At 41.0% G+C, this 72,089-nt stretch overlaps 4 protein-coding genes across 7 annotated transcripts; 2 read left to right on the top strand and 2 right to left on the bottom strand.

Moving 5' to 3' along the window:
- Positions 1-1,497: 1,497 nt before the first annotated feature.
- tmem117 (transmembrane protein 117) lies at positions 1,498-38,821 on the bottom strand. Its single transcript, XM_070908060.1, has 7 exons — positions 38,542-38,821; positions 22,460-22,592; positions 11,366-11,465; positions 8,137-8,234; positions 6,139-6,298; positions 3,126-3,255; positions 1,498-2,159 (listed from the first exon to the last, which is right to left on the bottom strand). Exons 1-7 carry the CDS (start codon positions 38,819-38,821, stop codon positions 1,498-1,500), a joined length of 1,563 nt encoding a protein of 520 aa, XP_070764161.1.
- Positions 27,117-29,799, top strand: LOC139287174 (P2Y purinoceptor 1-like). Its single transcript, XM_070908171.1, has 2 exons — positions 27,117-27,165; positions 28,664-29,799. Exons 1-2 carry the CDS (start codon positions 27,117-27,119, stop codon positions 29,662-29,664), a joined length of 1,050 nt encoding a protein of 349 aa, XP_070764272.1. The 3' UTR covers positions 29,665-29,799.
- A 4,388-nt stretch (positions 38,822-43,209) lies between the features above and the next one.
- twf1a (twinfilin actin-binding protein 1a) lies at positions 43,210-51,977 on the top strand. The gene is made up of 9 exons (XM_070906764.1): positions 43,210-43,309; positions 44,772-44,852; positions 45,020-45,198; positions 46,648-46,743; positions 46,913-47,017; positions 49,045-49,170; positions 49,709-49,859; positions 49,995-50,116; positions 50,745-51,977. Exons 1-9 carry the CDS (start codon positions 43,285-43,287, stop codon positions 50,910-50,912), a joined length of 1,053 nt encoding a protein of 350 aa, XP_070762865.1. The 5' UTR covers positions 43,210-43,284; the 3' UTR covers positions 50,913-51,977.
- A 12-nt stretch (positions 51,978-51,989) lies between these two features.
- irak4 (interleukin-1 receptor-associated kinase 4) lies at positions 51,990-57,671 on the bottom strand. Of its 4 annotated transcripts, XM_070906758.1 has the most exons (11): positions 57,376-57,671; positions 57,115-57,260; positions 56,212-56,376; positions 55,257-55,417; positions 55,113-55,177; positions 54,469-54,583; positions 54,273-54,382; positions 53,766-53,952; positions 53,189-53,251; positions 52,669-52,833; positions 51,990-52,446 (listed from the first exon to the last, which is right to left on the bottom strand). In XM_070906758.1, exons 1-11 carry the CDS (start codon positions 57,534-57,536, stop codon positions 52,384-52,386), a joined length of 1,401 nt encoding a protein of 466 aa, XP_070762859.1. In that variant the 5' UTR covers positions 57,537-57,671; the 3' UTR covers positions 51,990-52,383. The 4 variants fall into 4 exon arrangements, with proteins under 4 accessions (XP_070762859.1, XP_070762860.1, XP_070762861.1 ...); XM_070906759.1 differs by lacking the exon at positions 51,990-52,446 and having other exon boundaries at positions 52,660-52,833; XM_070906760.1 differs by lacking the exon at positions 51,990-52,446 and having other exon boundaries at positions 52,660-52,833; positions 56,212-56,370.
- Positions 57,672-72,089: the final 14,418 nt, after the last annotated feature.

The raw sequence follows: 72,089 nt of genomic DNA, 5'->3' as shown, positions 1-72,089 counted from the left end.
GGGTGTTAGGGAGATAAGGTTGTGGTTATTTTCGATAGACCATTATAATGCAGAGTGATGCAAGAGCTCATAATATCATTCCACTCTGTCTATCATGAATATATCTCTTTTAAAGTAGCATATTACCTTATGTAGCAATATTTGCTCAAAATACTGAATTATTTGGTATCTTTGGTCAAATTTCTATGCAAAGTACTCACTGAAATGTGACAAACTTATATGAAACAATGCAGTTAGTAATGTAGTAATAACTGAGTTAGTATTTGCACTTCATAGAAAATAACTGAAGGGCATCCATTTTTGGACCAAAAACTCCAAATATGTGTATTTTAAAGAGACTGCATAGCATAGGAAAATACGTAAAAAGGCAGTGAACACTTTCAAAGCCAGTGTAAAGAAAACTGCTGCAGGTTCCAGTTGCGTTTGAAATCAGGTTGATTTTCTTTTTTTTTTACAGTGGTATAAGGTTTTAAATAAATAAATAATGTTTTCATGCATTTACCATGACTGCAAAACTGCTTCTAAAACTTTTAAGGTTTATCTAGACATAAAGAAGCCCTGAGCTTTGGAGCAGAAGCCTCTCCTGCACTTCAATGGCATGTTTATGCCAAGGGCAAAACCACCTTTCTGACTCTGTTGGTATTCAGTCCAGGTGCAGCAGCCCCATAAGCAATCATGAGGTGGCTTGTTGGGTTGCTATTTGATCTCTGCTGATTGCATTTATTATCTCTGCAACTAATATCAAGAGTGGGGTTTGAATAGGTCATCAACTTACATTGATGTTCATAATCATGTCATTTCAACAAGAATGATACATTTAAAATTGAGTAAGAGAGACGTCACATCAGAATAAATTAAAATGATAAAGTCTGATGATCAAGTGAGGTAAAAACTGTCCGTATGATGTGAAAGCATATATATGTCATTAATATAGCAGACCATAGCTAGGACATCTTCCGTTTCGTTGCCTACAGTAGTATAGACTGTAGTATGTTTCTGTCTGTATCTGAACATATGAAATATCAAGGCACTAGTGTAGCTGTAACACTGGTGTGATACAATAAAATCCACCTGACCGCAGTATCATGACTGTAAAAACACTCCTCTGATATAGGCACCAAAATAGTCTATCATGACAAAATTGAATTATGAAAATGCTTAATCCGAGCGAGCACCATGTCAATTAAGAGTTTGCATTCTGTTTTAAAATATGTGTTTGTTACCAGAATTGGTTACCAGAATTGGTAAAAAGATTGTTTTACAAAAATATATTCAAACAAATGCAACTGCAAAAGCCATCAGGACTGGCTTGGTGATCATGCAACATCACTTTGTCCTTTTCTTGGATCTCGTGAACAGTTCATCTTCTGTTGCAGCTCGGTCTTATCTGAAAAGCAACAATTCAAGATCTTGACGAACTGCATCTTGAGCTCACCAAGCCTCTTATTTTCAATCTGTCCGCAGTTCTATAGTTCAAAGTTTCAGAAGTTCATGAGGTCACGGAGAGAGCTTGTGGACATCAAAAGAGACTGCTGGTTCCTCCTGCTCTGCACTGTCAATCACAATGCTTGGATGCGTCTCTTGGGTCTCCATGGAAATAGTTGAGTTCGTCGAGGGCGTCGCTCCAAAGTGTGGCCCGTCCACCGAGAGAAGCATGGGTGTTCCTGATCGTTTCAGAACATCACTCATGGTCACATGCGTCTCCTCTGGTGTCACACCCATCTCCTTGCTGTACTCCGAAGGCGACTTCCTCTTTATCCTCTCGTACGACTTATCTTGGTTTTCTGTGAAGGTCTCGCTGTCCTGAAATCGCCCAAACAACCAGATGAAGAACCCGAAGAGGACGAACGCTGCCAGGCTCGGGATGAAGGCCAGGCACTTGATGTCCAGGCTGGCTCCGACGTAGCGGCTGTGGAGGAACATGTCCCGCTCAACGTAGGTTAAGTTGGTGGTGGGATTGATGTTAGTGGAGCGCCACTCGTAGGTGAGTGTGCTGTGGTTGAAGTTCTTGAGCGTTTCTGGCTCCTCCACTGTGTAGATCTTCTCACCGGGCCCGACATACTGACCGTACTCATAGGGCTTGTAGAAGATCTGGTTCTTCCACATGTTGAGGTCCAAAATCAGCACAAGGAAGATGATACCGTAGTTGAACCACTTACCTGTAACAAGACATGTGACTTCTATTAGATTACAAGGCTATCTTTGACAGATAAGCAAGGAATAAACATGCACACACTGTACATATAATTTAACAGACAGGCAGATTGATGTCCAGCACAAGCCCACTCCAAACAAGATTTAGAGGGCAGAGTCAGACAGACAGATATGCTGTCACATTCATTTATCAGAGTCCCTTTCCCTTTGCATATAGCTTATGCATTGAGACAGATAGATCCATTTGCAGGTGCTACTTCCTCCACAGTATCTTCTAACGAGATCACTACATTACCATGAGACAGCCATCTCCCCAGGTTGACTGATGGCAGGCAGATGTCTCCCCGGGTATACGTGACACCTCTCCTTTCCTCTCCCTGAGATATGCTGTTAATAAGCTTTTAGTTAAACCAATCACGTTGCGCCGGAGCCATTTCCATAATACTTAATGGATATGCAATGCATTAGGGTTAACAACCTTTCGCGAATCACTGAGCATTTGAACAGCTTAACATTTAGCACAGGAACATTGGTTTTGCCTTCTCTTGATGGTTGTGAGTTGCCGTGTGTACGCGGCAGAACAAAATGGAGAAACTGCGAGGACGGTTTCCAATGGGAAATATATTCGCTCTCCGAGAACATTAAGACACAGAGATGTGAGAGATAAGAGATGCTGCAGTTGCAGCGGTGGAGCCACCTGTGTGCCACATCAGCTACACATGTATTATAAATGGTTGCTGTGTTTTAACCATCAAACTGTTTCCCACATGGGGAAAAAATGGAAAACTAGAGCAGGGAGAGCAGGTTTAGTAATCACAACAGAATTCAAAAATAGGGCAAAGTTTTCTCAACCTCGTGTTCAGTTTATGAATATGGGTGTTAGTTTATTCTGTGAAGAACTGTTCTCCTCATGAAACAATGAAATGACCCTGTGCTTTGTATGCAGCAGCTGTGCTCGTGTCTGCCTGTACCTGTGATATGAATGTGGTACTCCTCTTTAAAGATGCTCTTGCAGACAGGAAGCTTGACCTTCACATGTGTTGTTGACATCCCTGGTAGATTCATATCCAGGTCACCCATGAAGTGAGGGAACTCCCAGTCCTGAAAAACACACAGAGCACACACACGGTAAATACCGCATGGTAAATTTAGCTTACCATGGTGATAATGTAGCCTCAGCTGTAGAAACATGAACACATTGAACTTTCTCATATTAGTTGGTATGAAGTCTCTGGGGAGCCTCTTCATACACTGACTGGAGGTCAAACATGGTGCCAGCCGCTGTACACTGTAGACTACACTGAGTATTTACAGGCTTGTGGAGTGTACTAATGTGCACAGGGATTTAAACACGTCAAAACAACAATCAACAGGCGACCCACGCTGACATTTAAAAGCTGCCCATGCCCTGTGGTGTCACTTGGCTCTTTTTGCTAGTAGGTGGTTACATTCGGTGGATAGTGGCTTCCAGCGAAAAGCAGTCACTACTCTCGATGAGGTACACATGCAAATGTGCCTGTGAAAACCAACTATGTCCAAAACCTTTCATGGGCTACGAAAACAGCACTGTGATCAGATTTGTGACAATGTATTTTTCAGTAAAGAGGTAGAAGAATTTTCTCAAACCGTAAAGGAACTTTAAACCCTTCAGTTTATCTAAAAAAATCACCAAAATTTGAATTGCAACTAGTTTATAGTAAATAATACAGTATACATTTGTTAGTGCAATACATATATATTTTTCATGTACTCAAATGTCCATTAACTTATGTAACTGCAATTAGTTACTTTGCATTATGAAAGCATGTAATTAAAATGCCAAACACAGATGAAATTAATGAAAATCACACACAGACTGATGGCGAAGAAAATTAAAATGTTTTAAAAACGGTTCTTTCTACTGAGCTGACATAATCATCTTGCAAATGAGCTTTTGTCGTCTCTATTACAGAAAAAAAACCAAGGCACACATCATTTCAGCATTTCTATTTTCAGATTAGCTACATTTCCCCTCGGTTCCCGTTATTTGCACAGAGCGCCTTGCTGCATCACATTACCACGTCTGCACTGACTATATCCTCATGTGGTCCAGAGTCTCCCATGCCAATATCTATGAACAGCATAACAGCTTGGTGATGGCCCCCTGGATATTAATTAAGTCCTCCACTCCTCTTCCATAGCTGCAGTATCTGTTGCTATAGCACTAACAGGCATGGCATTTAAGCCATGCACCTCCCTCCCACAAAATAATGAGTCTCTATGACATAAGAAGAGTAAACAGGCAGGGAGTATATCAGCATATCATCCACATATGTAAATGTGTATATGCATATACACAAAGGACACAGTAATCTGACATTCAGCTGGGAAAATCCAGAGAAACAGCACAATTATACACAAAACTATGAAAAAAGCAAAACCCAGCTTGGAGGCAAATCCAGACAGGTCATTAATTGGAGCATTAATTAGTTTGAGAACAACAACACCCATCTTTTCTCATGGAGGTGAGAGATTAACCATGGCACCCTGTGCTGCAAGATGGAGGTGAATGAAGCTGTTGGGAGGGCTGTGGCGGATGAATTTTTATTGACTGGTGGAACGTAGTGACGGCCCCCGGTGCTTGGGCCATGTAACGGCGCAGGCTAACTCAACTCATAAATAACTGTAGTAAATGTGCTTGCTGTACACTGTGCAGAAAATGAGAAGGGCCCGTCATAAACAAATCCATGCGAGTGAGGAATGATATACCGTCAAGCTAAAGGGAGAGGGAGACGCGGGTCCAGACCGGACCGGGGAGTTAAACGGAGATGTCAAAATAAGGAGTGTGCCCTTCATGTCACATCGGGTCTGTGGCTTTTTCAGGAAGCTGAAAAAGCTGGACTCAGCAATGCACCAGCATCTTTGTGAGGAAACGCCTGCATATTGTAGGCTGAGCTGTTTCTATATATCTGCATAATCACAATAATCAGGTAAATAAATGAGGAAAACACCACAGTGTGAGGTAATTACTGGCCAGAGCAGCCAGTAGCCCTCCTTAAAATAATGAATTGTTCAATCTAGTCTAGAAATCACTTTTAGTGGTACAGTTGTTGTAATACATATTACCAGGGGAATTATAATGGTGTCCTTGCCAGGTTCTGTGGAGTCGTGTATTTGTAATACTAGAAGATGTTCTCACACAATTGGTGTCTCTTAGTAATTAGCATAATCAACAGAGTTGAAACGTATATTCAGGAGACACCAAATATTAGTCTTGCAACATGTCCTCTAATACCCACCAACAAGGCCCAGTGAAATATGTTCATTAAGCATTTGGAGAAGCTGTGTTGAATTAGGCTCGCAGTCAAACCACATACATGATTGGCCTGCGGTTCTGGCTCCTGGCTAGCAGCGTACAAAAAAAACAAAAAACAAAAAGACGCCTTCTCCCACTCTCTTTCTCCTCAATACAGTTATGTGTTTTTTAGCCCAGACAAACACATTTGCATATTCATGAGCCACTGACACAGGCTTTATTGATGTACACTCTCCTGTGGGAGGGAGGACATTGGGTGGGAAAAAAAGAAGGGGGGAAAGAAAAAGTGAGAAAAACTCCAATCTTGTGAGTCATCATTAAAGAAAATAAACTAAGCTCGCAGGGGAGTATGGGAGGAAAGGGTGAGTTCATGGCCGAGGTCTGGGAAAGAGGGATGGAGGGACTAAAAGAGAGGAGATGTAAAAGAGTAAACAACAGTTTGTATATCTTTATATTTTGTGTGCGTGTGTGTGCGTGTGTGTGCGCATGTGTGCGCGTGTGTGTTTGTGTCCATGCCAACTGAGAGTGATCAAACACCCCTCTTGCTGCTCTGTGCCGCAGTGGCCCATTGATGAATAGGGAGGGAGGGAGGGAGGGAGGAGGAAGGGGAACTGGCAAGATGGGTAGCGGAGTAAGCCAAGAGACGTCCCAGCTCCCTTTTTTTAATTGGCCACAGGGGAGCGGTCTACCTGCATGACAATGAGAAGGTCGAAGACCAAAATGAAGGAGGCCAGGAAGGCTCTGGAGACCTCGTCGCTGGGCAGGAAGCCACGGTTCAGGTTGTCCCAGCTGATCCAGTCGGTACTGATGACCAGAACCACCACCGATGTCAAAGAGAAGAGCACTGTCCTGCAGGGAGAGGAAAGGAAGGAAGGAAGGAAGGAAAAGGAGAGGAGAGAAAAGCAGGGAAAGGAAGGAAGGAGATGAGAGGAGGGATCCTCTCCTCTCATCTCATCAGGAAGGAGGGAATAGAAATAAGGAGAGTAGGGGAAAAAAGGAAGGAAGAAAAAGAAGGAAGGAGAGGAGAGGAAGGGAAAAGGAAGGAGAGGAGGGGAGAAAAATCTATGAATGACACATTAAAAAGACCTTGAAAAAAAAGTACAATTTTAAAATTTCAAACTAGATGAGGTGCTCTGTTAACATCGTATATCTTGAAAGACAAACAGCTCCACTTCCTCACCCACGTCAAATGCAAGAAAAAAAATCAAGTGCTATTCAGTTTCTCTTTTCATGATCTCAATAATGTATTGAACAACAACTTCACCTGGATTTGAAAAATGGCAGCAGATAAAGCTCCCAGGAAGATGAATGTGCATAGAGAAAAACTGTGTCTGTCTTTCTGTTTGTGGATGCAGAGACAATGCAATTCAAAACCCTACTACATACATATTTCCATGTATTTACATATTTAACATGAGCCAAAATATTTCTTTACCTGCATGCAGTGATTGCTGTGTTTTTTTCTGCGCTCTTTCACACTGTCTGAATTGTGTTTATGTCACATTGCTGTAATTCTGCATTCACTGTTTACTGGAAAATTTCTCAGCCATCTGAAGAGAGGCACAATGACAAAGGCCAGTTTTATTCTCCACTGTGTATTTTGTCTCAATGTCACCCAGTGATTACTGTGCTGTTGTGTGCATTCTCACACCACACATCGGCTGGCTGCATTGCAGATAGTGAATGCCAGCTCATATCCCATTTCAACTGTTTGGGAGATACATTTTGAGGGTTTTTATTATTCCACAGTGGGATTCTTTTCCTCAGCATGGCCAACTTTTGGCACTGTCTTTTACAATTTGCCACGGCCCTTCAGCGCATATTGGCAAGATATATCCTGAAACACATTTATCAATCATATTTCAAGCTCGGAATTTCAAACGATGGCTCGTCAAATCCTGCATTGATTGCGACAGTGCGAGTCGGGGCAGCCATCAATAACATGAAGGGCTGCAGAAAAAGTCACAGAACAATTCGACTGCTTGCATCCTAATCGCAGGTGAATCAATTCTGCGAAAGGAAATGTTAAACATTGCGGCCAAACGGTCTTTGAAGTTTGGGATGTCTATGTCTTGAGCTCTCTGTGTACATATCAAACAGATGTCAAACTGTTTCAACCGTATCCTCTCCTTCACATGTCCTTCACTTCTCACTATGACCCTTCAATGAACCGCTGGAGAGGCGTTCGCATGTCGTATTTGACTGACAGCACTGAGCCACTTTGGTGAATGAACACCGCAGGGACCGCGCACTGGTGGTGTAATACATCTAAACAGGGAATGGTTCTACTTGGCCGTCTAGTAATGGGCATATCGGACATGTTTTGCAGCATTTGTTTAGCAGTTATTTAAGGGTCACAGCTTGTGGTACGAGAAGTAAAAGGCAGGGCCATGGTTTGCCCCGCGACCTTGCTGTGTCCATTGATTTTCACCCTGTTCTTCTAATTAAAGGTGCTGACACTGAGTGAGGGAAGATTAACACGGCTATTGACTGCAACGGGCTGGAGAGACCACATATGCATACACATAAACACACACACATCTACGGAGCCCTGTGGGAATAAATAATGCATTTAGTAAGCTAGTAGGTGGTAGAGAAACTGATCTGAACTTTTAACGTGTATGTATGTAGGCAAAGATACACAAGGTCTCACAGATGGTTCATCTCAGTGGAAGAAGATAACATACCAGAAGAGAACAATCCTGTTATTGCCCTGTTTCCAGAACCTTCTGGCTGCTTTGCCCCAGTCTGGGTAGTGCTGATCCTGGAGCATCATATCTGTCACCTGCAGAAAGGAAAGAGCATGTAAAGTTACTTAATTTGACTGGATGTAGACGAGGTTAAGATAGTTTAGATTAGTTTAGCATAAAATGACAGAAAACAGGGGCAAACAGCTAGCCTGGCTGTGTCCAAAGACCTAAACCCCATCCAACACCTTTGGGATGAACTGTAACACCGACTGTGAGCCAGGCCTTATTGCCCAACATCAGTGGCCAACATCAGCGCCCAACCTCACTAATGCTCTAAAAGTCCCTGCAGCCAGGTACTAATCACCATTTGGGAAACCTTCCTACAAGAAGAAAGGTACAGCAGCAGATTAATACCCACGTTTTGGAATAACATGTTCAACACATATGGGTCTAATATTTGGGTGTCCACATACTTTTGGCCAAGCAGCCAGTTTATGTGAATCAACAAAGAAATAACAAATCATTAACAGTTTTCAGATACAGTATAAAGTAAAACCTTCTGGATTTCATTAATCCACCTTCTGGTTCACCGATACCTTTTGATCATACACATTTTTAATTATACATATGCTAACTAACGCTAAATAATAGATAATAAAAAAAGTTTAAAAAGTTATCAACACGCATGAAAAATCTGACAATATGGCTATTTAGATTGAAATATGAATTAATTGTCAATCTATGATTAAATATTAAAGAATCTGTCCAATAAATATTGGCTTGTTTCATTATTAATTATGTCTTCCCACTGCCTATATCAGTTGATAATGTTTTCACATTGTCAACCTTAATGTCATTAAAAGAAATCAACGATTTTCTTACATGGATGCAGAGATGTATCAGAGCATTTTATGCCCGAGTATAAAACCCCCCACTACATTCTTTGTGTGGAGCCGCTGCAGAGGCAAGGTCAGTTCGTCAATAAAGCGCCTCACTGCAGATACTGTAGCTCATGTTGGAAAAAGGATTTGAATCAGGAAATCTATGAGATGTTTCTGGCATTGCAGCATTGCAAAAAAAATCAGACACTTCCTGTTCACTCATCTAGTGAAGACACACTGTAAATCTGCTATGTGGAGGAGACACAGAGGTCATCCTCAAAGTGCCTTGTTGAATTAATTGAATGTAAAAAAAACAAAAAACCCTGTGAGTAATTTCTGGAATCAGCACTTTGCCTTAGCCTAACTTTCTCTCTCTCGCACACACACGTCTGTCTCCCTGATTCACCTTCTCACTCGCTGCTTCCCCCGTCTCCCTTACGACCAGACTTCTACATTTCCCTTTCCCCTTCACCTCTGTGTCTTACTCCTTACCTCCCTCCTCCTCTTCCTCCTCCTCCTCCCCCTCTCCTGTCTCTCCTTCCACCCGCTCTCTTTCTCTGCAGTATGTACTGTAGAATACTAATGTGACCGGTGAGGGAGCTTGTCAAGTTGTCTCAGCTGTGTGCATGCCGGTGTCAGAGCCCCACTCCTCCCACCACAGGTAGTCCACTCCCGCTGGAGCTCTCCTCCTCTCTTTATGTTGACAAATGAACAGAGGAAGGTTTCTCCTCCAGCATACTCTGTCCCTCCCTGTGCATTCATTGTTTTCTCTGACCCTTCTCAGATCAAACTACATGTCTCTCTAAGGATTTGGTACAGCTGCAGATTGAACTGGATCGGCACAGAGGGCTTTAAGCTGTTGAGAGGATACACCTGACCTAGAAATTAGATGAGTGCATGAAGAATGGCTACACCGTGTATCTTCTATATGAATTTAGTATACTTAAATTAAGATTTAAAAACATGGCTAGAAGTAGCCACGCTTGCAGCCCTGCAAGGCTGTGATGCTTATTACACAAAAGAAGAAGAAAACTGTGGATGTTATTCTTGTATGTTTCCCACCACAGGGGCAAAGAATTTGAGGTTTGGCCTGAGCAGATCATGCCAGAGGAATGCCATTGTTGCTAATTAGCTGATTCAAAAGGGTGTATCCATTGTACTTTGGCCCGAAAGGGTATCTCCAATTTATCCTCTCAGGCTTGGCTCTGCATTGTCAGACTTGGCTTTCATCAGCATAATGCCACGTTCATGTTGGACAGCTCAAGAAGGCTGTATGACTGCAGAGTTGGTCATGTGAGGGTTAATTTCTGTGCATAGACAATACGGCACTATATCCACTCAATTTAGGTTTCATTATCTTGAAAAACAGGCTTTGGCTGAGGTGAGGCATCTATATTAGTTTGCATTTTCAGGAACTTTCATATCATCGAAGCACCAAATCAGAGCTTTTAGAAAAATTTGGAATTATTGTGATTATGATTTGGATGTTTAGTTTAACGCTATTTACAAGTCAGAAACTGGTAATTATGGGGAATCCAATGACATGTGCACAGCATAAGGTGTACTTCAGGCAGACAGCTGTTATATATGTGTGTTAAAATGTTTGGGTATTTCATTGCCTTAATCTGACCGACTCTAGGCAGCATCAGGTTTTCTGATTGCCAGGACACTTTAGACGACAAACCGGATATCATTTTAGTGGATAAGAACAGGACAGCAAAATTAGGTGAGGCCGGCAGAGAACACCGGCAACGGTAACAATAAACGGCATTGCCGTCCAAAGCTAAAATATTTTAACTTTTTGCCATCCTCCGCGACAGAATTTTCAAGCGGATGTTATGTAGCTCCCTCACACAAAAACATGAGCGATCTGGACAACGAGAAGCTTAAAACGTCTCTTTTTCAGAAAAACGTAAACAAGGAATACATGTGCAGTTCTTTCACTATCCATGTTGGAAATGAATGACCTTATGTCTTGGAGGGAATTTAACATTAATTAGAAGTTTGCAATAGAATAGCTGCATTTTATATAGAACATGCATTACTAGAATAATTATATAAGATAATAGACACAAAATTATTTCATGTATTTTATTCCATTCTTTGTGAACAATACAACATCACCATGGCAACATATCGTCATGCGTGTTTCATTTTGCCGCCCTGCACGTTTGTTTTTCCCGTGCCGTCCAGAAGCTGCCGTCAAAAAATATAATTTTATATCAATATCAATGTTTTTAATAATGCAGGGTTAACGTTCAAATGTTTGATTCCAGTGATGCAAAATTCAACCTTTTCAATTCAATGTATTTAATGTTTAGGATACATAAGAGTTGGAATCTCACCATCCAAGCAGTGACAAAGTCTCCCATCCACGTCCCCACTGCAGCAATCTTCATAAAGCTCTCATTCCTGATGCCCATGTACTCTGTCACCATGTGAGGCCTGCAAGGAAAGAAGACCATGAGTGAAAAGGACATAAAAAATGTAGTATATGTTATGAGGGTAGTAAAGGCAGGCAGAAAAGACAGGCGGCAGGACCACTGACAAAAAGAGCCAAATGGGGGAGAGTCAGCGCAGGGCAAAAGAGAAAATGGTCACTGCCGCTAAGTGTCATGATGCTAGCTGTCAGAGTCAATCAATATCAATCTGATCCAGTGAAAACAATGAGCGATGGCTCTACCTTCCATAAAAAGCCCTGAGGATTGTAAACAATTTACACCAGCGCAACAGAATTTATGCAGTATCTCTGCTTTCATTTGGCCCTGAAGTGTTTGGCAAATTATCCATTTGTTTGGCAAATTTGTCTTGTGTCTAGTTGATTTCAAATCAACACTGCCATCCCAATGAGATCCCTCCTGTTAATGCACTGCATCTGAGTGAGCTCAGTTAACATCATCTGCAGCAGCACAGAAGCAAAACACAGACTAGGCCATGACACACCATTAGAGAAACAATCTCACATGCAATAGTATCTGATAAGAAATGACATGCCTTCTTTGGAGTCCAAGTTGCGCCTTCATCTCTGTACAATAAGTGAAGATGAGAAGCTTTTGTTCAGCCCCGCAAACCCACCCACCCGACACACTCGCACACACACACACACACACACACACACCACATCACTCCATTTTCTCCAGGTAATAGCACAGGGAGGGAGGAAAAGTGGGTCAGTCGCCTCCTATATGGGACTTGTGCCGGGAAGAGAGGAAGAGAACAGAGGGGAGCGAGGAGGCCTGTTTGATCTCCTGGCAGCCAGTGTCTTAGAGGCTGAGTGGAGCAGGTGGGCACCCATCACCTCCCCTTCAAGCCCCCTCTCACCCCCCACAGGTCACACTCATGAATATAATAGATGGCGATGGATAGGGCTCTGGCTGTGCTTTCAAGGGGTCGTATTTGAAGTCAATGGCTCCATTCGTCTTTGTTTTCCCCGGTCATTTTCTGGCCGCCAGCAAACCCCAATAAAAATGTTTTCTATTGCACAGAGGGCTCTGGAAAATCTTGCCTACAACCTTGCTGGAGCATAGTTCATTGTTTCCCCTTGATGGTTCATTTTCATTTCATCTTTCAGCTGATTGCATCGAGAGATCTATTTGGCGTGCTGTTCACTTTGTCAATGAGCCGTTGTTAGACAAGTCAAAACAATCTGTTGAAAAGCAGTTGAGGATAATCTTTTTAAGCTATTAGATAACGTAGCAGCTTTAATAGGTGTTCATTTTTAATTACTGTTAATTGCTTGTGCCTTTTCACAACATATAGGAGTCCAGACGTGAAAAGCATAACAAATGCTCGCAGGCAATACATGTATGGTGATACAGAACAATGATGATTAATTGTGGCAAGCCAGTGACCCAAAATGTCAACCGTTTTCAACTACCCGTTTACTGCAATTGTGCGAGAAATAGCCTTCCCTGGAAGGAAACATTATAAATCATACGTCATCAATGCAGCAGGCATTTAACAGATTTGACAGGATTTTATTGACGAAAATGTGGAGTACCGCGGATGACGTATTGCCTTGCTCAAGCCCACAAATAAAACGGCCTTGATTGGAATGGCGATTTATATCTGCATTAAGTCACTTAGACATTCAGTGGCTTGGCACTGATCCAGTTACCAAGGAGATCCCATTGGGAGTCATTTACCCGCAGCGAAAATCTAATCGATACTTCTGGAAATGCTCTCTGGCACCACATGCTAGGTTTTAAATCTAAAAAACTACCCTGCCGCCAACCCCTGCCCTTCTCACATATTTAATTGAGTAAATGTTACCCCTGTGCTGAAAGAGAGGGTTTTTTTTTTTTTGCAGAGCACCTATGATGAGTTTGGGGACTCTTCGCACTGCATGATCAGAGGCAGAACTCTCTGACTTATTCATGCTGACTGAAAATTTAATGGCCTTTAGAGCCGGATGACCTAATGAGAGGATTCAGTGTAGTGGAACATCAGTACAGTAGCACCATGAATAATCAGCCCCAAAATGGCTCCCGTGGCTTAATCGCAGCGCCAGTGGCAGTGTCAGCGCCAGCACGGCCGGCTCAGCCAGCTCTGACCCTCTGTGGAATGTTATCAGGTTTCCCCACACTTGTTCAGACATAATATTCAAGGACATTTCAATGCCTTTCAAAGTCTTGTTCCATCACATGCAGGAAATTACAATTTTGCGCTGCAGAGGTTACAGAGTTATGAGTTTGGACGTTACCCCTGTTTGACATTAACCAAAAGGCTGTTTTAACTGCTGCATTAAAGTGGTCATCTGCAAGATCATTGCATTTTTATTTTGGAGACATCTTTGGTGCTGAGAAGTCATTGTGATATTTTTGAGATTGCTTGCTTAAAAACTGTGGTCGGTACTATAATATCTCTCTTATAGTATTTCATAAAGGCTTGAGTTTGGTAAATGGACTGCATTTATATAGCGCTTTTCTACCTAAGAAAGTGCTTTACAATTTTGCCTCTCATTTGCACTCATAGACCGATGGCAGCGGGGCTGCCATGCAAGGCGCTGGCCTACCCGTCTGCAGTACTCCTCTTTTCTTTGTCTGTTCAGCTACCGCTGCTCATGTTCACATCATAATTCTTCCATCTATATTCACTCCAGTCTGTCAACTGTTGCTTATTTCAACATAAAATGGATCACCTACTGTGCATCAGAACGTTTCCTTATAATTATGTATAGGTTTGTTTTCAGTATCCTTTAATCAGAAATTGGTAAAAAAAAAAAAAAAAAGTACAATTTCCCCAAGCCGAAGGTCCCCAAATACATCCTTTCAACTAAAGATTTGTTTTATTATTGATTAATCTGCAGATTATTTTCTTGATTTATCAGAAGAAGATTTATCTTTTTTTTCTAAAAAATGTGAAATGTGAAAAAAAAGTGAAAAATATATTATCCCAGAGGCAAAGGTATTGAAATTGCTTGTTTTGTCCAACTAACAGTCCAAAACCACAAAATATTCAGTTTCCTATACTACTACATGTATGACACAAAAAAAGCTGCAAATCCTCCCATTTAACCAGTGGAACCAATGAATGTTTGGCGTTTTTACTTAAAAAGGTAAAACAATTATTCGATTACCAAAAGAATTCCTTTCCTATTGAACGACTAATCAATGAATTGACTGACTGGTGTAGCTCTAATTCAGAGAAATTCAGAGAAAAGCTGTAACACCAGCAAATGTTTTTGCATTTTGACTTTATAGGAAGCTTAAACGATCTTTATCAAAATTGCAGAGCAGTCCATTATATCAACTGATTGATCAGCACTAAAGATATGATCATGTCATGTCCTCATTCTACAATATAATCAATTATTCCAAACATATTGTAATCAAAAATGAATAGAATCAATTACTGACTTTTAATTACTGATTTTTGTTTTACACAGTTTGTATGTATGTAATGCAGAACAGCTCTGGATACATTCAATAACATGAAAATGCAGCAGATTGACTCCTTTTAGATGTGAAAGTGCTGTGAGTACATGCAGTTTGACCATGAAAGAGGACACTCTAAAGAAGTTTTAAATACATCTTATAAAAGCCCATTTCATCAATAATCCACACTGCAGCATAGTGCCAAAAACACTTTTTCAATGTCATACTTTGCTATAAACCAAGTAGTTTCTACAACTCCATATTTTCATCAATTTAAAGAAAAAAAGTTTATGGTTTAATTTTACTTTTATTGAAGTCCCAACTAAAAGATTCAAGGCCCACGGGAGCCCTGATAATTAAGGTTATAAAACAGCATGCTGAGCTTTCACTACTCTGAGTCCTCACATACTCCGATTTCCATTAATTTTTTTTCACTGTCCACTTGGACGTATATACCTTCATGCTGGGTTTTATAAACTTGTTTTCTCTGTCAGACAGCCAGTGATTTAGTGACCGTGGCATTTGAGTGACCTCTTCTGCCCTGTAAAGGCTGGACTCATTCAGAACATTAAATTGCGACCTTGGCTGGCTCCACATTGAAATGCATTGCCTGTCTGCTCCGTGTGCACTACAGTACCTAACGTCATATTTACAGTATACAACGCTGAGCAGCAGTAGTTACCAGGGAGCATAAACCTGTCAATACACACTCTCTTCACTATCACTATACCATCTCCCAAGGCAACTTAAAACTTCAATCTCAATTCATCACGACGCACAGAATCAGCCCATGTACTGTATTAAACTGGCTGGAGATCGAGTCCTTTAGTCCTTATCATTCCCCTGGCTCAGGAGTAGGAGTGAAACCCGTCGTGCAGTATCACAGCCAGTACTGTATCAGGCCCTCCATTTACCATATCAGCTTTTGATTAGGACAAAGGGGTCCAAAACCAGGTCTAAAGTAAATAATATGTTTTGGGGTTCCCCTGTAGGTCCCCTCTCTCTCCCCTGCTTTTCCTATCTCTCTTCAGCTGCCCCCCCAAACAATACATGGAGGCACACGGAGCAGGATGACATAATTTGTCTGTGCTGTTTCTGATGCAACAATGGCTATGGTTAGGATTCAGTTAGTTTTTTTGGTTGGGGTTAGGGAAACGTGGTTTGACAGCATTACTACTTCGTTAAGGTTAGGAGACCTTCATCATGTTGGTTACAATGATACCCACTTGGTTAAGGTTAGGGAACAATTGTGGACGTGGTTAACAGAAACCAATGCTGACTGACGGTAGGAAACAGGAAACGAGCAGTCCCCCGTCTTTAAGTCTGACATTTTGTTGACCCTGACCTCCGCACTCTGCTAAATTTGTCGCTCTATAATAATCACCTGACTTCCTTCTTTGCTACCAGTGGACAAGTGTCACAATTACTTTTACTTTGGGGTTTTTTAAATTATGTTTTGCACATGTAAGCACCATATTCTGTTTTCAGAACCCTGAATATGCCAGCTGGAGGATCAGTGTCCGCCATGTTTGCAGGTGCTTCCTCAATTCAAGGTATGTAGCAGTTAGTCAGTCAATAATACATTTGATGATTATCAATGTAATGATGGTCTACATGCTGAAATAAAAGTAAAAGTCAAAAGATTAGAAGGAGAAACTAAATCCAAAAAAGCACAAAAAAAAAAGCAAAATCCACACCGTCAGAAACCAAAGTGAGTTCATCCTCATCTGTTGAGGTAATTCATTCAGTACAGAAATGACAGATTTGCTGGATGTGGTGGAATCAAAGACACACTTGCACTGACGCAGATGATCAGAAGCCTGGATAATATTAGAACCATGTAAACAGGGGCGTGAATATAGGTTTCTCTAATCTTCTTTTTTTGATACAAAAAAAATAACACTTAATCCTTCAGTTTATAGATAGATACATGGTTTTCACTGAACAGCTGTAATGTGCAGTATACGTAACCACACACACAAACACACACACACACACACACACACACACACACAACAGCAATAGACATAGAAAATTCAATCATTTTAGACAAAGAAAACTAATTGCCCCCAAAACATCAAAATGTCTGACTGAAAAGTTTCTTTTTTGGTTGTGTGCCTTAAAATAACTTCTTCTGCGCTGTGTGTGGTATTTAGAAATGTCAGGACATGCTTTATGATGTGGTTTTTATTGAACAATTGGGAACAGCAATCAGTAAATGCAAAATGTTAAGCTTTCAAACAATGGAACTGAAATATTATCAGATATCAATTGTAATTGGGGAAACATAAGGAGGAGATGACTGAATGGATACTGAACACAAGCATGCGCACATGCATCGACAATCCATCTGTCCTGCTACAGTAACCCTTCCCACCTTCCACCTAGACATACATACAGTACACCCATACACTCATCTATAACATCATACATACATGTCAAAGTGTATTTTACCAGTGGACACACACCGTCGTCAATGGTATGATGTTTACTATTTACAACGGTGTTCCTCTTTATGTGACAGTGACGTATGTGGGGGCTGCAGCCGCCACTGACGCTCCTACCCTTTGTCCCAGAAAACAGCAGGATAATATAATCAGAGAGGAAATTACTTCAGTGCTTCATATAGCACACAGTCTGTTTCAAAGATATTCTGAGAGAAGAGAAAATGACTTTGGAGGGAAAGCTTTATACATACTGAACACTTGTTAAACACGTAATTTTTGAGATACCAACAAAATGTGCACGTGTAGGAGTGTGAAAACCAGAAGGACATATGCTTAGGTGTGGGGGTGTGTAAGTATGAACGAGGCAGAGAGAGGACGGCAAAGACAGATCGATTAATCCAAACTGCAAGACGTTTACTGCAATTTACAAACAGCAACAGGTTTTAATAGTAAAACTGTTTCGGACAATGTCTAGAATTGTACTTTGGTGTTGTCCCAAATGATGATGATGTTATGACAAGCAAATCAGTTCATTTGAACATAGAAATCCCTAGGAATTATTATTTGTATGGCTGCAACTAATTATTATTTTCATTATAGATTAATCAGATTAATCAGTTATTTTGTCAATTAATTGATAAGATTTTGGTCTAAAAAAAATTAATAGGCCTAATTCTTGTTTCATCTGACCAACAGTTCAAAAAGCCAAAGATCTTGTCACAATTGAGGAGCTGGAACCAGAGGATGTTTGCCATTTTTGCTTGAAAAATTACTTAATAACAATTCAAAATAATTAAAATCTTATTATCGGCCCACAACCAGTTAATCCAATATGGACATGCGCTGCATTATATCATTGTAAACTCATTTCTTTGGGTTTTGGACTGTTGGTTGGATAAAGCAAGCAATTTGAAGCATTTAGCACTATTTTCTGATATTTTACACACCAAAAATTATTCAATTAATCAAGATACTAATCAGCAGATTATAATGAAAATAGTCATTAGTTGCAGCCCTATTACACAGCCTTCAGTTTGCTCAGTTGTCATAGAGATGTATCTGTTGGCATGCAACCTCACTGGCTGTTGATTTAATCCATAGCACTGTTAGGAATTCTCGTTCATGTTGGCCCACAAGCCAAGCCACAAAGCTCATTCTTGGCCATGGAAACAGTCCAAAACAATCCAGGAGCCGGGGTCCACTTACTAGCTTTTTCCGTAGCTTTCCAAAGTAAAACATGGTCTTCGAGACCTCATTCAAAACCTCATGTTGACAGCTCTGGAAAAAGCTAGTAGGTGGACCGTGAATTGGGATTTCCTGCCTATATCTATGACCAGTGTTGGGCAAGTTACTTTAAAACTATAATCGATTACTCATTGAAAATATAATTACTTTATTACAAAAGTAATGCATCACATTACTCATTATTTTTGTTTCTCAGCTTTCAGATCCATTAAAGGTGCCTTTAAAAGTCCTCCATTTTTCACAATACATCATTGTATTTTCACACGTGTATAAAATGCTGTGGTTTAACAAGCAGGCAGATTACAGTTTGGAGAGATTTACTGACCATCCAGCAGCTAGCTTAGCGTCGGTGGCTGCACACAGCTCTCCAGAAGTCCTGCGTTACTGAGTAATGCGTTTGTTCCCAACACTGCCTATGATTATCTATTTTAAAAAAAAGTAAAAAAGTATATCTATTTCTAAAACTAACAGAGACAGCTTGATAGTTACACATTTCAGCATTAAGTAAAGGCCTGATCACAGAACCCATTGTTAGAAGCATGCTGCAATACTGGAGGCAGCAGCAAGTCCCATGTGTGATTGCATGCAACAGGAGGCATCTACATGCCACAACATGCTATTTATTCAGCCTTTTAAATCCACTCGTCCATGGTATTACCCCAGCTTAGTGCCAGACAAGCAAACAGACAGACGAGGGGGACCAGCATGCACGCAGCACAAAGGATCATGTTAAACAAAGACAAATACCCTCATAATCCCGCTCAGGGTATCGCTGTAGTCAAATGCCACATGCATCCCTCCCTGCTCCTCATCAAAGATATCCACCAAACCCTTCCTCCATCCCATGCTCAACTCTTCCACTACTCAGATTACCCCTCTTTTCCCCTCTATCCTGACATCAATCCATCTATCCCTTTACTGGGTAACAAGCAGAAGAAGTATAGAAGTCATTTTACAGCTTTCTTGTCCCTGCCCCATTCCAGCTCCCTATTATATCCCCACACACTCCCTCCTTTCCTCCACCTTCACATACTTTACCACCCCCTTTCTCTAAATTAGTCATGATTAATGTGTACGCCACGCATTGGGCCGTCTTAATTAAATAACACCATCTAATTAGGGGCTGATTTCGGCTGGTAATGGCGCCGTAAGATGGCGGAATGGGATTGTGCAGCGTGACAGAACATTCATGAAGTCCGTCAAACTCCCAGGGCGGTCACACTCCCCTGGTTTCGAACAAACAGCCCCCTCCTAATCTGACAGTTACATTAAAATGCAAATAGCCCAGATGTGAGGGTTTGGTAACAAGTGTGGATTACAGCTCCCAGGGAGCCACGATGGACAGGCTTTTTTTTCCTGATGTGATATAAGCCAGGTAACAGGTTGATCGCTGTTGACCTCGAAGTGGCTGTTTAAATATTGGCTAACACACTGTTGGACATGTGTAAGATTACACAGTCTGGAAATGTCTTTGAGCTGAGAGATAATGGCTTTGATGAATCCATTTTACATGACTAATCATGAATAAATACTTGTCATCCAAAAAGATATACAATCTCTTATCAGTGATTGTTTACTGGCCTGGTGCCGCAGTTTATCTTCTTTCCTTGTGGATGTATCACTAGTTTTAATTAAATCAAGCTCAAGACCGACTGAAAGGTCAGAGAAAATTAAAGCATATTAATGAGCAAAGGGCACAGGCGGCATACAGCATCAGGTCAGGAAGACAGCAGGGAGACAGACGCCAACCCCCCCCCACCACCACCACCACCTTGCCACACACAAACTCACACACACTCACTCTCTCCCTCCCACATACACATACATGTCCCAGCTAACTTGAGCGAGGTGCGAGACATGAACAATATGTGGTTGGCGTGTGTGTGTGTGTGTGTGTGTGTGTGTGGGATGCCCTGTCTAGCCACCAGAAGAGCATCCCCTGCAGTGCACCATCATGGCTAGATGTCAAAGCCAGCTAACCCGTGCCAAAATACCTACCCTTTAAAAACCCTTGGCAGTAATAATACCTCACAGTGGCTTGTTCTTTCAGTCCAAATGAAAAGGAAAAACACCATTCATTCCCACAGAGGGGCAGCTGTGGCCACAAAGGGATATTGTACTTTTCCTTTGTGCTGTGGCTAAAGAGAAAACTACAACAGCCTCGCTGCAGGGCGAGGGAATGGTTGGAGTGGTGAGGGGGGCGATGCAAATAGGGTTTGGACATAGATCAAAAGACTTAAGTTTCTCTGCATCATCAGGGCTGGAGCACTTCTCCCACTCCCCCCAGACTACCTCCTCCTCAGCCTCCATCACCTTTTTGCTCACTCTGCTGCATTCATGCTATCGCAGCCCCGGAGCCCGTCTTCTGAGGGGCGTCCTGGCAGAGTGTGAACATTGTTCTTACATGTCAGTCTTGAACAGAGATGTGAACACTAATGGTTTTTGGCAGGGCCCGGGTCCTCGGCGGACACACTGCTGGAGCAGAAAGAAAACAAGCGGGAAAGAGGGACAGGAAGGGGGGGGTGGAAAGTGAGGGGCAGGACGAGTGCAGAAAAAGACCAGGTGTCTTGGCAGCGGCGGGTTCACTCGCTTTACAACAGCACCATCTGTCTTTGCGAGGAGAGCTTTGCAATGTTGAATAACTGCTGCTCAACACGCATCTAAAGCAAATAATTATGGATGAGTTTTAATAATGTGTCAGCCAGTTTAATTGTGTAATAGGCTGTTATGGTTTCTACCTTTTGTATCTGGACAACTGATGCGGCTAATGGCAGAGAATGTGTGACATACACATGTTAGATGGATATAAATTATATATTATGTCTCAAAAAATGTCTGATTAACTTATTATTGTTCCTCAAGTATTTATTCGAATGTCATCTGGCGAATCTAGTTCAAAATACACTGACAGAATCTTTCGAAATTTAAAGGCTGAAATGAGAGGCAGTAAAAAGGAATCCTCTTTGTGACAGATACACTCAGTGCGACTGCAAATGTAACTTTTCCCTGAGCAAGCAACATTCATCGTCTCAGCGGACCTGCCCCTCTCTGCTCAGCTGCTCGTTTCCTTTTTATCGGGCAACCAGAGAGAACGGACAAGATGGATGCCGGTGTCACCGCGCTGGCCAGAGTGACAGATGGGCTGCTTATACAAACTCATCCCTCTGGCCATAGAAAAACACAACACCTTGCCTGCTAGCTAATAGCCTTCATCTGCCTGCACCTTATGGATAGTTGATGCTTGTTGTTAATATGGAAAAACAGCAGTGTATAGACAGATCCCATTATAGCCCTGGCCTCCCTCTTGACAGCTTGTACCCGAGTAGACACCTGCCACACTGTTGTTTTTTTTTACAGCCCAAACAAACAAAATGGTAAATCACCTCCCGGCGACCTCGTGTCTGGCTGGCTGGCTTCAAGGGCATGTTTTCGCTCTTCGAGATGGACACATTGCAAATGCATAAACGGATTCCTGTCACTGGCTTGATGTGTGGGTGTCAAGCTCTGCTGTGCACAGTGGTTTCTCAGCAGGTAAGCCAGGGCAACAGGAGCGAAAGCCAAGGCACAAACTGAGAGAGACATGGCAAAAATATCTTGGTATTTGGGCAGAAAGGTGTCAGAAAATAAGTCAAGATCATGGGAGAATAAGTGTGGGTGCTGAAGGTGATCTTTCAGGATTAAGCACCCTCCCCTTGCCTGCCCCCACCTGTGATTTAAAGTCTGGGCTGATTAATCAGGCTGGCATCGAGTCTCTGTTCAGACGAGATGTTTAGATCAATCACGCCAGCCAAAGGGGAGCGTATGGCAGCTCTAACAAATGGGAAGCAGAGAATGAGGGAAAAGGGGCGGAGAGAGAGATTGAATGGCTTACTTCATGCTCCCAGCCATCAGCAGGAAAAGGTTGTAGATGTGTGAGAAGATGAACAGAAGGAGGATGGTGCTGAAGAACATGGTCATCCAGGAGCCATGATCCTCGCGGAACATTTTCAGGCGCAGGTATCGACCTAAAGGGAGCACGACAAGGACACCGCTGTCAGTGGCGGATCAAACAGCATGTCAACCTGCTCACATGTGTGGCCACGAAGATGGAGATGAAAGTAAATAAATTAGTCACACAGATCAATAATGTCCTACTCTGTCAGACATGTGCCCTTTAGGCAATGAAATTAAGATTAAAGACCACTTTGAGGTGTCACTTCCACAGCCCTGAAGTAATTGTCTGTTTCTGACCAATTTCAAACAGTCACTATTTCATCATGTATCCCGACAGAAAATATTCTACATCATTTCATGCATCTGTGGGACATGCTGTCAGTGGATTGATGCTTGCTTGTGCTTCATGACTTCTGCATGATTACAGAAATTATTCAAACATTTGTGACCTGTGGTCTTTTTTTTTTCATAAAGTCCTGGCTTGGAATCAAATTATGGAGAAATATCTCTCTGGCAGAGCATGAGATTGGATTCGGATACGCAGGCTTCTGCACAGAACACACAATCACACGAGCTTGTGCTCTGGTGGCAGCGCTCAGCAGAACTCACAAAGACAACAAGGTTTATTATACAACTTAGCTGCTTGTTGTAACTTGAAAAGACTATAGTTGGTGCTTTTCGCTCCTCTGCGGCTAGCTATAAATATGATGACAGGCCAATTTTAATTTTGTCTGCTGCTGATGACAAACAGAAAAATATTTATACCTTTAATTCAAGGGCTCAATTTTTTTTCTGGTCAGAGTGGGATGAAAAAGCATTACATAAGTACAGTATGAATTACAGAGATATCTGAAAAATAAAAAATGTGTGATGCAATTAGGTGTGCATAATGTAATGTACAACCACTGTCAGAGACCTTGATCTACCTCCCACACTGCTCATGTAACACAAGCAATCTACTTTGGGTTTCAAGGTTTAAAATAGATAGATTATAAAGGGGTGCACCAGAGATTTAATATTGCACTTTCATACAGTTGGAGGACTCACAACAGACAAAAAAAAATCTAAGCAACAGAGGCTGCGATATCCTGATTTTTCGTCCCTTGTATGGTTCAAGCTTCAAAAACACCGGATCCTACATTTGCCATAATGCAACCAATAGCATAATTTTGTTTGGATCTGGGAGACTCTTGACAGACAGCTGCAACCTGCAAGGCGAGAGTAATGTGACAGACGCAGACAGCTGGAGGAGTAAGTAGGCTAGTTTTTGGTAGCCTTGCTAGCTTTTCTACTTTTACTGTAGAAGAAAGGAAACAGTGAAAAAGTGCATAACTGCCATTGATAGCAAAGAGTAAAACACAGTCAAGCGTGATTTAATCAACCTCAAATTTACCTTAAGCTAAGCAACCTGTCACATTTCTATATTCTTTCACCTCTGTTCAATTTTAGTGGCAATGGTAATTTTAGCATTTTCAAAGAAATATAGAAATGATGATGTGATTGATGTGATTGGTGATGTGGGGTCTGTACCTAACAAGCAGGTTCCCTTACTTCTGGAGAATATGATTTGTAGGCCGGGGCATCTCTGCAGCACCACAGTGCTTCATTTATAATGGGTTTTACCTTCATCAAAAAATTGTAGCTCCTGCGATTTGGTTGTTGCACTTGGCCATATTTCGATGGTATTTTGATTAATTGTTCAGCCCTAAAAAGTAGCATCACTCTGTAGCACCACTGTAACAATCGTGAGTGGACTGAGTTTTGTAGTTCCAAAAACCACCAGAGTGGTACGCCTTCTCTCTAGCTCATAGTGTCACGTCAAATTCAGCAATCGCATTCTCCGAGTTAAACTTTCATTCTTATCATATCAATGATTTGAGCTGATCAACTTCATAGTTTTGAATCAGGACCTTCTGTATTTGGATCAAGTAGCTCGTAAGAAAATAAGGTGGGCAGATTTAGAAGGCTACAGCTGTTATTTCAATGCATCAGGTATATATTTAATCAACATTTAGGTAAATATAAGAATCAGATCAGACATGATACCCAACATAAAAGGACTCAATTCGGGACATCAGTATAAATAGTGCTCATGCTTCAAGGTTACAGAATTGACTGTTAATTAAGAAATCCTCTATGAGTAAGCTTGACTATACACCTCTATTTCCACTGTTTTACATATTGCTCACACACACACACACACACTTCAATTCAAGGCTCTCCCTCTGCTTCAGCTCTGTGAGCTGTGATCCGGTGCCAGAAGCGGCCATCTTCCCAGGAACAACTCTTTGTTTTTCTCTCCTCTAGCTCAGTCAGCATCCCTTTGAGTTACAGCTCCTCGGAGGGCTCATTGTGTTTGTGTCCACACACATACGCGCACGCGCACACGCACACGCACACGCACACGCACACACACACACACACACACACACACACACACACACACACACACACACACAGCAAAGACAGCAAAGCAGAATGCTCCATTTATTTTCCCATCACAGCCTGGCTGGTTTATTCTCCAATAGTTTTACATGCTGTTCAATCTCAGCTTGCTCACTTCTATTTTTTCCGCTGTGCACATAAAAACAAAGATGCTGAGAATCCTATGGAGATGAAGATCTTTGTTGAGTTAAAGTGCAGTTGATGAATGACCCTCCTGTTGTCAGTTCAAATATATCATGCAGAAAACAACAGATCTGCAATGTTAGTTTAAACTTTGGTTATTTACTTATTGTGAGCTTAACGGAAGAGAATACAAAGTTCAATATTCCCTTAATAACAACACTTGACCTTAAAAATTTGGGGAGTTTTAGCAAAAGCAAAGTGAGGCCACACCATACGTCTTGCTCTGTGGTATTTCAGGGCTCATCACCGATGCATAATTGAATTGACTTGCATGGGTGAACTTAATTGCCACCAACGCCAATGAGCCCTGGCTTAGTTGTAGGTGCACAGTCTGTATCGGCAGATCTGACTTTTAAAGCAGCACGCCGCGCCAGCGAGCACGGCCGCTCTCGCAGCCTATATGGGCAGGCTTTAACTAGGGGGTGATTCAAGACTATTCAGCCAAGCAGTTTGAGTCACCACACCTCCCGACAGTAGAGGACCCCGATAAGGGGTGATTCATGAGCACTGTCTACTGCGAGGCTCAGCCCAGCAGGGGACAACAACAGCCACACACACAAAAACACACAAAAAACAACACAGAGGGAAGAGAGGGAGACACTTGAGGAGGACTTTCACTGCAAAAACACCCCCTCAAATGGACCAAGCTGGTTTATTGCTCTCCATTTTGAATACTGATTGCAGTATTTACAGTATTATTCCTCTAATGCTATTTTTAATGTTCTGTTTGGGATGAGATCATATCCACCTCTCCTCAAGTTATGTCCAAATAAAAATAAAACACATAGCAGTGTCTCCATCTAGTGGTAAGAAATGGACACACACCAAAGAGCTGACTGGCAGGTGTCTTCACACTCAACATACTGTGTCCTTCTTGAATTGCAGGTTCTGTAAACACCATAAAACACAACATTTAGTCCAGCTTTTTTGGGAGGAAGGTGTCCAATACAACCCTAGTCTTTGGGAAGAACGCATTACACCATTTTGTGCTTTATCTTTCTTTACATACAGGACTTAGAGACAGGGTACCTCTAACTGTGTCCTCTTGTGTCATTTGTATCAAATCTTGTATCAGATCTGTGTCTGCATTCAGTTGCCACAATTATTTGCATTTGTGGAAAAACAAATCCACAGTTTTGGGAATTATTTAAATGTAGTGGCAGCGTAGCAGAAGAATATCCAGGTATTAGTCTATGCTCAATAGGCTAAGCAGTCTGCCAAGGTACCTGCTTTCAACCTTAGAAATAATTAACAGGAATATTAAAAGGATTTTCCACAGAACTGGCAGTTAAGTCTCAAACCCAGTGAAAGCATATGTATAGTATATGCGACATGTCAAATCAGGACAAAACAGAACACAGTGATACAAGCATGTCCCTTAACGAAACTGGGGTTTGAGTGCCTTTTATACACTCAGTTGTCAGTTTATTAGGTACACCAAGCTAAAACTAATACTACCTCATTTGCTCACCCCATTGATATCCATGAGCGTTTTTGTATGTCTGTATGTTTCAACAAAAACTGAACATTAACACCTTCATGAAGGTAGGATGTATTGTAGGACTGTTGTATCATTCTTAAATCCAATTTTTTTGGATTCCCACTCAGTCCAGATTGTCTCAGGCAATCAATGGACTGCCGACATTATGGTTATAAAGTAGCTCAGGTTATAAAGTCACCATATTGTATTGTTGTAATCCACTCACATGACATACAGAAGCCCTGGAGTCAGAACAAAACATAACATAACTGGCGAACATGGACAAGCAATTCATGTATCTCAGACGTTTTAACAGTGGTTTTGTTTAATCCTCCATTTCCTGTATTACACACACACATACACACACACACACTGAGCAGTCTCACAGGTAAGGCAGTGCACCAACAGCTCCTGACAGATGAGAAGCACACAGCTGGTGGAGGAGGAGTGAAGGCGACCCGAGATGTGATCGCTGTCTCCATTCATCATGATAACGCTCTTCAACAGCAACAACAAGTCTGACACCGCTAAGGGAGGTAAGTACAACCTGAATCTCTTTTTATTTTTTACCTCTACCTTAAACATTTTAACATGTTTTAGGACCAAACAGTAACGATATTCTACTTAAAAGTTATCAAACTTTAAAATTAATTTAATTTAGCCTACAATAATGAACTAATAAACTTTTGTCTAATTTTTCTAATTTCTTGACATGAATGTTGTCTAAATAATGTCAATACTGTCTACATTATATTGTATTCTCATCCTTTCTAAAATGATTAATCACGGTGTAGCTGTATGATAACAAATCCTGTGTTTTATTACTTAAATGTCACAAAATAAGATATAAAAACTTCTCCCTTTTAGTGTGTACTGACAGGTAGACATGAGACATGATCTAGGTTGAAACAAGCTAAAAGTAAATTGTAAAGATCTGCTCCCCTGAACAAAATGAATGTATTATCTCTGATTAAGAGCAAACAGAGGCTGACATAGTGGAGGCAATAGATCAACAGTCCCCGGGTTTCGTTGTTCGCAGCAGACACGCATTCACTTCCTGGACACACTGGTGAGGCTCAGAGACTATGGAGACAGCTACTGTAAATATAGAGGGCCCTGGGAGACAGCAGGTGAACACATCTTACTTTAAGTACTCTCTGAGAGCAGGGCTTACCGGCAGAGTCAATAAAACAGACTACGACCTACATTATTCTGGAAGATGTTAAACTCTTGAAATATAAAACCTACTAAAACTAAGGATGCTATATAGTACATCACATCCAGTGTTTCATAGAGCTTAAATTCCAGACGGTAGATGGTGTAAAAACATTATGATTTACTTTTTAATACACAGAATTTAGCATGTGTGATATTTTGTTTTACAATCTTACATCATGAGTTTTTACCTAAACGATATGCAAGACCATCATTTATGTATACCAAGTCAATCACACAGAATCGTAACCTTTATGTGGTAAGAGAACTGGGTCATAAAACAAGATTTTTTTGTGTGTTTTAGTCTGATGCTCACTCGATAGGTTAATGCTTTTAGTGCCAGAAGGTTCACTTTAAAGAAAAGTACTTATGATTCAATTTGGTTCAATTTCCTGTGACTGACAACTTACCTGGCAGATCTTAACTGTTGTATGCTTTAAATTGTGTTTGACAGTTCAGGCAAAATAAAAGACATATTAGGAAAGCTTTAAGAACAAGCAACCAAAACACTTGATTAAAGTCAGGCAATTGTGATTATGGTTGAATTAAAATGCAAACATTACAGGACGCAAACTCAAGTCTCCTGTGTAAAAATCAAACATGCCACGTGCCCATCCAACACCAAGACCTGCACCCTTACTTTCCACAGAGTGCACAGTGCTTTGTGTGTTGGTACAGAACTTTGGCATTGGCCGCAGCTCGTGAGGTGCAGAATCAAATATGGAAGTAATTCCTGAGGGTGTTCTTTTTACAGTCTGCCTTGCACGCCCTCCAACTTTATGTGCAATACTAAAATGCTGGACTGTCTTTAATTCTCAGAGGTGCTTCTGGAGTTCCTGAACCAGTCAACAGTGTTCTGCAGCCAGTTTGAGAATGGCAAGTGGTATTGCTATGTCCTGCTGGTCCTCTTCTCTTTTGCCCTTCCTGTGGGGATCCTGGGAAACATCGCAGCTCTAATCAACTACATTTGCTTCAGGAAAACCTCCAGCACCAGCAATGTTTTCCTGTTGAACCTGGCTCTGTGCGACTCAGCCTGGATCCTCACCCTCCCTTTCACCCTCTACTTTACCTTTCAGAGGCCGTACCTCAAAGACATACAGATCTTCTGCCAGTTCAAGAAGATCTCCTTCAACATCAACATATATGGCAGCATCCTCTTCCTCACTCTTATCAGTTTCGATCGTTATGTTGGGACTGTGCACCCCATCAGCTCTCTCCGCTGGTGGGACGTGGGTAAAGCAAAGCTATGCTCAGTCTGCACATGGGTCATGGTGATCCTGAGTTCCATTCCTGACTTATTTGTAACTTTTGCTGTTCAGCGACCAAAAAACGTCACTGTGTGCATGGACCACATCCAGGGCCCTTTTATCTACGTCAAGACAATCACCATTATCAGAACAATAGTAGGCTTCCTGCTACCATTCAGCGGCATGTTGGCTTTTTACATCATGACAGTTCGTGTTTTGAGGCGTCTCCCGAGGGGTAGAAGGCACAGAGGAGCCCCACGGGCAGGAGGGAAGCCCCTGTGGCTCATCACTGCCGCCATACTCGTCTTTATGGTTTCCTTCGTGCCGTACCACGTCATGATCATCACCCTGGTGTTCATGAGGATCAATAACCAGGTCACACCATCCAACACCAACGTCCTCTATGCCTCGTACGAGTTCTTTGAGGCCATGTGCAGTGTAAGCAGCTGCCTGGACCCAGTGCTGTATATTGTGGCTAGTGAGCAGTTCCAGAGGAAGCTGCTGGCCTTGAAAAGAGACCGATACAGGAGGCTGTGCTGCAGAGCCAGCAGGAGGGTCGGGGTAATTGGGTGAACCCAATGCATGACTTTTTTGGCTAGTTACCTTAAATTGCCTTGGCTGTATCAGTGTTACACATGTGCCAGTGGCAGATGTTAATGGTACAATTACCTTGGCCTAAAGTATGCTGGTAAATTGCTCTATTATGGAACTGGAATGAAAAAAGTAAAACTACTGTGGCTGATAAATTGACAGCAGTGTAAAATCAAGGTTAAACATGGTATGTTTTGCACGACAAAAACATTTTATTAAAATGTTAAAATATATTTGTTGTCTTGTTGATTTGCTGATTTATATTGTTGCAAGCAGTAATATAAATCAGCAGTGGTCTCATCCTCCTTTACAGTTGTATCTGGAAAAATCAGTGCACAGTCCACTTCTGATTAACAGATATTGCCAAAAGACACTAGTCTAGGGCTACAACTAACGAGTATATTTATTATCAATTATTCTGCTGAATATTGTCTTGACAATGGTAAAAAAAAACAGTCTAAAACCAAAATCTACAAAGGTATAAAAGAGAGATGCTGGCACCAGTGAATGTTTGCCATTTTGGTTTGATGAATGACTAAATTAAAACACCTATGGGAGATTTTGGAAGTGTTAGAGAGCATCATCATCAAAATACCTAATGAGGGAATATCTTTAGGAAGAACGAGTTACAGAGACTTATAGAAACTATTCCAAGAAGCATTGAAGCTCGTGGTGGCCTTACTAACACAGATTTCTTCCTTCAAATTGTCACCCATCTATATACAGCTTGTGCAGTTCAGGTCTGACTTCAGATTACCTCTGCACCAGTATCATTTCAGAAAAGCACAGGTGAATGAATACAGCGTACTAAAACAAACCCACCACCACCTCCTGTTCAAATATTTTGTAGCGCAGTTAACTGGACACTGCACATGGAAAACATGATCAAAATGAACAATGAAAAAAGTAAACGCCAGGCCTTGAAAACCAAAACATGGCTAATGTTTGGTCACACAGTAAGTGATACCATCATTTCCATATTGATAGCACAGTCTTCCAATCTCAATCACTGCTCTTTGTATTCAAGTCAGCAATTTGCACACATTATGAGCAAACTGTAAGGGCAGCTCCACTCTGTACTTTCATCTATTTTAGGTTTCAGTACGCAGCGCTGCTGTATCCTGTTTTGATTTGAAGCATCAGAACAACAATCCTGACCTCCTTAGGGACCCTAATGAACATTCTCCCTCAAACACAAATCCAGAGTGGAGAGAGCCTTAGCAATAGCGCTGCCTGGATCTTAGCATGTACACACTAGCATGCCCATTCATCACACCCATTTGCTGGGCCGCAGCATCACAGGGGGGTTTGGGAATAGCCGTGACTACGGCCACTAGCGTCCCCAGAGCTGAACTCCTCTGTAACTAAATGTCTGGATAATAAATCAGAGGTGGGAAGTGACAACAGAACTCCCTCCGCAGGGAGAGCCGAGACACAGAGAGCTGGCTACTGGGCCACTGTACCACTGTACCTGCTCCAGTAAGAGGCCTGTTAGATCCTTTCATTTTATTTATGGCTTGGCTCCAGACCAAAGGAGTCATATATTTCAGGTAAATAAGCAATTTCCTTTTGGCTGGTTTCCTTTGTTTGCGAGCTCTTGTCATTATTGCTCTATGTCTGCGTCTCCCTGTCTGCTGTGCAAACACCTTTGTGTTTTATCACATGGACATTCACTCCACAAGTATAGCGCATTAATAACGTCTTTGTGAGAATGAAGAATTATCTGTAGGTTTACAAAATGTTACAATATAGTTTTGGGAAGGAAAATGTCAATGGTTTAGGTAAGACACTTAGACACATCGGTTGAGATTTTGGGCACTTGGGGCAATGTAACATGCAACATTGACATATTAACATGTTTTAAAGTTTTTAGTTGCTAACTTTGTGTTTGCTGTTTGGTGCTGAGTAGGCAGCAGAAAGTGCTGTTGCTGTTGCTGGAAACAAAGATGATGAGAGCGGAGAGACTGAACTGAAACAGTAAAGTTGGAAACCTTAAAAACCAAAACAAGCTGAAAGAGGCTAAAATGCTCTGCAGAACTGAGGGGAACTGCAGATGATAATTCTCTGTGGTTTTGGCACTACATACAAAACCATTTTTTCCATTGTTAATATAAAATTATTGATTAGCATTTGCTGCAAATAACATGAGACAACAAACACAAACATAAACATAAGGGATGTCTACCATATAGTTTGGATTCACAGACAACAATACAACCACCCATAAATGACGACTGCACTGAAATGCATCAAAGACTCACAGAGTGACAAAGTATAACTTCAGGCCGCAGGGGCGCAGCAGTGCACTGACACCAGAGCAATCATACATTATTTAAAGAATAAGGGTGGCAGCCTCCAAAGCCAAATAATACAGACTGGCCTGAAGGAGAGTGTAAAACATACAGCTCCACAGGGCAACAGAGGGTTGTTGAAGGCTGAATAGTCATGAGGCTGACAATTATGCAGATAACTGCAGATCAGCTGTATAGATCAGAGGGGTCGCATTGCTATTTGTGGATTCCTTGGCGATACACTGATGCCAGAACAGTGCCGTTGTTGTTCTGAACTATTCAGACAAATGGGTGGATGAGAAGTAAAAATATACCTCAATTCAGACAATTACCAAATTAATCAAAAAAGTTGTTCAATAGAAAATTAATCCACAACTATTGACAACTGAGTAATCATCACTGCTTTTCTCTATTTCTATTTTTGTAAAATGGGTTATATTTGGACTAAACCAACTATTTCAAGACATCACATCGGGCTTCTGGGAAATTGTGTTGGACCTTTTCCTAGATTTTCAAAAATATTTCACAGTTTAATCTATAACGACAATAATCTGAAGTTGCGGCTCTCCTTATATAAAAAAAAAAAAGCAAACTTAAAGTGTATTTAATGACTGGAAATATGTGTAATTTCCTGCTGATAAATTAAAAGGCTAATTGTTTTGGCACTAGTCTGAATAGAAGCAGAGACATGAATTCACTCTCAACAGCAACACATTCTCTCCGAGACACACACGGACAATAAAATACCCCGCAGCGACACACACACACACACACACGCACACAAAGCATGCAGGGAGCCTCTATCCTGCCAACCACCCATCCACTCCTACACACACACACACACTCACTCCACTTTGACCCGCAGCCACACAGTGCCGTACATAAGCCATCTCAGCCTTTGCGTGGTACAGTAATAACATATGACAGAACCCAGATGGCATCCTGCAGGCTACAATCATCAAGATCAGGGAAAGGGGACGAGAGGCACTCCAACAACAGAGCAACCAATGACATGTCTCAACTAACACACACACACACAGAGCTCAGATGAGCATCCAATAGTGTTAACAGCTCTGTGATCAACAGAAACAGGTTTTCACATTACTGTCACCTTTTTTGTGCTGTTCACACTATTGAGGAGCCTCAAATAACTCATCCAAGTGGAGACAAGCGGTCAGTGTTTGATTGAATGTAAGTGTCGGTAATAACATGCAAAGTAGGGTCTAATCCAGTTAAGACTGCGCTCCACATGACTCAAAATTACCCTTCAATTTACCCTTTAGAAGTCACAAAGCCTTGGAGAGAGATAGGTGAATATATTATGCAAATCTAAGGACTGAGCCAGCATGAGAGAGAAATGAGAAGTAGTTTCACTTTTCCTATTATGGAGATGGGCAGTGAGAGAGTCATTTACTGCAAAGGTAGGCCCATGATACAAAGCTTTAGTGCTGTGGTGCTGCTACATCACTGCAGTTGTGTTCGAGGTATTTGTTGTAAATATTATATAGGTTTTAGCTTAGCTTACCACGGAGGCTGGAAGAAGGGGAAACGGTTAGCCTGGCTCTGCCCAAAGGTAACACAATGAGCCTCTAAATCAGCAACTCTAAAGTTTATTAACTAGCATGTTGTATCTCTGTCTAATCTGTCCAAAAACCGAAATGTAAAAAAGACAAGTTGTGGTTTTACAGGGGGTTTTGTGCTGGGCATTTCTTGGCCAGGCACAGTGACTTTCAGACAAATTGTCTTTTTAACACTTTGGTTTTGTACGAATTAAACAAACGTGATAACATTAAACAGGAAAGTGAAAAAAGCGTATTTGCCAAAATGTTGAACTACTCCTTTAAAATGGTGCTTAGTAGGTTAGATATAGGTTTGAATGTCAATGGATTTCACATGTTCTATCTGCACATCATCTGACCTGTGGCACTCTTATTTTGTTGTTCTCATCAATGTTGTCAGTCAAGGTTTAAGCATCCTTCGCTGTCACTTCCCCTAGAATACGGAACAGATTGACATCTGCCAACTTAAATCAATAATTTTTTAAAAATGTGTTTCCAAATCATCTTTCTTAGTCTTTGAGTCTGTGTGATCTTTATGTGTGTGTGTGTGTGTGTGTGTGTGTGTGTGTGCGCGTGTGTGACTGAGTGAGAGAGAGTCTACTAATCTTTATTTTGTGAGAAGCCAAAGTCCTTTTACATTTGTATGCTGTCTGAGTAAAAACAAAAAGGACATTTTTATATGTTTCCCATGTGGAAGCTAATACTGTTTACGATGCACTTCCCCTAAAAGTGTTAGAATGAAATATGTTTTTCTTCAAATTCTTGGTTAGTAATGCTTTGTAAGTGAAATATCTGCAACCTTGACCATGATCGGTCCAAAGGAGTCTCTGTCTTCACATTTAAAAAGGTGGCTTAATCTAATCCATGGCTGAACACAAATAAACCACACTCAAACTGAAATAGACAGCTCACAAACCCAGTGACCTAAGATTTAATACAAATGTATAATGACAGCCAGTCTCCCTCCGAATGACCAGAAGTCATTGGCTACCGCCCACTCCATTAGAGAGCACATATAGCCTTGAGTGGCTGAATAGAACAGCATAGGTTGTTCCTTGAACCTCAATTGTAGTCTTAAATCGCATAATCTGTCACAAGCTATTCATCACAGAGAGTTTATTCTGCTTTTGTCCAACAGAGGCAAACCGAGAACAATACTGAGCACCTCTGCCTACTGCCTAAACATAACTGAATATAAGGATTGCAAAGAGACAGTGTTATGCGACAACTGGATTAATATTTGTGTGGGCTTCTGAGGAGGTAAATCACATGTTGCGGCAAATACAGGGAAAAAAAGAAAACACTAAATCGCTAGAGGGAGGAGGAGGCATAATTCACTACAAAATGTTTTTCTAGGCCATCATAAATGATAAATGATGCAGGTGATGTGTCAGTTTTCAAAAACAAAGTCCGTTTACAGGTTTGGGACAAATTGATTTGAAGTTAAGCATAGCTGCAAACAGAATGGGAAAATAACTCCAGTTATGGAAGGTATCATATTTGTGAAATGGCATCAGAAAACACCATCTCAAAGTGTGACTGCAGAAAACACTTTCAGTAGTCACAGATTATGTCTAAAGTGCTTTTTCAGGTACTCAATCCTTTGCATGGACTGTGTTTCTATCCAGAAGTGTTCCCACTGCCCGCCTACATATCAGAGAGCAGAAGAGATAGTGGATAGAGATCTGCAGGCTTTAATAGAGACATCATGATGTGCAGTTGGTGGGCCATGTGGGCCTGTGTGACAGATCTATAATAGATGATAGATTTTACAGTGGGCCTGGTTCTAGAGTACAGCTCTTATGCCCTACCTGGGTTGTGATTACATAACTGCTTCACTGAAATGTTGTGCAGGACACATCTCGCCTCTCCAACTCTCAACACCAGCCTCTCCTTTTTTTCCTCTCGACCATATTCTCTTCATCTGTCCTAGGACACACACACATACAACCACACATGCACACACAAAACATCACCTCTCTCACACTTACAGAAACACAAACCATCTGTTTGGAAGCTTGCTGAAGCACATTAGTTGTACCTGGCTGCAGGATGAGCTGCACTCTTTCAAAACTATCTGCATGGATATATAACGCTAGAGGTAACAGATGTGATGGAGGTTTCTGTAATGAGTTTGGTAAACCAACATCATAGATCAGTGTTTTCTCAACCTTGTCTCGCAGGTGACCCCATTTTTAGGACCCCAAATTCTGACGACACTAGCAGTTTAGGTTGTTAGTGTCTTGTGAATTTCAATATGACATTCTTTTGTATGGGCCAGCTCCAAACTGTGTATATTAAAAAGATTATATACATATCTATATATCTATATATATAGTATTTCAGACCTATTTTTATTGGCAGTATATCAAATTAACTTCTCTGTCTCAGTCTTCAAATCTCCAAGGACCCTGTATGTAAACAGCATCAAGTAACCCCATGTGGGGTCCTGACTGAAAGGAAGAGAAACTTGTCAATGAAACGATTGCAACTTGAGAAGATAGACCAGCTGGTATTATCTGATCCACTAACTGTCCACCATGTCCAGGAAAACCACAGTCCTCAAAGCCATTTTCCATTTCCCCTCTTAGTGAGGATTCTGTATTTGCAGAAAGTATCATGTCATCATGCACTCTTGCCTTTCTATTTATGCTCAGAGAAGATGATCACTCTGAGTACTACCCCCCCCCATCCCCCATGCCCACTGCCCTCCAATTACAGTCATTAATGGTTCATCCCAAGATAAGCCAGGGTGGCCAATAATATCCGGGCCTAAATGAGTTGTGAAGTGAGTAGGAAATGAAATGTGTGAGTTGAACAGAAAGCACTGCGAACTGCTGCACAGTTTAAACAAATGAAGGGCTGATGAAATTGGAGTCACGGCCTTATGAGAGGAGAGTGAAATGGAAAGAGTCAAGCTGGTAAGAGAGCCACAAGAGAGAAAAGGTTGAGGTTGTAGGAAGATGTGTGAAAGAAGAGGAAATGCTTCAGGGAGGTGTGAGAGGTGAAGGAAGTGAGCAACATGAGGACTGGCTCATGACTAAAATATGTAGTATGCGGATGTTCATAACATATCAGAAAAAGCATTAAAACATTACAGTAAAAACATTAAATCAAATAAAACACTTCTGTTTATGTACATGTTTTATTTCACACTTGCTTTGGCAATGTAAACATCTGTTTCCCATGCCAATGAAGCCCCTTTGAATTGAATTGAATTGAATTAATGATAACTGCATAACAGAAAGAAGCCAGCCCTACCCGACCCCATAATCCTGTGTGGCTCCCCAGTCAACACTGTGGAGTCCTTCCACTTCCTGGGCACATCATCATGCAGGACCTCAAGCGGGAGCTGAACATCAGCTCCCTCACCAAAAAGGCCCAGCAGAGGATGTACTTCCTGTGGCAATTGAAGAAGTTCAACCTGCCAAAGACAATGATGGTGCACTTCTACACCACCATCATTGAGTCCATCCTCACCTCCTCCATCACCATCCGGTACGCTGCTGCCACTGCCAAGCACAAGGGCAGACTGCAGTGTATCATTTGCTCCACAGAGGTGGTGATTGGCTGCCATTTGCCATCCCTCCAGGACCTGTACGCCTCCAGGACCCTGAGGCGTGCAGGAAAGATTGTGGCCGACCCCTCCCAGCCCAGACACAAACTGTTTGAGACACTCCCCTCTGGCAGGAGGCTGCGGTCCATCAGGACCAAAACCTTGTGGCACAAGAACAGTTTCTTTCCATCTGCAGCTGGCCTCACCAACATGGCCGGAGACCACAACTGACACTGACTCTATACCCATTCTTTGTATGTGAAAACCTACTTGGCAATAAACTTGATTCTGATTCTGATTCAGAGATGCTAGTATGCATGTTGGCTAACTGGCGAGGTTTACTAGGACACTTAAGTGGAACAAAGCTATCACCGATGTACTGTACGTTTCCTCTTCCAGGCCACTGTCACTGCAGACGTTGTGTGCATTGTGGGTAATGTAGGCGCCATATTTTTTACAAGGAAGCAGAATGTATAGAATAAAAACATAATAGCAGGTCCTGCTGAATCGATTTTGATCTTTTTTTTTTAAACTGTCCATCGTGAGTGCAACAATGTTATAGAAGCCCAATGCTAAATCAGTTGTCTTTTAATGTTATTAACATTAAGCTATGCTTTTCCTGCTGTGACATGTCAAAATGTCTGAATGAAAAAGATCTATTGGGTGGTTGTGAGTCCTTATGTGGGATATCAAATAAACTTATATATATTATTATCTGTCATATCACTTTTATTGTAAGACACAAAATGGTTTCTCATGTCTAAGCTTCCCTCTCTTGTTTGTTTTGCTCACTCTGCATATGCAGCCTGCGAGGGGAGAGTGGGTGTGAGCAGGTCATGCATCTTTATAACGGGTTGCAAGCCAAAAAGGTTGAGAACCGCTGATCAGATACAAACAAAAGGAGCACATATTCTATTCAGCACCAACAGATCACATAAATCTCCAGTATTGCCTTTGTGACCTTTTTGATTGTTTCATCCTTGCAGTAGCTTCACCAATCTAATTAAACCTACAGCTGAAATGATTAGTTGATTAAATGGATTATTTTAAGCATTTGTTGAGTAATTGTAAGCAAAAATACCAAACATTTCCCAGTTTCTGTTTATTTTTAGGTTTTGGGGTGTTGGTCCAATAAAACAAGCAACTAGATGACATTACATAGGCTAATGGATTAATCCAGAAAATAATAAGATTAATCGACAATGAAAAGACTTGTTAGTTGAGAAGAAAGACGAGAAAGGGTGGATGCAGGCAGGAGGACAGATACAAAGATGAGAGCTGATTATAAAGACATGATAATTGCCTTTCATTACATTACTTTTGTCAAAAAGTGGTGTGTATGGTGCTGTTCACTGATGAACAGCCACAATAAAACAACTCAGGAGGAAGGTTCCCTCCCTCAGCAGAGCCATTACTCTGCACATTCCACTGCATTATTGTGCGCATGACTTACCAAAGAGCTGGCGGTGGAATATAAACTTCCCGGCTAACAGGCCAGTGATAATGGCCAGAATCCAGCACACTACTTTCAGGATGTTCCATCCGAGGCCCGGGTACTTGTTGAACAGGAAGGAGAAGCAGTTGCCCACCACAATCATATGGGCCTCAGTCTGACTGTGAGAGATGGGGTCCTCTGCAAAGATGAGGAAGTTGAAGAAGGTGACGAGGTAGGCCACGATGAGGCGCGACCACGGGTGCTGGAAATAGTAGCGAAAACGGGCATCTATTTCCATCCTGCTGAGCCCCCCAGCCACACTACACCTGGGAGTCAGAGAGAGAGAGAAAGTGCTTCTTTCAGTCAGATTACATTACACTCACATCAGCAGGGCAGATTAGAGTGAAAACATCTCTCAGTCTGAGATTAGTGGTGGGAATTTAACTGAGGTTTGGTGCAGACTGGGATTATGCTAAATTCAGACAACTCCGATAGTTCAGCCACATTGCCAATAATACACCTACATGGAGATTTCTTAGCTTAAAGACAGGCTTTCCCATCAACACTAAGATTACCACACAAACGAAAACAAAAAAGAGCTGTCTTGATCTGTCTGGTTAGTAATGCCAACACAGCAAAAAAATTAACAGCATGAGAATAGGTTAAACTAATAAAAAGTTAATGTGTTAACTGAGCTCACAATCTAACAAGAAGCTGCTCTACAAAAAACTAAAGTTCAAGCTTTAAAAACTAAATTCTTCATCAGCCAGTAAAACAAGTTGAGGTGGAAGTGTCATACCTGGATCAGGTAGAACCCTGAAGCACTCAGCTGTAAAGCGCTGGCTTTTGAAAGGCTTATCCTCTCAGCCCGTCGGCTCTGTGCTCCCCTCAAAAAATTGTGGCAGTATTACGTTGGTGCTTTGCTCGGGAACACCTGCCAAACAGCGCTTGAGTAACTTCCAGACAGTCCGCCCCTCTGTATTTTTAAACCCGACTATACCCATTCACCCATGAACTCCACTCTGAAGTCCCTCGCTGTGTCCCCCTTTTGACTGGTCTGACTTTGCTGGACTGAACTTCCCAAACCAGTTCCCTGCCTTGACACTGTTTCCTAAAATACCCCACAGTGGGAATTTGAAATGATGTAATGGCTTCAGGAATAGAGCTGCCACAGTGTGGCTATTAAATTTCACCAGCATCATGTTTGTCTTGTCATTATATGCCACCTTGGGTGATGCTAGGCTAATGGTTCCACTAATAGGAGTTAGAATCACTTAATTATCCTGGTAAAATGCAGAAACCGTTTTCTGTCTTTATCCCACTCTAACCATTAAGAGGAGTGTGGCAGCCTTTCTCTGCTCCCAATTTGAGGCCAGTGCCTTACAGCAGGAGAGTCCCTAACATGCATGAAGAGGGACTCAGCCAGAGCACCTAAAGGACACCCATGAAAACAGGAGGAGAACATGCGAACATCATACAGAAAGGACTCATCAGCCTGAGATATACAGTATGGCATATGGTAGTGAGCTATAACTTAAGACACTGATGGAAATGCAATGCAGACTACAGTTAAACTTGCAAGCTCTGTGATGTCAACATCAGCCTTACTATCCTGCTCATGGTCCATCCTCTGAACTCCCTGGCTGTCCTCTAAACCATAAACATTATCCTACATTTGGACTGTCCAATATAAACAGTCTCTAAGTGCCACAGGAAACACACTGCATGGCCCCATTACTCGTGCCAGGTCTGGCGAGCTCTGAATGGACTACCGTGTTAAGAGCACAAGTCTGTGACCACACACGTCCCCTCTAATGTCACAATAGTGATGACGCCAAATGTCACATCGCCGACCGGACGTATCTCGGAGATAACACAACAAGCTTGACTGGAATCATCCGATTACACAACTTAAATATCGATGCACCCAGTGAGATATGGGACGGCCGAAATTCGTGCAGGTCCTACCTATCTGCACCTCGGTATTATTTGTGCATGTGCGATAACGTTAAATCACCATCATCAACGCACCTGCTCCACGCCGTATTTCTTCTCAGTCGACAGCCAGGAGGAGAAGCCCCGCTCCCGCACGGCTCTGCTGCCACATCAAGCCGACAGCGGCGCTCTAATCATCCCAAACGCGAGATGATGCGGGAGGGTTGTGGAGGAATTATCCATGCGACCTGTTGTTGGTATACAACGGAAGCACCCCCAAATTCTCTGTCATTGTGCTGGACCGTCCATGCGCCGGGCGGACTACCTCAGCCGGGCGGTGATTCGTCAGCGGGTTCCCGCCGGGCGGTGCTGTTTCTGGGCTGTTAATGGGACGCTGCCGCCGCTGTAGGGTGGATGGAGATAGCTTGGTCCACACAGCACGCATAACATCAGTGCAACGCAATGTAGCCAAACACGTTCATTCACCAGAGTCAAGTCCGAGCCAGCACAAATATACAACTTCCGCTTACATCTTTCAAAATAAAACGTGGTTAATAGAGGCGGAATCTGTAATAAATTAAAATCATTATACACACACGCGGGCGCATATGTACATATACATTATTCTTACTTTTGAATTACTTTGTATGGGTTTGTTTGACTTTTTCTTGTATTCATTTGGTCACTGCTGTTCAGATTATTTCCTGTAGGCTACAATGTTTGTAGTTCACTGCCTGTGTGTTGTTGTTTATTAATGAACTTCAGCCATGTCAGCATTTTTCTTATTATTAATATTAGATATTATCATGAAATACTTCAAATACTATATCTAAGTTCTTGATATGACACCTATACACTAATATTTGGCTGACAAGACTCAATCAAAACAAATAGCTTACCAGATAGATTTATATTATTAATAGATTATGGTTTGTGTTACATCATTTGAACTATAAAATGTGCTATGTATGCTTAAATACCGGTTTTAGCTCTAGCACTGGACTAAATTGTTCTTGTTTTTAGGACACAATACACACCCTTATTTTGAAGACGAGCTCCCATTGTTTCCGGTATGACCCTTGCTGTGTCTGCTGTGACACAGAGCTGAGATTCCCTTTGGTGACAGGATGATTTTGCTGCTTTAAAATCTATTCATTCATTTATTTATATATTTAACGAGGAGTAGGAGGGACAGAGAGCAGAGCCAGGAAGCCCAGTGGCTTCCAGATGTTGCAGGATTTCACGCCAAATAAGATGTGCTGCCATGAGAGGCGGAAATCTCCCCGTTATTACAGATCAGAGACCTAAATCAAAATGGAAAAATAAAAATAACAGACTTGCTTTAATCGCGGTCCAACCGGAAACCTATATTTAGGCTATAGCCTACAAATACCACTGAACACTTAGAAATAATGTATTATTTTTAACTTAGAAAATTAAAAGCAGATACCGTTTACAGACAGTAGAGTTCCAAAAGAACATAATAATTCATAGCTGTTTTATTATTGTAGCCTAGTTTCTGTGTCTTTATTGCTGACTTTACTTTCTTAGCCTCTGTATTTGACTGTTTTAAGGGGAAATGTCACCTAATTAGTTTCCCCTGCTATTATAACACAGAACTGATTAACATACTGTTCTTCTTCTCCTTCCTCTTGTTATTGTAGTAATAGTAGAAGGTTCCAGGACAATTCTTTTGTTGGGCCCCCATTGATTCTCCCCTGTCACATTCAAGTTTCTATCAGGTAAAGGCCACCCAGAGAACTGGAAACCAACCAGTACTCCTATGATGGAGTAAGCTTACGACCTGGCCTTTTCTGTTTGTCAGTTAGTTTGAGGCAATTTGAGTTAGCACAACTTTATTGAGGCATTTGCCCCATGTGAGCACAGTATAAACTAAAATACAGTCACAGGGGCCTCAAGCTTAGATAATGATACAGGACCCACCCTAGTTGATATTGTATTTAGTTAGTAGTAAGTCTTAAACTAATTTGGAATAAATAAAAGTATGTACAACTAATTGATACCCAGTGAAACTGGGGATATTGGTGTCCCTGAGGTTCGGGGATTCAGGGTTGTCATCTGCTTTGCTTGGTTTGTATTCTAGGGTATTTCAGCGGTGGAATGTATAGTATATTTACTGAAGTACTGTGCTTAAGTACAATTTTGAGGTACTTTACTTCTACTCCACTACATTTCAGAACTTTTGTCTGACAGCTATAGTTACTACCTACTTTGTAGATTCCGATTTTGCTTACAAATCAAATTATGAGCTTATAAAATATGATGCATTGATCAAACTACCCAAAGGTGCATGAATTATTTAAAATTTACCAGGGGCCACAACCTTAAAATGCTGCTTACCAGTTTATGCATTGTAATCCAATAATATAATACATAATAAAATAACTCGTATATATTCTGCTGCTTGATGAGTACTTTTACTTTCGATACTTTAAGTACTTCCGTACTTTCACTTTTGATATGCAGAACTTTTTCTTTTAATGTAGTACTGTTGTACACAGTGGTATTGCTACTTTTATTTATATAAAGGATACTTCTTCTACCACTGGTGTTTTTGGTGTTTATAAACTTGCTATAATTATAAAACAATAAAACAAACACAAAAAGTGTTATATAAGTATATATAAATATATTTATAAATAGAGAGAGATACAATTTAAATAAACTGTTTGACTATGTCATGTGATTTTTGATGTTGATGACGACAGACTTGGGGCGGGTCTTGTCGATGTAGTCCACTTCCTGCTTCTCTGCCCTGGTTTCGCCTGATCAGCTGCATCAGCCCTTTATCCGACGAAAGACACAATGTCACATCAAACGGGCATTCAAGGTAGATGCGTTTCTCTTTCTTCAATGTCTCGGTTTTTGTGTATTTTGCTGTGCGAGTGTGTCGTTCCCAGGCGAGCTTTAAGTACCTGCAACAATTCATTGCAACGAGAAGCTAGCGTCAAGTTAGCTAGCCACTCCTAGCTAGCTGTGAGCTACCGTGATGTGTGTGATCAGCGGTGCAGTGCTTGGGCACTTTGAGGACTATGAAACATAATCCCCAAGTATTTGGCCACTTTATGAGCAACCTAGATTACGGCGACATTTTTTCACAATAGTGCAAAAGCCTTTTATGGTTGAGCCTCTCAGTTTAAAGCTTAAACCCTGTAACGTTAGTTTAGCCTTCTGAATGGATGGGCGACGCCTTCATTTAAACAAACTGCTGGCCTGGTAGACTGGCCGGTGTTGCCATTAATATGTGAATAGCACTGGCATTACCTGCACTGTGTTATTATAAAAAGGGACTTTGTAGGGCGCAGCGTCCTGTTAAATATGGTATCAGCACCGCAGACTTGCTAACAGTCTGTATTGAGTGAAAACAACGTGCAAATTAGGTGAGTTAATGATAGACATGGAGATGTAAGCATTTCTTTACTAACCCCATGCTACCTTCAACACTGTTTATGTACATTATCTTACATCTCCCCTGTCAAAACTAGTTGAGCAGACTTAAGTTTTATATTCTTTAAAAGTCTAAGATTTGTACTGAGCCTCACACAGTAAAACTGTTTCCATTAATACATACCTGTCTATAGCTGACTAGACTAAACCTGTAGAGAAAAATCTAAGTGAATCCCAGTGCTTGAATGGACAAAACCCTGTGCAAAAAATATTATGGTATTTAACAATTTGCCTTCCTGTCTGTGTTATAGGAAACTGTTTTTATAGTTTAGTTCTACATTTCTGCATGATTTATCTAAAAAAAAGCGTTGTTAGAATAAAAAACTGCAGTGTCATTACAGCTAAAATCATTAAGATGCTAGGTGCTTTGAATGCGAATTGGAGACCTATTTTACTGTGCTGGTGTTTGCGGTCAAAGGTGGCCAGCTTTCAGTCACATCTGAAAGATACTATTGAAGCATTTCTGAGTGAAACCCAACAACCTTCTGGTTGTCTTAATAAATTATAGCAAATACAGTATTTTGCAGTGAGTTCTGTATGTTTTAGTTGTTGCTTGTTGCCCAGTTATAGGATCAAAGAGTTTCTTTAATTTTCAGCTTGTGTCTGTTTAAAGACAAAATATAAGGGCTACTTGATACTGGACTATATGTTAACAAGCCAAATGAGAAGATAATTGTATGTTCTTTGTATAATGTCTAACATCTGGTTGTTTTCACAGGTTATCAAGGTTTACAAAGCTTTTAGGGGGAAACTTAAAATACAGGGCTCAAAATGGCAATGTTAGCAAGAGTATGTTGTTGTCAAGCAAGCAGTAGGAGACTGACCCCTTCTCTGTCTTTCCTCAGCGGGTAATGACGTGAAGGATATCTTTGCCAGTGCCAGGAGTGGAGACGACTATCGAGTCCTAAAGATCGTCATTGAGGATGGTAAGCAGTGTCCCAGAGTCCTAGAGTTTGTTTACAGCTTCGTCTGCCAAGAAAACTATTAATTCGTACTTCTACCCAAACTTCTGCTACGGCTGACATTAGAACGTCAACAACACTAACAAATCCAGGCATTGCTGACATTTTTGTTGGACACATCTGCTTTCCAGAGCAGCTGACTCTGGGCACCACTAAGAAAGCATCAAAGAAGTGGGACCAGGAGTATGATTCCTTTGTGCTGCCCCTCCTCGAGGATGACGTGCCCTGCTACATTCTGTACCGGCTGGACTCCACTAACAACCAGGGCTACGAGTGGATCTTCCTGGCCTGGTCACCGGACCAGTCAGCTGTAAGAAAACCATGCCAAGACTGCCTTTAATGAATAGCTTTTCATACTCCATGCTTTGAGTATCAGATGGGTGGGGTTCCCACATCAAGGCAGCAATTTTTTGAATGCTTGTTGAAAAACTGGATAAACGTGAACCACAGTGAATTCATTATTTCCTAAAATAGCTCTTTGAATCTAAATATGGTAAATTATGGTGCTTTCCACATAACCCTGGTGTCTAAACCTCCCGTTTCTGACTGAAAATCCAGCCTCTTAGTGCTTTAAGGTGATGTAGGTGCATCTTGCTGTATTGTTTCCCTGCAGTGTTATGCAAATGTGGGTTCTGCTTTTGCCGTCTTCTTGACTCATGCAATGTCAACTAAGCCATTGTCATTTGGTTCCACTGAAACTTGATGAACCACTTGCAGAATAGAGTCACTGTGAATCAAAATAGCCATGACAAATAGACACACTAATGTTGTTTCAGTAGCAGTGGAAAGAGGAATGTTGCAAGCACAGACCAAAGCCAAAATAATGTGCCATGCAGGATATTTGTAGCACTTTAACTGCATGGTGGAACTGAGCTCAAATTCACTTTCTGAAAGATACAACTGAGCTGAACATTCCTGCCCTTCAGCTCAAAGCTCAGTGCTTCAGGTTGAGACTTGTCTGGAAGTTGCAAAATCCTTTCACAACCAGTGCATGCTGCTGCCTTAACGGAATTGGTTGAGTGTGTTTTCATTCATTTTTGTTCAGGCAACGTGAGATCTAATTTTGGATTAGGCATGTCAAGCCAGAGGTGTTTATATACCCTAAAATCACATATTTGTCTCAGAGGGCATCTAAACGTACCCTGTGAAGTTTTTGACCACTAGTAGCGCTATGTAGCAATGTTTTTATAAGTGGGTCCCCTTTTCGCTGCTTCTTCATTCGATCTACAGGTGGCATTGATGCTAAGAAACGCAACAGTGCACCACCAGTAAAGGCTTGCTAGCATGTAAACATGGAAGTAAACAATGCAAAACGATGGTTTCAAAACGATCCAGACATTGGCTTTGCAAATGTCTCATGAAGGAGGAAATGCATTTAACACGTTTGTTAGACCTCAAGGATACACTCAGTTCATTTTGGTGAGTGACACTGAAGGAAAACTGAAACTTTACAAGAAAACTCCACAGGGCACCTTTAATCAAAGAAGTGTTCTCAAGAATATAAGAAATCATCCAACACAATTGCAATTATGTTCATAACACGAGTGCCTCTTCTTCCATCCCATATTATTCTTTATTATTTAAGAACAGGATAAAACACTCATAACAGAGCAAAAAGAAAGACACATCTTTACAATCAACCATGTAACATAATGACAAAAATAATGACAGTTCAATCAAAAAATATCTATGTTTTTTTTTCTCTCCAAGTTTTCTAAATGATGAAGATTCTTCAGCTTCTTCTTCATATTCTCAACAGGTGCGACAAAAAATGTTATATGCTGCTACCAGAGCCACAATCAAGAAAGAGTTTGGAGGCGGGCACATCAAGGATGAGATTTTTGCTACCGCAAAGGTCGGTCTTACAACAGCAACACAAAGTTAAAGCTCTTAGCACTCGCTAATTTAAACAAGTTAAGCTTTCGTGTCATACGTTTATGGCAACTGATGTGAGCAATGCTGTGTTAGTAAGTCAGTCTATATTACTGTGTGATGTGTGATTGTGCTATTTTTTTGGCCTCCAGGATGACTTGAATCTCAGTGGATACAGGAAATATCTGACCTCGCAGGCTGCTCCCCTGCCCCTCACTGCTGCAGAGGAGGAACTGAGACGGATTAAACTAAATGAGGTGCAAAAACACACAAACACAGACAAGTCATTCGGATTTCATTTCTTGGTCATGAGTTCCATTGGAGAAAATAATGCACTTCTCAGTGCTTGCGTACACAGATGCCACTGTCTATTGACAAGTTGTATGGCTTCAGTCTGTTCGGAAGTGGGTGTGGATTCGGCTTGTTCTCTGTTTCGGTTCTGAAAAGGGACGACACTACGTCATCCTTGAGGCTTCAGTTGGAGCATATTAGCTTACCTCAGCTCACATCAGTATTCCCCTTTATCACATCTCCTGTGTGTGAGATGTAAATCCCACTTGAAACTGTGTAGAGTATCAATGAAGGCCAGCGATGCATCCTTCCAGCACAAGGTCAGCAGCAGTGCAAGTGTGCATATGCTTGCCTGGCAGTATCAACACAGTGCAAAGATGCTGATGCATTAAAACAGCAGGATGTTGGCAGAGATGGATCTATTATAGGCTTGCACAGCTCCCACCCATAGCTCCATAAAAAAGTCTTGTTTACAGTCATAAACCCCATTCAGCCTGAGCAACAGTGGTGGTTAAATAAGAGCTCTTTGTGAGTGTTTAGTTCTATTATTATTTCCATGTTGAGAGAGCTACATGTGAATGTGAAAGCTTTGTAGCTTTGAGTACTTGGCAGGGATTCTGCATGCACAGGTGAGCTGTGCTTTGCCTTTGTTGTTTGCAGTGATAAGATGAAGAAATACTGTAATGTGATATCCATTGCACGCTGCTAATGACGCCAGCAGTGTTTACACTGCTGATGTCGAGGGCTATGCCAGATAGACCCTGCCAGACAGAAAGAAAAAAAGTTTCACTTTAGACCGTTCCTATAAATGAACCCAAATTAACTATTCTTCTTTTTTGAGAAACCACCTATTCTAATTGCTGCTCTCCCAGCCTGCCACATAAACAAGAACTGTCTTTCTTACCATATATGGAAGTGCTTTGAGTAGCGCAGTCCCTCTCCAAAGTATGATCAATTAAAAGCAGCAGAGCAAATAGGAAGTGAGGTTTGTGCTTGTCCCACTTGACCAGCTGTTGAAGGAAGATAATATACCATTAATCTGTACCGCCTAGATGAAAAAGAGGCTTTGAAATATTTATCATTGCTGTGCCTTGGAGTCTGCCTGCCTTATACTAAGCAGATGGATAAAAGACCCGCAATCCTTTTTGGTATGCGAGGTAGCTACATCGGAGGCTCAATCATGTTTGCACGGCATTTCATTTTGTGGGAACAGGGCTCTAAAAATAGATGCAATCCATCAGTGTAATCCCCCCAGCATTTCCAGTTTTCTGTGTGATTTCGCAGAGGCGCCTTGTCACTTCCGTTACAAGCACCTCATTTGTAATTATCATGCTTCAGCATTCAGGCTGCTTGTTGCACTTGTAAACCTTTTTTACTTTCTGATGATTAAAATGAAGAATATTTATTCTATTTCACTTATCCACAACTTATCGATTATGGCACCGAAATCATCGGTGGAAACCTGTCAATGCTCCTGACAGAGCGTTGATTTGTCCCCACATATGATTTGATTGAATTTAAAGACCAGAGCTGAATGGAAGAGTAAAACCTGTTCTGTCCATAACTTGTGATAGTCAGCATGATGACATAATGTCACCAGCGTGTCAGCATAGTGTGGTCATGTAACATCTGGACGTGTGTGTGTGTGTGTGTATATGTAGACACATTGTTGTGAACACAATAAGCCAAGAACATGTTAGAAACTGCATACTTACTGTTCACCCCAGTTTCTCTTTGTAGATTCAGTAATTTATTTGAGTGTTGGAACATCTTTCTGCATAAATGTGCCTATTAATAAAGAACTGACTTTTTTTAATGCACTCATATAAACACCACCTGTGTGTTATTTGAAGGCAAATGAAATATTTGCTAAATGAATGACCTCATTACCATAACTGTTTTTGTTTTAATGTAGTGTATCATTGTGAGACAAAAGAAAACTCAAATGCCTTGGGTTTTGTGGTGTGTGCGTCTGTGTTTGTGGTGTGTTCAGGTGCAGACAGACATCAGTGTGGACACCAAGCAGCAGACTCTGCAGGGAGTGGCCTTCCCTATTCACAAAGACGCTGCTGCAGCACTTGAACGTTATAGGGACAAAAAACTCAACTACGTACAACTGGTGAGTCCTTAAGAGTTAATGATTAGTGAGTGGGTGACCTTTGTGTGATCAATCATTTGAATAAGCACATCAGTTCTCTGTCTTTCATTATAGATTGTTTGGAGAGATAGAGGTATTTTTCGGTGAGGAGTTGCTTACAGACTGACACAATGAGTCGCTCATTTTGCCCAAAAAGCCTTTGTTCTTCTCATTGAAATTCAAAGGGCTCATGTCACAAGATCAGACCAGTGCAAAATACAAAGGAATAATTGTGGCTCTGTTGGTGCTTTGTCTCAGTTCCCTTTTTGTTTGTTATCCTAAACGCTTCTCTGAAAAGCAGAATGGTTCATTCTGTTAATCCATTTAAGGTTTGTCCCTGACACCAGCAACAGTTGAATAAATGATTCACTCAGACACACCTGAGAGGGAGGGGACGTGGTTTTTTATTCACTGTCCCCACCCAGATTGTCTTAATTGGTCTGGATTCAAAGCAGGGGCTTCCTGGTCACAAGCACACGTCACCAACCTTGAGAGTAACTTTTCATTTCTTTGTCAACAGCAAGTAGACACCGAACAGGAGATGATTCGATTGTGCAGCACTGAGCCAACAGAGGTGAAAGACCTGCCTATGAGAATCCCTAAAGATACTGCACGTTACCACTTCTTCCTCTACAAACATTCCCACGAAGGCGACTACTTAGAGTCCACAGGTGAATAGGTTCTCACACGTTTTGAGCAGCTGACACACTCCCTTATTATTTCTATACAGCTACATGTGTTTATGTTACTTTGACTGGTACTTTGTGTCCGCTCCTCTCATTGTTTTTTTTTATTTTTATTTGCAGTCTTCATTTATTCCATGCCCGGGTACAAGTGTGGCATCCGAGAGAGGATGCTGTATTCCAGCTGCAAAAGCAACTTGGTCGATATGGTGGAAAAGAATTTCCAGATTGAGATTGAGAGAAAGGTAAGAAACTATCTATCATGATAAAAGACGATGGTATGATGATGATGATGATCCTCCAAAATAGACTATTTATGACTAAACAAGCATCAAACTTAAATTTCAGAAAAAAACAGGCATCACACTATTTTCTGACATTTTTAAACAAATTTGATTAATTGAGAAAATAATTGGCAGATTAATCGGTAAAATAATCGTTAGTTGCAGCCCTAATTTGATCAGATTTGATTCACTGGGAGGTTGGACACCGTCATCACATTTTAGTTAAAATATTTCTTAATCCTTATTTATGCGCAAAAGTATATGACATCAGGTTTTCTTTCTAAAATGAGCCCTGCTCTGTTGAAACCAGAAAGAAAGGCACAAGACAGAAATTTCTAATGTGAAATAACCAAATCCTTTACAACTTTTTGAAGCTGATTGAAAAAGTAGTTTTCAGAGCCTTTGAGGGAATGTAAACTCATGAGGTCATGTGTGTAATATGGGTCCTACAGAGTTCAATATGATATTTTTAACAGATGGACATCGAAAAGGTAGAACTTTATTTACCAAAAGGAATATGTGATCCAAGAGTGTGAGTTGAAGTTGATTCTGAAGTCCATCTGCTCATAGTTTTTTGTCTGTTTCCCAGTTGGAGATTGACAATGGGGATGAACTGACCAGTGATTTCCTGTACGAGGAGGTGCATCCCAAGCAGCATGCACACAAGCAGGCCTTCGCCAAGCCCAAAGGCCCTGCAGGGAAGAAGGGTGGCCGCCGCATCACCCGGCCACCCGCAGAGAGAGAGGAGGAAGATTAAACACACCTCAGCACCCGCCACCACCTCCACCCCGAGCACGTTCCACAGTGGAACATTCCTGTGATGGGGGAAATCATATTTGACACGCTTGTTTAGAAGAATAAGACAACAACTTCAAATTCCCACAAAGTTCACCAGAGACACAACTATGCACGCCAAGGACAACTGAGCAATGACACACTTCAGAATTTCCATTTGTAGCTTGCCAAATGGAAGCATATTTATGTATGTTAGTACAGTCACAACAATTAATTTCCAATGATTCAAAGAGGCTCAAACAAAGTCAAACTTGAGGTTTTACATTGTTGCCAACTCTGAGACTGTAAAAATGTTAGTGCGACTAACATGAACTTGCGCCAATATGATAAAATTCCCCCATTTTGAGTTCACATGCTCAAATTCCTAACTTGCATTCCTTAAGTCTGTGTCAATTAATGTTTTTGTGTCTAATGTGTTGAACATATGTCTCCTACTGTTTGCACAATGAGGTGCTCCAAAGCAGAAAAGATATAATTATCCCACTTGTGTCTGATTGATTCATTTTAACAGTGCATTTTATATTGGAAAATTGACTTCTTTTTTGATATAACTGTGGTTTACATGAAAAATCATCTGCTGAGAAACTTATTTTTCTATGCAAGTGCTGTAAATGTACATATTGTAGCTGTGTGATGCTCTATGATTAAGAAACAGTCTGGTCTGTTCTGGTGATTGTTGTGTCAGTGAGGATCACAGTGGAAAGAACAGGGGCTTCCAGAAATATTACATCAATACATCTCATATTTCACAAAGAGGAAGCTACTCAAACTTTGCTGGTTGCCATACAAGAGGGAACCCAAGCAACCGGATAGGAAAGGGAATTCTATAAGAACCTTGGTTAAAATGTTGCCACATCCACTGGTCTACTGATTAATATTAGGCAAACTACTAAGCTCACCTCATGTTTGAAGGGGAAATCCCCTTATATTCATACAGTGTCATTATAAACAAAAAATCATGTTTGGTCTTATTTGTTTTCTTACAAATCTTTCTTTTAAAGAGGAAAAATAAAATATTTAAATCATACATTTGTTTGTTTCATTCATTTTATTCCTTTGCCTTCACAATACATACACGACAGAAACACTGGAAAGACCAATTGTTTTCAGCCTTTTCAAGATTAAGTCATCAAACCTTCTGACATAACAGCCTCACAAAATGCTTAATACTATTACAGCATGCGGCTGTATTTTTGTAACGGTTACACAACTGTAAAAACTATGCCAGGTGCTTCTGTCCAAAAATATACTAAATAATTTAATATAAGATTTTTAGAAAAATGCAGTTTATTATTACAAATACCACAAAATGCAAGATGCATGTCACACACCACCATTCATTTCTCTAAAACTCTGTTGAGAAGGAAATGAATTTGTCAGTGTGTGCACTGTGACGGGAGCAGGCTCAGAAATCTTCTCTGGGATGCTATGCTTCACTCCTGTGCTTTAAACTCCAGTGAAATGCTTTTGACAACTCCTTTAAGCTCCAACAGGACCTGTTGTGATTGATATTAACATTAATAACTAAAACATACAGACTACAAATAAAAATACACAAACTTTTGTATTATATAATTTACATACAGAGAGTAAAACCCTACATCAGATACATGGAAATTTGTAATCTAATCAGGCTGAGGAAGTCCGAAAGTATTGAGAGACAAACTAAGACATTGTTGGTCAATAGATGTGATTTGTTCTGTCTTTCCTCACTGTACCTGTTTGATGACTGGCCGTCTGTTTTTCCTCTCGTGGAGGCAGTTACAGGCCAAAGAGTAGATACTCTCCACCTGGCTCAGCTCCCAGTCTCCCATCTTTCTGTCCAGGAAGTCCTCAAAAGTCAGCTCCTCGTCTTCATCATCTATGTCATACCTCATCTCCATCTGGCAAAATGAGGGAGGGAAAATCACACTACAGGTGACGGAAGGCAGTGATACACCTAAAAAGCCATGATTTGAGGAAAATCTAAGTTAGTATTATTGCTTTTATCATGCTTGATTTCAAGTATCCATTTGAATTGGCCAGACACCCCAAAAGAATGGTGTATTACCATCTGAACAGAAGTTGTTCAGCATATGATCAGCACAGATGAAACTGGCTCAAATCCTTTCAATTACTCTTTAATGACTGCTAACTGATAGCATGCCCTTACTAATTAAATGCAAAGTCTTCAATAAGCTGTAATCGTAAACTGCAGCTTGACAGACAAACAGTGAAAGCCTCTTTTGTGCTGCTTACCAAGAACTGTGGCTCGCGGTTTTCATCGACTGGCGGGAGTCCAGACAATAATTCTAACAACACCTGTAGATGGCAGAGAGACGGGGTCAATCACATGGCTCTGGGACGACAGAAATCCTTTATTACCCTGCCATGTGCCAGGTAGCTTCACAGACGCTGTAGTGTTTCCACAGCTGTCCTAATAAGACATATAAGCTGTATATACTGCACTATATGGAAGGTCAGGCCATTTTATACAGTGCTGATCCCATAAATCATTCAACCAATGTCATACAATGGATAATATGTTTGACATTTATAGCTACTGATACAGTGCAGCTGTGCCCCTAAACTCCCCAGAATTCTTAGTAGGAAATAATGACAGATGATACATAAAACAGAGCTCTATTTTCACAAATGGGAAGAAATGTATACTACAATGTTTATGTCCTGCAATTATGTATGTGTCAGTAGTTTCAGAGAACCTTGCACTCAAGGACGCTGCTGAGTTGTGTTCTATATTTTACATACCAGTTGCAGTTTCTCCTTTCCTGACATAATATCTGGGTGCATGTGTGTGTGTCTGCAGAAAGCCCACCACTCCAAAGCTGAAGACATCAGATCTTGGCGTGATCTCTCCTCTTAGCGCCTCAGGTGCCATGTATGCACGGGTACCCACAATCCTCTCCGTCATCATGGTTGTTGATGTCCGCTTGGCCGATGCTCTCGTCAGCCCAAAGTCTGAGATCTTTGCCACAAATTCTTCATCTAACAGGATATTTGCACTAACAAAAAGATTATGAGCACAGTGAGGAGTGAAACATAAAGCATATCTGATTCACAAATTCAGATCTTTCTGTTAATGTCGAAGAAATTCTACATACGCTTATTCACTTTCTTGTGCAGGAGCTAGCCTCACTCTGCCCGAAGGTGACAAAATCCATGAAGTGACTAAGTGTAAATGGGGTCAAAGAGTGGTATCAATCTTTTTAGCTAACTCTCGGAAAGAAAGTGAATAAGCGTATTTCGCAAAATGTTGAACTATTCCTTTAAGAAAAGAGAATTTAAAGGGCATTGAGAATGAGGAAGAGCTCACTTTATGTACCTTTTAACATCTCTGTGGATATGATGGTTGCTGTGCAGATACTCCAAGCCTCTTGCTATCCCCTCAGCTATCAAGCACCTCTGTGGCCAGGACAGTGGAGGACTTTCTTCCTAAAATGGACATAAAACGCACAATTCAATTATCTGTGTAAAAGCACAAGTACTAAAAGGCAGTCTGTAGTATAGATGGTGCTTACCAAGCAAGCTAGTCGGTCTAGCAAAGAACCATTGGCCATAAAGGCATACACCAAACACGGGTGTTGTCCATCACAGGAAAATCCAACCATGTCAACCAAGTTCTCATGTTTCAACCTGTGGAAGAAACAGTCTCATCAAACCAGACCAGATATGAATCACAATATTAACCTATGTTGGGCTTAAAGAAATTGTTCATTTTGGGAAATACACTTATTTGCTTTCTTGTGTTTCTCAAAATCGATTCCTTTAATACAGATTCTTCAGTGTCAATCACAGGTTGATTTCAGTGTACAGCCCTCTGATGATTCATTGTTTCTGGCACTATCATCAGTAAAAAAAAAACAAAAAAAAACAATCGCACAAAAAGATAAGCTACAAAGTATTTACATTTACTGTTTGGCCAGGATCTGTATCAACTAGTTGCATATATTTTCTAATTAAATATATTTATATTTCTAAAAACTGGGTATAAGTCTCTATTAAATCTGAAGGTATTTGTTGGTCCCCAGCTTCACTTCCAAAAACTCTTTGAAGGCTTTGACTGCTTGTCTGCTCTAGCTAATAAATATAAAGGTTATGAGGTGTCTGTGAGTCACTCAAAAGCAAACTGATAAAAAGGATATAAACAAAAGACGAAACGTACACTTTCAGAGTTTCGATCTCTTGGCTGAACTGAACTCGCAGCTCGTCCAGGGAGACGTCATCCATCTAAATGAGATAACATTTTTGGTTGTGATTTACAAGATCTACAAAAGTATGAGATTGGCATGAAAATATTTTCACTTACAGGATTGAGCTTTTTCACTGCAACAGGTTTGTCATTCACGAGACCTTTGTATACAGTGCCAAAGCCTCCCTCTCCGAGTCTGCAGCCGCCGCCTGATATGGGACGGTCATCAAAGTTGCCTGTCATCTTCATCAGCTCATTGTACAAGAAACTGGAGAAACCTAATGAGGGACACACAAAAAAGTGTCATATTAACTTCTGTGGCTAAGGCCCCATTGCTGCCACCTGCGGGTCAATTTCATGAAATCACAATTTTTCAAAGAAGCAGCATTTACAATTTTACTTCTGCAGAAATCAAGATGTCAGGAACTAAGATTAAACAGCCTAGTTTATAGTGGTGGAATGTAAATCAAGATCATTTACTCAAATACAATTATGAGTAATTATGAGTAGTTTCTTTTTATACCTCTACCTATAATTCAGAGGGAAATATCATACTTTTTACTTCTATTCATTTATTTGACAGCTATAGTTAAAGGTTACTAAGTAGTTTATAAAATAGGATGCATTGTTACAGATTAAACTACCCAAAAATATATAAAGTATTTAATTTCAGCTTCACCTCCACAAGCAAGATTAAATTGCTACTCAGACATTAATGCAACCATACTAATGACTGCAAGGGCCTCTTGGGACATTTTTCAGTGCTTCAGTACTTTTATTTTGAATGCACAACTTTTACTTGTAATGCAGTAGTTTTACATTGTGGTAATGGTGCTTTTACTTGAGTAAAGCATCTGAATGCTTCTTCCACCACTACTTATTTAGAAGTAGTTCATGTTTTATCAACCCCAACCCAACACAAGGGAGATATGATATTTCAATTAAAGTCAAAACATTGACGTAAGGTTATCAAAACTGTTGAGGTTTTCAACTGTCATTGACAGTTAATGCTTCACAACCGGCTTAAAATGTGGATTAACCTGATTTGAAGGGGGAAAAAAAGTGCAACCACCTGTGTGGCCTGGTTCACTACTCTCCAGTAGGATCTGTGGCTGCAGAACAGAGCTGACAGGTGGTGGCTGTGCTTCTGTCTCTTCCAGTCGTCTAGTTGTGAGGGTGCTGTATGTTTCTACTGCTGGAGAGGCCTGCTGTTTCGCTGCTGGGACAGCTTCTTCCACTGTGTGTGGAAAAAAACACATCAACATTTTTCTGTTTAGAAAATGCATGGTTTGTTGGTAAGTTTTGTGCAGCAATTATTTGATTTTTATTTGAATCATGAACTGCTGCAAGTCTTTATTTCTATGCGGTATTGTTGTATGTCATGTAATCCCATATGGAGCAGACCATTTCATTGTATGGCACAAACATAAAAAACATTCATTATACAGGTCTGTTTCTTTTTGGTGCTTGTTGATATTCAGTATCTGTATGTTTTTCACTGTCAGTTATGAAAGCTATTAATATTTGTAGTGCTTAAATTTTACCAACACCCTTGTTACTAAGTGCTCCATTGCTTCTGCAGTTCTGCATCTCATTTCCCAGGGATCTCTTGACCTTTAAGGCGTGTGGCCCACATTGTGACATGATAGTGTTTGTGTCTACCAGCACATAGACTGCAGATGTAAAGTAGCTCGTAGCTAAATCTGGTACAAAGTTCCTCTTCCCTTAGTATGTCCTGAACAAGTAAATGTAATAAATCTGATTGATCATTGACGTCTGTGTGAGTTTCTGTACTCACTTACTGAACACGCTGTATCTAATTTTCTGGCCAAAATGAAAAAAAAGAGACATTGGAAAACTTTGTTTTGATGAGGATGTAGTTGTTAGTGGTTGACAATACTCTCAAATATTACAGACAGAGTTATATGCCTATTATTTAGTCTGTTATTATTATAATGCTTTAAGAAAATCATACCAGGTAGCAGAACACTAGCAGCAGCCAGTAACATGTGACTCTTCAAAATGTCCACAAGTTCACCCACTGTGCTGTTGGTGGTCCCCCAGTCAGCCAGCAGCTCCATTGTGGGACTTTTACCCTGTGCAACAAGGCCTTCAAATCTCCTGAAAAAGAGATAGATAGATAGATAGATAGATAGATAGATAGATAGATACTATGAAATAATAAAACAGTAAATGCATTAACTTGTCTGCCATGTCACCAGCTATAATCACCTACCTCACATGAAGCTGAGAGTACCTCAACTCCCCACTCGGCTTCCGTATGGACACAATAACATCTTTCCACCTGTCTTGCGGGTCCAAAAAATCGGACAACTTGCGACGTAAACTGTAACTGAGTTTGCGAATGTAAGTTGCGGAAGTTACTGAATTATTCATTCTACGAGACAACGCTGACACAACCTGAGTTTGGGTTTTATCTCACGGTTATACCGACATGGTGTACAACTGTACAGCGCCGTTACGGGTGTTTATTATCCGCCATTCAATGCACCCGTACAAGCAGAACATTAGCAAACTGGATTCTTTGTTGTCAGGTCAGACTTTCCGATATTGGGCAACTTCCCCAAACGTAACACGGCAGGCCTATCCCACTTAAAGTCTCCACCTTCAATGCGGAAATACTACCAGCAGTGGTAGTATGAAAGGTACAGCCTGTACTGTTTGGCATCCGGACGTCGGTAAGAGCACACTTTATCCGCTGTGTATATGTGTTGTTTTTTTGTAGGAGCAGAAAGAGAAACAGAAGGCATCCTGTGTAGTATGACAGTGCCCTCTAGTGGACAATGAAGAGAATAAGCTTGAGTTTTGTTTAATGACAGTCATTTCTGTACAGGGGTGACTCTTAACAGGAAAATGTCTATGTTTGATAACAAAAATCATATGACACAGGAGGGCCACCATAACATATGCGCATTTTTGTACTTTTTGTTCAACATACCTGCAGTGATGGAGGAAGTATTCAGATCTTTTACCAAAGTAAAAGTGGCATTATCCCACTGTAGAGACAAGCTACTCCTTCACAAGAAAAAGTCATTGCATTCAGAGTTTTACTTGCAACAAAATGTAGTATCAAATGACCCCTTTGTGGGCATTATATTACATATTTTACATTATTGGATTACTAATACTGATGCATTAATCTATAGCAATGTGTCGTATTTTATAAGATGATCATATATTTGGATGTAAAATCTGATAGCTCTAAGTAATTAGAGCTATCAGGTAAATGCAGTGGAGTAAGTAAAAAGTACCTCAAGTAACTCAGCTAAAAGTAACAATTGTGTTAGTCCTTGTACTTAAGATGTAACTTTAGAGCAATAGTCAGATTTGATTCTATCATCATTCTCTCTCTCTCTCACTCCCTTTCTCTCTTTTTGTTGGCAGATCTGTTTTTAGCCCCGTGGATGTCGATGTATGAGTGGTGTTAATGGCTGAATAGAAGCAGGTAAGAACTGGCCAACACTATGTTTACACACTGAGCAGGTCAGTTGGTTCAGCTAAAACCATTTGCCATGCTGGCAAAGTACACCAAACACATCACAGGAGAAAAACCTCTCAGACATATTCTCCTCTTTCAAACCTTCAAGCTGCATGAAACAAACAACCTCATCAAACCCATCCTGTGTCAAACACCACTGGCAAATTTGCAAACAAATGTAAGCATTAGCTCTAAAGGGCTTAGATTACCTTTTTTTCTATGTCTGCTAGCAATACTTGATCTGTTTATGGAGTGTTAGTTGCTATTTACACTGTGTTTTTTGAATTGTGATCAGTTCCATGTGGACTGGAGGGCCTGGCTGTCTAGCTGGATGGGTGGGGTGATGACTTGGGTTGTGTGTCTGTGTGCGAAGAATATTAGTACACTTTAAAACTAAGCAGAGAAAACATTTTATTTGAGTGAAATCACAACTGAAATCAAACAACACAACCAAGCAGACACATGAAACAAGACTTAAGAGTCTACAGCACTTTAAGCACAGCGGTGCTTTGAGCTAATGTCTCACCATCTTAGTTTAGCGTGTTAGCATGCTATCATTTGCAAATTAGCACTAAATACGAAGTCTGAAATATTGACCTGAGGATGGCGCTAAAGGAAAAATCAGTCACCAAAGTTATTATGATTCATCCTGAAGGGCAAGTGGATATCTGTACTAAATTTCAGGACAATCTAATACTTGTTGAGATATTTGAATCTGGACCAAAATGGCGGACCAACCGTCATTGCCATCCATAGAGCGATGCTGCTAGCATGGCTACAAACAAAACAGATGGAAATAAAATTAGAACTAAATCTTTTTTTTTTTCCTTTTAACCTATTTGAGTTGCTGTTTAGCTCTGTGAGTAATATTCATAGTCATGAATGGATGACAATGGTCAACCTTCCTTTGGATGAAGGTACAATATTTTATGACATCTAGCTCTTGTTCCTATGGAGGGATTCTTTTATGAAGTTTGTGGAAACACTGACCCAAAGCTTATGACTGTCACTAACGCAGCAACAACAAACACACAAAAACAATCTTTGAATATAATTTGATATTTAGGTTCCAGTGATGACAAGCAACTTTTATAGCTTAATTTCAGTTTATCCTCAAGCAAACATTACTCACAAGATAATCACAGCAGAGAGAGTCCACTGTCACAGGCAGGCCTCTTTATTATGTTTTTAGGCTAGGTGCATGACACCAAGCATGATAATAAAATCTCATTTGTAATTTAGTGAGTCATAAACGTTTTTTCCCTAATGGACTTTTTATATCTTCTGATAATGTATGCACATTGTCTGAATTACATGAAAAGGAGACTTCACTGCATGTGTAAACAAACTGCAATTAAGTTATTTTGTATGGAACAGCATAATGAGAGCCATTACTGCCACTGTGGTGGCCAAGAGTGTGTATCCTCTTTATTCCTGGTGTTTGATACGGGCTTCCACAAACACATAATCCTGAATTTATGAGCTTAATGGGTGCTCGTCAGTGGTTGTTTGTCATGAAACAGGGTTTTTTTTATGTGTGTGTATTTATGTGGGTGCACTTGAGTGTGTAAAATTATTTGTGTAATTGTAGGTGTGAGTGCATTCGTGTGTGTCTGTGAAACTTCATGAAAGCGACTGTGTGTATCTGTACCCCTATTCTAGTATGTGCTTGCCTTCTGTGTGTGTGTGAGTGTGTGTGTGTGTGTGTGTGTGTGTGTGTGTGTGTGTGTGTGTGTGTGTGTGTGTGTGTGTGTGTGTGTGTGTGTGTGCACGCTACATCGTGGTGTAAACACAAGCCAGAGGGTGTGAGCAGTTGGGTGTAATATTTGCAATGTAAAGATATTACCTGGTGCCTCATGGACCTTCAAAGGAGCTCCACATTTGATGGTGACATACAACCGCAAGCCGCCTCAGCTGTCAGATTAATGCTGTGTGTGTGTGTGTGTGTGTGTGTGTGTGTTTGTGTCATTGCATCTGCTGGGGTGTGGGATAGCCCTCACACCTGTGCACAGGAGATTCTTTGAGGTGCCTAATTGTCTCCTGCATGCCTCCTCTAACCTTAGTGGCAGGATCCCAACACTGCACACAGTTCACGCGCAGAGACAGGGAGCAAGGCCAAACTCTGGGCTCTCCTGTAGTGAGCTGGGAGATGGACTGAGCTGAAGTGGAGGAAAGGGGGGAGTTAAGAAAAAGATCAAGAGTGTGTGACAGTGAAGAAAGAAAACAGAAGACATAGAAGAGAGGGCACACAATAACTCTAAGAGAGGAGGAAAGAAGGAGCGAGAGGATCTGATAGTGAGGGAAGAAGTGAAGAAAGGTTGCAAGGGAGAGCAGAAAGGGAGGTCCCCCGCCGATTGGGAACAAGGGCAGAGGCGGGAGAGGTGCCAGAGTGGCTTAAATCACCAGAGAGAAACTCTGCAGGTGGAGGAAGTGATCAGAGGAAGTCATATGATGTCCAGGAAACCTCCAAGGTAAATAAGGACAGATGAGATGAGAGCTGGTTCTAGACACAGTAGGGGAGATGGGGAGGCTGTTAGTCCCAGTTTGAGGCTATCATTTATTATCATTTACATTTGTGTCACAGAGCTAAGTCTGTTTTTCTGGCAATCTTTCAAAAGCCCTGATCATTTAACAACACTTATATTATAGGTACTGTATTAACCAAGCCCTCAAAGACTCCTCTGTTTATGTGGATCCTATTTTCAAGGGAGTACATATCAAAAATAATACAGGATACTGAAGAACAATAAAATAAATTAGAATATCACAAAATTAAGGAAGCAAGGTAAAATAAAAAAGATGCTTAGCTGTGTGACTCCACTGTAATGATAATATATTAGCACAAACTAGGGTGAGGAGGCTGCTAGTGTCAATTGTCCTTACATAAACAGGATTTGTGTTTGTTATTGTCTCCGCTCTGTGCATACCACTTTTCAGGCTGAACACTCCAGGTTTAAGTAATTAGCTGCAAAACACCCTCTGATGTACGTCTGCATGCGTTGCTTTGAGCAATCACTGGCTTCAGACAGGTGCATCCCACTCATTAAGTGGAAACCGGCAGATTTATGTTCACAAGTCAACACCACAGAGGCAATGCGTACAGTTGCTGTGATTAATTAACAGTCTTGTCGTGTAGTGTAACAGTTCACCCGGCTCATCAGAGGTCTCCCATGTTGGAATTCAAATGAGCCAAATGAATGGGAGGACCCGCATGGGGAGACAGAGAGGAGCAACAGGGGGTATGGGCACAGCATCAGGGTCGAATAGAGGAGCTTCAATGTATGTCTGTATGCCCACTGCCTGTCCATACAAGGCTTTTAGCAGTGGGCCACTGATGGACATTGAGAGCTCACTGCAGGGAGTCTCCTCCTAAACTGGAACACAGTTGAGCCAGTTTAATGTTGTTTTTTTAAGGACCCCCCCCCCGGGAGCAGTATTATAGGAATAGTATTAGCTTTTGTTTTTGAATGTTTTATTGCTATGATTTCAGAACATTTATAGCTGCATTCACATTCACAACAAGAGCCCTACCACACTGTATGACTTAGTAGGTTGATTTTGTTCTAATGAGAGTACATGAGGAGACTGTAGTTACCTATATAACACATAGAGGGCAGTAGTGGCTTGCAACTACTCATAATTGACCAATGTGGTCAACATTAACACATCCTTTGACAAGCAGAAAACTGGATATGGATCAAACATTAAAAACAAAACACAACATAAAACATACAAAAATGAAACATTCTTATAATTTAGTGCAGAGTTTACAAATGACCAGGGTTCATATAATGTGAGGCACCATGACTCCAGTCAGCTGGACATTAAAGTTATTTTGGTGTTTAAAGGTACTAAGTTATGAACAGTAAGTTCTAATTGTTTCCTCATTTCTCTTCTGTGTGTTGTAGCACATCCTGGAAAATATCTGTAGCAGCTGTTTGCTTGTCCAGTCTTTTCCCTGGGCCAATGAATCACACACATCCACAGCTCCTCAGGAGTCTACTTCTAAGGAATGATCTGGCGGCATCTTGAGTGGCAGTTCGCCGTTGCGTTGCACTCGAGTGGTCACCGACACTGCCTGATTGCAGGAGGTTGCCCTCTCATATTCCCTAAAAAATCTCTGGCCACAATCCCAAAATGATCTGTCCAGCCGAGCGCACCAGCAAGAGAAAAAAAAAGAACAGCCTCCCCTGGCATCTCTGCTGCTTGAAGGCTACTTGTTAGCCTGGTGTATTCTGGGATATCTGGCAAAAAGCCACGAGTCATGCAATGCAAAGCCATGCACACAAGCACCTGAATTTAACACGGCAAGACACATGGGCACAAACTTTTAGGTATATGTGTTGTATTTTATCTTTATTCATTCATTCAACATAAGATATTAAAACAGCAACAAACAACAAAATAGAACTGAAATCATACATTTGCTCTTAAATGATAACTCGTGTCTTGAAAAAGTAAAGAAATATTTGATTGGAAAATACACAGCAAGCGATTGCACTTACACGAGCATTTAGCTATGTGTATAACACAATCAAAATTCTCAACTGAAGCCTTTTAGCAATCTGTTTCCACTTTCAGTTGTGCTGACTGCAAGTTCCTCCAGGCTCTGCTGCTGCTGAGTGCTACAGACCCAGAGTCTTTTATATTGGCATTGAAAATATATGCACGTTTGGAAGTGTATGAAATCAGAAAATTGTGATGACTTGTAGGGCATTGTGAATGAGGACACATTGAGTGTGAAGGATGATGTGAGGAATGGGAAAGGCGTCTTGCCCAAACCTTTTGTCCTGCTTGTGCTTCATCTTGTTTGGTTATAGTGGATATGGACCAAACTGGTAGTTGTAATGAATGATACTGTAAACTGTAAATAAGATTTTTTTAAATCAAATGTTGGTTTTGCTTTCTGAAAACGTTTGTAACGTTGTTTCTATCCTTCATACATTTCATACATACATACTTTCTGCTACAAGCTTGTATCTTTGTTATAATGAGAGCTGCCACTTTGTATTGTATGTACACAAGGCCTCACTTCCCTGTGGTCAAAGCTCTAAAGTGCGCAGTGGTTCTCGTTGAGCCTATAACCTCCATTGTTTGGATCCAGATTTCTATGGGGCATCCTTTTGTGTGGGCTCGCCAAGATATAACTGGGGCGTAATTCATGGGAATGGGGGGCTGCTGCAGGTCAATAGTGACCCTGAATGCTGAAAAGGCCTTCTGATCTTCTTGAAGCAAATCATTGATGGTAGGTAACCCCTGCCACCGATGCTTTGCTCCACTGAGGGCGGAGGTGAAAGGAGCCAGCGTGGCCCTTTGACATCCCAGCAGGGACCCTGTAATCCAACGCTCGTCAGTGCTAATCCATAGCTTCACAGCCACAAAGAGACCAGCAACATGTGTGTTGCAATTGCTAACATTTCCCTGACATTAACAACCAAGTATGAGCCTCAATAGACAGACAGGTGGAAGAAAACAAACAGGCTTGTTAGTTAATTTATCTTTTCATTCTGAGAGGAAAAATGATAGGTTTCCTCTTTGACAATGGCAGACTGTGATTGGCTGCCCACAGCCAGCGAAGAGTCAAGGGTCAAGTCACTGACATCTGAGTTGGTCTCTCCTCTTTTCATACTTACTTATGCCATGCTAGTTTCCATGAGGAATGCCAAAACAGTCGAGAGGAATTTTCCTTTAGATGTTTGAAGATGTGAAGAGTGTTTCAACCCCAGGTGGGCTGGGACACTAATCTGTTGGAGTCTCTACATACAAAAGCAGATTTTTTTAATGGTTTACAAATTCCTAATTTGTTTAAGGTTTTCTGATCTCTCTTTTCTTGGTTTTTCCCCTTGTATTGTCATCCGGTAATACTCTTGAAAATACCAGTGTTTAGTTGGATAAATAACCCAAGGCGGATTGGAGTGGTTGTTCCCATCTCTCACTCCTCTGAAACTTCAAAGCAGGTCTAGACGTCAGCTTTGAGGTCTTGAAAATATTCTCAGCTCACAAATGACAAAGGACCGCCACAGGTGGTTTATTCTTCAAACTATAAAACAATGCTCCACCTTATTTGTTTCTCACTATTTCTTGAAAACCTGTTGCAACATGTTGATGGATGAGGTTAAGGGCTACACCGAGGGAAGAGTAAAGAGGAGAAATAAAGGGGTTCACACATTGACATTCACTGTAACTTTCTTGCTAAGGTTTCCATGTGTTCTCTTTGGTGGCTAAAATAATATGTAACGCAGATACAGGGTAGAATACTTTAATGATTCACATGGAAATTATCCAGAAATATCAGTTTAATGTGTAGCCCTACCCTGGACGCTCCCTTTTCAATGACATTGTCTGTTAAAACTTGCTTAATCCATCGTAATAAATAACAGGGACACAAAAGAATATATCAGTATCCAAGTCACAGCTCCTCACCAGCCAAGGATTCTATTCTCTTTGTGGTCAAGTCATAAATCTCATAATCACCCCTCAAAAGCGCAAACATTCAGTTTCCATGAATTATCGCCAAGATTGTGGGTGTTTTTCACGCGATTCATCCCTCCCAATCTCCAAAAGCAAAGCCGTTTTGTCTTGTGCTTTGATTAAACTTGGAGTTAATGCCCAGCAAGCCCTTATAAAGCACTCTTAAAATGCTGAATCATCCTAATCCCATGGATTTATCCTTTAGCCATAGCGAAAACTGTTGGTGGCAATGTTTAGTGGACTATAAATAAGAACAGCTCAGAATAATGGTGGCTGTGGATGATATGGAGGATTGAGCACACCTCAGTCTTAGTCTATGGATTAAACAGCACAACAATAGTGGACAGGATGGTTATGTGGTATGGCAATAAATGGCTCTTTTGTTGATGCTGCCCCCCCATCGTGAGCATATGGGGGGTCTGTTCTTTTAGATTTTCAGATTTTTGGATCAAAACAGCACAAGCAGTATAACGTTTATCTAATTCAAACATGTGACAGAATATACCAAACATCCAAACATAACGTTCACTCGCTGTCTGTTTTCAGAGCTTTCGACTGTATCTCATGGCCTTCTTCAGTGAATGGAACTTGCTCAAAATGCCCAAGGCTGTATAACTTGTGCCTCCTTCCCAAATAAGATGGACCGCCTGAAGAGTCCATTAAATAACTAAACAGCCCACAATAGATTATATGATACTGAAAGATGCAAAGGATACACTTGTAGCCAGATTTCTCAAAGCGTTTGTAAAGGGCCTTGGCAGCTTATTTTGACATATTTAGTCTTAAAATATGGACCAAGGACGGAAACCTGAATTGGGATGCAGAATATGTTAACAACTCGCAGTGGGGGTGCACATTTTTAAAGTTCAGCTGTGTTTTCAGTTGCTTCAGATCATTTGGTTTAACTGGACTTATCCCTGTGGATCTTATAGACTGAAAAGATGTTTTGAGCAAGGTCATTCCAATTAAGCTGTAAATAAACTGTTACCATAAACCAAAAAACAGATTTTTCCGTTAAAGTTGAACATGCAAACCACTGGCAGGATCACACACACTTCATAATCCATGCAATACCTACAAAGGTGCTAATCCTGTCATGTGTTGTATGTGTGTCTGTATGTTAGACCCTCCAGTTTCCAGAGTTTTTCAATAGATTTCAAGTCACTCATGCTTCACCTTTGCACTCTTTGGAAAAACCTGTCACATAAAGGAAGGTTTGTGGACGTTCAGAACATGGGCCCCATTTCCGAGTACTTAGCTGTCATGTAAATCTGAGGGTGTCATCATAAAACAAAACACACAGTGTTGTCTATAGCTCTGCACTATGTAGGCCACTACAGGTACTACTGTAGGGCATGGAAATGAACTGGAAAAATAAATATCTACAATTATAGATTAAAGGATCAAAAAGTTGTAAACTCCCTTAAAACTCAGCTTTCTGAAATGTGGCTGCCTAACATAACCGAGTGTATTGGTAAATTATCAGTGTGAATCCTTTTAACTTCAATCACCATCTTTGGGATGTGGAGATGATTGCTACATGGTGTAATTGAAGAGTAGATCAAAAGCCGAGGCAGAAGTGCTCCCTGAAGACGAGTGTCAGGCCGAGTCCACGGAGGGAGCCGCAAGTACAGACTGTGGCACTGTTGGGAAACTGAGTCCTACAGATTACAGGCCTGGGATTATCATTACGACAGTCGCTGGGTGAGAAGCAAATCCTGCCCTGAGTAGACTGATCTGCAAATGATTTTAACAATGCAGAGGACGGACTAGATAATTGGTTTGATGGTGTGTATTGGTAATACTGTAGATATTACATTTGCATAACAACTATTTTATTGTTCATGATGTAAGAAGTATTTACAGAAGTCTGAGAAGTCTTCTCTTACATCTGACCTCTTTTGTTTTTCTAACTGTTATGATTGCAATTATGTATTGATTTATTTTATCTGTTTTCAAGTTTTTTTTCTGCAAAATTTCCCCTTAATCTGCTATGTTTGTTTTCAATCTGACTAAAATTTGAATTGAGGCTATATGCCCCTTAAATTTGGAGTTCTGGAGAAGCTACTGTATACACAAAATAATTACAATATGTACAATGTATATATTTTCTATTGCACGTTATAACAACGAGATGTAAAAGGCTATGAATGTCCTCTCAAATGCTTGTAACACACTTAAAATTCTCTAAAGCAGTGTTGGGGGGGGGGGGGGGGGGGGTTTGCAGTTACTTGCAGAAATTGTTTCAACACACGCTCTCAGACAGCGACACTGGTCCCATTCACAAAAACTATAGGTGAACTAAGGTTATGGCCAGTCATTTCCATTCCATTCCTGACAGATCACCTTGAGTATTTGTCCAGCAGCCCCCCCCCCCCCCCCCCCCCCCCACATCCCACCACCAACTGCCCCACATCCATCAAGATATACACACATGTACACACACTCCCAAACCCTTGAATCTGCCATGCCACACCCTGTCTGTCATTGATAGAGTGGAGATGCTATCAGGGACGCATGCCGCCAGGTCTGGAGGAGGCTGGATAACACTGTTTGCTCTCTGTGGTGCACTGGTCACCTAATTTTCTTTGCGTCTGTTACAGCTAGAAGAGGAGCAACAGAGGGAGGGAGAGTCAGATCGGACTCCAGATAACTACATGTTTCAAGTAGACCTCCTGAACCTCCAGGACAGTGGACCATTCGTTAAGCCCTGTCCCTCTTAGTTACTGTCGCTATGTCCAACAATAACAGTGGATTTATCGCTTGAAATTCTTAGTAATTTAGTAACAGGCCTCTGATTTCACACGGTTTTGCTGTCTGAAATAAATAATAAAGTAGCCGTTTTGTATCAACTGTAGCTAAATAGCCAATTAATGCTAACTGCCAAGTAAAAGTCTTAAATATGCACTTGAAGGCTACATAAATAAAGTCAAGCTAAAGACTAAGGCTAAGGCTAAAGGAAAAGTCTGCATCCTCACCAGTTGATCCATTTAGAAGACATGTAAATAAAGGAGCAACGTTCTTGTACTGTAGAACTAGTTGTATTAGTATAGTGCAGTACGAAAAGGAAAATGTAAGATCAGACTTCTTAACATAATCCCTGTTCGGATGCTTGACATACTACAGAAAAAAATAATTGGACAAGCAACAACGTTAGATTTGTGCTTTATTGTTTGTATTTTTAGAGCAGACAAACCAAGGTGTAGTGATACAGTGTATGCCCACCTCTGGGCAGGGAGATTTACTGTATACCTACCTAAAAGTATCCACAGATCTTGCAGAGTAACCACTAAGCCACTTTTTAAACTTTGTTAACATGTAAAAACTGTCTGACAGCAAATACACAGACGACAGTTACGAGCTAGAGGTAGAAGCATCTCCAGAAGGAAACTATGAGACAGACATAGTATACCCACCTGCCAGGATACCACTATACCACTGAGACAAACCCAGTGTTTAATCCATTCCTCACATTTTTCACAAAAGAAACCACCCTCCAGAATCCAAGACTTGACGGGCCTGTTGTTCCTAGTTATGGTTTGCGAAGCTATGATTGGACAATTGTTATTCAGGGGAGCTGTTTATTGAATGGTCAGTTAAGAAAACCTGTTGTGTAGAGTATATCACATTAGAATCTACAGCTTTGTCAGGACACAGCAACAGCCTCACGGCACACATTTTGCAAAGTGACAGATGTGCATCACTAAACCCGAGAATGCTCACCAGCAGTTGTAAAGCCATATTCTCTCTATAAACCACAACACAGGTCCTCAGGGATAAGGAAGACAAATGGAGGTATTTCAGATGCCAAAAGAGAGAGATACTCACCAGGACTTTTATGGGTCATATACTTTAAGTGTGATGGAAGGAGGGCATTAGCACGTTTGCTTACTCCATTTCTCTGTAGGCAGTATGGAGGGGGATGAGTTTGAGGGCTGCGTGGTATGTGAGGAATAATGTCCGTGAGTAACTGAGCAGTGATTTCTTGTGATGTCTGAAGGGGTGTCATTACCTCTAATGTCCTTTCAGACAGTGAGCACCAGGTCAAAGGGCAGGGAATGGGCTTTGTCTCCCTCTGCGCCAGACTGGAGGTACATGCTGATCTATCGCTGGAGGAGAAGAAAGATAGATTAGCGACTGGGAAAACAAAGAAACAGTTTGGACATGATAGCCAGAAAAGAACAGAAAAGGATGTTACAAAGAAGGAGATAAAGTGAAAGGAGTGACTCTTTGCTTTAACGTGTTTGAGAATCAACTTCACATATACAGCACTTGTTGATCTGTATTTGGGTCATCCGGACCTCAACCAAAAGAGCCTTCTTTGTCTCCAAGCAGCCCTAGGATTACGATTGATAAAAGCTTTATTGAACATTCAATGCCAATGTTTTTAAAAATGATTTATCTCTACAATATCTCTGCGTGGTAACTGCAGTATGTGTATGCAATGGTTAAAGTCATAGGCAACAAAAACAGTTAAAGCTGTCCTGTCAATATTTGTATATTAACAATGGATCAATTGACTGTTGATGTATAAGGGGTTGCTAGTAGTGACAAACCCACAGAGAGTTGTTACTGCAGAAGTTTCCCTCAGCCCGATGTTTGTCATATCAACTTTATAAAGTGATATTTTGCATTTACAGTTTGTTACGCTGCCTTCAGTTCAGTCAAAATCAATTAATGAAGGTCAGAGAAAGAATGTGGTTACGGTTAAAAAAAACATGTATTTTTGGTCTGTGAAATGACCACTCTTATTTCTGCTTCACACACTTCGAGTGGTACTGGACATAAATCGTCCAAAATAGAGGTAATTCCTAAGGAAGGCTGGTCTGAGAGGAGAGATCTACCTCTGGATACTCTGCTCATTGTGAAACGGAGTACTTGTGAAGTTGATCAGTGGGTTAAATGCAAAGCCTAAGTCTTGTATCAACAGCTAGGAGAGCTCTATTTATGTGCATCTGCATGTTCAAACCCAGAGTTTTCTTTAATAGAATTTGTATTTGCCTCCACCTGCATCTGGAAAAAAAGACCAGTGCCTCCCAGGCCATGATTACATGTTGCATTTTGCTGTAACATTTCTAATTAGAGAACACACAGACGCAGAGGATGTGGAACAAGTTGAGTCACAGTTGGTTTGGTGTCAGGAACAGAGCATTTCATGGCTGCATATTCATTCACTTACAATGCACTAGTTTACTCACTAACAGTTTTTAAAATTTTTGCTTTAGACTCAGACTTCTTCATTTAATTTAATTTTCTTTTTTAACAAACTACAGAACTATACTTTTCTCCTGTGCAGTAAAATCCTTCTGCCCTGATGCTGACCCTGCAGGGAGGCTACAAGGCTCTACAGCACTGCACCAACATGCATTTTTCCATTGTTCCATGTGTGATTACATCCATGATGTAATGTGAGTGTGCTACACCCGCCCCGAGGCAACAGCGGGACTTCTGCTGTTGGTGGAATAATTTGCAATCTCCTGTTTTGTTTGTTTTACCTCACATTGCATGGAATTCCCCTCTAATCTAAATCCAATAATTACTTAAACCTGGATGTCAAAACACTTTCCATTATTATCAGAGCCCTCTTTTCCCCCTTTTCCTTTGATGCCAGTTGTTATCGTGCAGGAACACAGTCCCTGAGTCTTTTTTAGCTCAACTGAGTTGTCAGGATCCATAACCACAGGAGTTAAGTCTGTCCCAGGGGACAGAACGACTGTGTGTCTGATCTCAAGATATAATGCTGACTTATCAGGATTAAGACAACACAATACTGTGTCTAACTTTCATTTATGACCAGTCTTAAGATGTTTTCCCTGTTTACAGAAAACATATCCGGCTTTTCATATTAACAAAACAGGTTATGACTAAATTGAAAACAAGGTGATGTGTACAGATGTGTAACTGTCATCGGAAATGCTGGAAAATGGGATTGGAAAATAAATGAGTGACTTTGTACTTTCTTGTATGTCTCATTAATACAATCTCTCTTGCACAGGGCCGAAGTAATAGCATTTACAAATGGGACACTTACACGCTCTAAAGGGAAGGTAAATTTGATGGCCTGTTTGGCACTCTGAGCATAATCCTTCTCTTTGCTTTGTTGAAGTTTTGGGTGTGGGGTTTGTTTGAGCTGCTGTTGATTAGATTTCAACTTCTGGGCTGTTCTTTCACTGAACAGATCTTGGTGCATTTGCTGTGTTACTTCACCTCTGTGCCTGCACATTCTTCTGTCCCCTAACCTTGTTGGTGGAGGCAGGGGGGATGAGTGTTTGGGGGTAATTAAAAGTGGGTTTAGGTGTGTCTAAAAGCACCAACGAAAACACAAAGTAAAGGGTTAAAGGGCATCAGTGGCTCTGCTCCGAAAGGCTTTGCAGATTCCACAGGTTCTGCTGACAGGAACCTTTCAGTGGGTGAAAAGATCATTAAGGAAGGTGGACATTTTGGATGTAATGATGAATTATTGACTGCAGCCTGGGTATTATTTTCATAGTTTTGGCCATGATGTCTGCAGATTATGATAATGTTGTACTTGCTGAAGTACATTTCTGCATTGAAGTCCAACATGGCAAGAAACGAGCAGTCAGATAGACAGGTTGTAAACAAACCAACAGTCTAGCAAGATTATGTAAACCACTTTATTTCGAGATACAACTGAGAGTTAGTGCACCTAAAGGACGGTAATAATCTGTATCAAGTTTGCATGATTTTTTGCCTTTGTTTTCTCTTCCAAATGAACCAGGGATTTGTTTAAACTAATAATAGATAATAAAATAATCTGATTTTTCGTATTTCTATTATATTTTAGGACTTGTTGGAATGATGACCAAAACAACAACCCAAGTTTATGAAATCAGTATTTACCTTTATTTCTTCTCATTCAAAGATCTAATACTACACTCACAGAACAGTACAGTACTGCAGTGCAATTTTTCACAGCTCTAAAGATGGACCAGATGGGGATGTAGAAGAGAAAAAGGGGG

Source organism: Enoplosus armatus, chromosome 6 (assembly GCF_043641665.1).
Source record: "Enoplosus armatus isolate fEnoArm2 chromosome 6, fEnoArm2.hap1, whole genome shotgun sequence".
NCBI lineage: Eukaryota > Metazoa > Chordata > Actinopteri > Centrarchiformes > Enoplosidae > Enoplosus > Enoplosus armatus.
The sequence above is the reverse complement of the archived record's forward strand: the minus strand, read 5'-3'. Positions and strand labels throughout refer to the sequence as shown.

Excerpts from the sequence above, each read along its gene's own strand:
- LOC139287174 (XM_070908171.1), top strand. The coding sequence starts at position 27,117 with ATGATAACGCTCTTCAACAGCAACAACAAGTCTGACACCGCTAAGGGA. Across the intron at positions 27,166-28,663 it reads GTCTGACACCGCTAAGGGAG|AGGTGCTTCTGGAGTTCCTG; the intron begins GTAAGTACAACC and ends TTTAATTCTCAG.
- irak4 (XM_070906758.1), bottom strand. The coding sequence starts at position 57,536 with ATGAATAATTCAGTAACTTCCGCAACTTACATTCGCAAACTCAGTTAC. Across the intron at positions 55,178-55,256 it reads CAGTGAAAAAGCTCAATCCT|ATGGATGACGTCTCCCTGGA; the intron begins GTAAGTGAAAAT and ends TATCTCATTTAG. Across the intron at positions 54,383-54,468 it reads TAGACCGACTAGCTTGCTTG|GAAGAAAGTCCTCCACTGTC; the intron begins GTAAGCACCATC and ends TGTCCATTTTAG.
- tmem117 (XM_070908060.1), bottom strand. The coding sequence starts at position 38,821 with ATGGAAATAGATGCCCGTTTTCGCTACTATTTCCAGCACCCGTGGTCG. Across the intron at positions 22,593-38,541 it reads ATTCCACCGCCAGCTCTTTG|GTCGATACCTGCGCCTGAAA; the intron begins GTAAGTCATGCG and ends TGCTCCCTTTAG. Across the intron at positions 2,160-3,125 it reads GTACCACATTCATATCACAG|GTAAGTGGTTCAACTACGGT; the intron begins GTACAGGCAGAC and ends GTCTTGTTACAG.
- twf1a (XM_070906764.1), top strand. The coding sequence starts at position 43,285 with ATGTCACATCAAACGGGCATTCAAG. Across the intron at positions 46,744-46,912 it reads AGATTTTTGCTACCGCAAAG|GATGACTTGAATCTCAGTGG; the intron begins GTCGGTCTTACA and ends TTTGGCCTCCAG. Across the intron at positions 50,117-50,744 it reads AGATTGAGATTGAGAGAAAG|TTGGAGATTGACAATGGGGA; the intron begins GTAAGAAACTAT and ends TCTGTTTCCCAG.